At 39.1% G+C, this 72,089-nt stretch overlaps 1 protein-coding gene across 2 annotated transcripts; it reads right to left on the reverse strand.

Moving 5' to 3' along the window:
- Positions 1 to 1,262: 1,262 nt before the first annotated feature.
- Positions 1,263 to 43,696, reverse strand: LOC101737982 (O-acyltransferase like protein). Of its 2 annotated transcripts, none has more exons than XM_062676819.1 (13): positions 43,630 to 43,696; positions 30,648 to 30,796; positions 29,487 to 29,657; positions 27,423 to 27,579; positions 25,732 to 25,834; positions 24,434 to 24,521; positions 15,386 to 15,552; positions 14,657 to 14,842; positions 8,972 to 9,151; positions 6,338 to 6,488; positions 5,762 to 5,942; positions 4,055 to 4,197; positions 1,263 to 2,540 (listed from the first exon to the last, which is right to left on the reverse strand). In XM_062676819.1, the coding sequence occupies exons 2-13, from the start codon at positions 30,765 to 30,767 to the stop codon at positions 2,337 to 2,339; spliced, it is 1,851 nt and encodes a 616-aa protein (XP_062532803.1). In that variant the 5' UTR covers positions 30,768 to 30,796; positions 43,630 to 43,696; the 3' UTR covers positions 1,263 to 2,336. The 2 variants fall into 2 exon arrangements, with proteins under 2 accessions (XP_062532803.1, XP_004923472.3); XM_004923415.4 differs by lacking the exon at positions 43,630 to 43,696 and adding an exon at positions 38,846 to 38,991.
- Between the last annotated feature and the right edge of the window lie 28,393 nt (positions 43,697 to 72,089).

Raw genomic sequence — 72,089 nt, forward strand, 5'->3', positions numbered from 1 at the left:
ATTGCCCGCATGCTAGAGGACGAGAGTTCGTGGGGGGCCATGGCCAGATTTTGCGACCTGGTCATGGCGTTCCGCGAGGCTGAGGAGCGCGAAAGGGAGTGGAATCCCTCTTCGGCTCCTCAGCGAAGAAGGCGGGGTGGGCGACGCGGGCACGATGCTCCCGTTAATCTCCCGTAGGGACTGTTGGGTACTGGGTGCGGGGGCGCCCGGTGCTCTGCTGTCGGTTCCGTGATGAGGCGGCGCAAGGTGGCTCCTATGCGCCACTCACGGTGTCTCCTGAGACGACGTCCTGCGGGATCTTCCCGGGGATTGGATCCCATCCTATTGTCAGGATGGGTACCGGCGACGGCGAGCCTGCGGCGCGCATTGTGCGGTACCGTAGGTTTCGTGGAGTCGGAGTGGTGGAGCTCGATGGGGTTTAGTCGGTAGTCGGTTTTGCGGGGCGGGTCCTGCGTGGTAGACGCCGCGCAGCGCCTCGCGCGCCTTTCTCAAGGCGTAGTCTCCCGGTAGGAATTGGAAGAAGAGGAGGACTTTGGTCTTCCTCTTCTCCCTCTTCTTCTCTGGAGGCGCCGGAGTCCGACATAACCCGGTCTATTACCCCTCTCGACCGGGTATCCGTAAATGGATTCCCCAGCGTTAAAAAAAAAAAAAAAAAAAAAAAAAAAAGGGCTTGTGTTAACAAATCCTCCGTGGGCTCACCTAACCGTCTGGGCATAGCTGAAGTAGCACCTTAAGTCTTAGGCGAATAGGTAGGGGAAAAAAATTGACGAAAAATTATGAAATACAAAGAAAGCGAAAGTTTTTTCGATTCTATTCTAGTCTGACTCTTCTTGCAACTGATGTTTGAGTTTATTTTAACTTTCAATATGTCAAATGACATCTCAATATATATACTTAATAGTTTTTTAGGACCACTTGTGAATCGGCACGGGTAAGTACCACCGCCCTGCCTATTTCTGCCGTGAAGCAGTAATGCGTTTCGGTTTGAAGGGTGGGGCAGCCGTTATAGCTATACTTGGGACTTTAGAACTTATATCTCAAGGTGAGTGGCGCATTTACGTTGTAGATGTCTATGGGCTCCAGTAACCACTTAACACCAGGTGGGCTGTGAGCTCGTCCACCCATCTAAGCAATAAAAAATAAAAAATAAAAATTATCTTTACAATGAACATTATAAATTCGTATTTCGAAAAATGCCTATGGAACACGACAAGCCATCATGACAAAATGTGTAAAATTAAAATTAAAAAGAAAACGAAAAATTCCAGATTTTTTTTTATTTAATTACACATTTACAATTACAAATGTACTTTGTATAAAAACTATAGTACTATACATATTCGCACATTTAAAAACTAGTAAAAATGTTAATGTTAAGGGTGATTTTTTTTAAAATAAATTTACAAAGTTTTTTTATTTATAAATTTCCTATCCTATTTTTACAGAGATGGCCAATTATAATTTAATTGTTTTATATCTAATCAATTCTTATACGTATACATTACAAGCGCTAAATCGAAAAAACACATAGTAACATGTAAGTAATAAGGAAGGAAAAAATGTTAAACTGAAGTAAGATAATAGACCTCTTTATTTAGTTTCAAGAAAACCAGCCTATTAAAAAAGATACAAACTTAATCTAATTAAAGCAATTTTATAGTCATTAGTTCGAATGAATTAAAATTACGTTATATAGAGACTTCGATAGAGTTTTTTGAAAATATCGAAAGCTATTACGGGATATTAAGGTAATGCTTGAACTTTTTTTTTTTTATTGCCTAGATGGGTGGACGAGCTCACAGCCCACCTGGTGTTAAGTGGTTACTGGAGCCCATAGACATCTACAATGTAAATACGCCACCCACCTTGAGATATAAGTTCTAAGGTCTCAGTATAGTTACAACGGCTGCCCCGCCCTTCAAACCGAAACTCATTACTGCTTCACGGCAGAAATAGGCGGTACCTACCCGTGCGCACTCACAAGAGGTCCTACCACCAGTAAAATTTTATAAAAATAAAATTTCGAATTATTATGTTTCATTTACTACACTTGTGCACTTTAATAGCTGCTATTATCAAGGCTTTAAGCCTGAAGGAGCACTAAATTAACAAAGTAGAATAAATCCAACTAGTTGACATTAACTGTTTGCTGCCAAATTCTAAGTGATAGCTCAGTACCAAGAGATAAAAAAAAACACTAAAATTACCGAACAGGTACACCTTATATCATGAACTAAGGGAATGAAATAACGAATTACTGAGTGGCGATATTCAAATTTGTCACAGATGAAGATGAAGACACGGTTGAATCGATTGGAAAATTGGAAGTTCCACCTTCATATATGCGTAGAAACTGTAGATACGGAGACATTAGATATTCCAGGCTTCACTTGGTTAGCATTGAGGTCTTCTTTTTGCTGTATCCGTCTTTTTGGGCCCAGAAGGAGCTTCTGAAGTTGGCAGGCGGGTGCTTCAACGAATAAGTACAGTGGCAGAGCGAATAAATACGTGGTGCTTACGATTCCGGCGTAAAGCATAATCTGAAAAATAAATTTATTGACCCTTAAAGTACTCTGTATATTCGTTGGATATACATTCTATTATACCATATGGTTAAGGTTTTATAATATTTAACCGGCTCAAAGGTTTCGCTACCAGACCATTGCCAGTGCCATTTAATCTGAAAGGAAATTATTTTATTCTCATTCGAAAATAAAAATTATTGTTTCTCTGAATTTATCGACTATGACAAGTTAAATACCAGGATGTTTCCATTCAGGTATTTCGTTGGGTTTACGTGAACTCTCTGGACACAACGAAAACTGCTTTTGGAGCTTAATCTCGCGTATATGTACTATAAAAAGTAGATGTAACTAGCATAATGTTCAAATACTTCAACTATCTGTATTACCACGAAAACTATACAATATCCGAAAAGGCGTAAAAAATAATAGTAATCAATAATAACGAGGTTTAACTTTAAGCGTAATCTTGTTTCCATTGAAGCTTTTAGGGTTTTCATTTATTTATTTTTTATTGCTTAGATGGGTGGGTGGACGACCTCACAGCCCACCTGGTGTTAAGTGGTTACTGGAGCCCATAGACATCTACAACGTAAATGCGCCACCCACCTTGAGATATAAGTTCTAAGGTCTCAGTATAGTTACAACGGCTGCCCCACCCTTCAAAACGAAACGCATTACTGATTCACGGTAGAAACAAGTAGGGCGGTGGTACCTACCCGTGCGGACTCACAAGAGGTCCTACCACCAGGTTTAAGCATGTTTAAAATCTTTCCGAATTTGAATACGAATATTGATTATTAGTTTATCAGTTAATGAAGATAAGGCACATAGTATTACTATATATCACGCGAGTTCGACGACCCGTTCCCAAAATAAAAACAAAACTGAACAAGAAAATTCGTATTATTCAAATGAGATGCCTTTTTGTTCTTTCTTTGGAGTTTAGGATTCTCCAGTGGATTTTCGTCTTCAAATTCCAATGATAAGTCCAGTGGAAATTTTTAGATTATCACCATTACAAATATTATTTTCAAATAGCACTTACTTACAGCTTACTTACTAGAGGAAGAGGTAGACCTAAGAAAAAAATGGATGGATTGTGTGAACGACGATATGTGTAAGAGGGGAGTGAGCGAAGAAATGGTATATGATAGAAGAGTATGGAAGGAGAAAACATGTTGCGCCGAGCCCAGGTGACTGAGGAAGGGCAGGAGAACGCTGATGACTCTTTGTGTTGTATCGAGCGATGCAACTATGTCAGTATTCGAATCCCGCAGGTTGATAGGAATAGTTCACAAATGTCTTTCACAGTGGAAGAAGAAGGGAGGCGATAGAGGAAGAGAACGATTACGAGAGATATACGTTGTTGCAATACGTCGACAAATATATATTATATATGGTACCAACATTACTATTTAGTTAACTGAAAATAGTTAAAGTAACTATTTTAAGTTCAATGCATGTAAGCAATTGTTTAAGACGGTATTCAAGGGAATTCATGACGATTGTCGACCAATGTATTTACTTACAGCTGTGTAATCAGTAGCATAGAAAGACCGTCTCATCTGACCACCGTAGGTCCTCAAAATCGTGGCGTGAAGCAACATGGCGCAGTAAGACATCCTTCCCAAGGGTTGCAAGGGACCCCACTCTACCGCGCTTACGTAAATCTCTGAAAATTATAATTTATGAACGTTTGTACATAGACGTGTATACAGCGCGTCAATAGACAGTTCACTGAGCTTCAATTTTTTTAAATTTAAAATTTAAATAGTTTTTTACTGGTGGTAGGACCTCTTGTGAGTCCGCACGGGTAGGTACCACCACCCTGCCTATTTTTGTCGTGAAGCTGTAATGCGTTTCCTTAGAACTTATATCTCAAGGTGGGTGGCGCATTTACATTGTGGATGTCTATCGGCTCCACCAGGTATGGGCTAACACCAGGTGGGCTGTGAGCTCGTCGAGCCACAAAACCAAAAAAAAAACCGCGATAGACGACAACTTAATCCAAATACGTATCTGTCTTTTTAGTGATATCGGTTTTGATTAATTGACATCGTAACACTGTAAAATACAATTTAGAGTTCGCTTCTGAAGGTGGCTGGAGTTAGTCATGATCAGATGTCTATGTACCTTACCTTACTTTAATACCAGATGGAGTGTGAGCCCGTTTACCCGTATATAAAAAAAAAGCGAAGGCATATATTTGGCAACGCTCTCCGCGTTCCAGCCGGTTTGGTGCGTCAAATTCTTCTTGCCCTTATCCCACATTATGAGGGGTCGGCAAAGCATCTGATCATGCTGCATAGGAATATGGCATGAGTTTTACGACCGACCGCTTATCTGAAGTCAACCCTTCTTGGAGATCGCATGGGACCATTATTGTGGTAGCCATAAGAGGTCCCATAGTCGTCTTTTAGGACACCGGCGCAAGATATGGGTAGGTTCATTCCTAAGCCGGGAGCAGCTTCGTGCGTCAATGAATTGTAAATTAAACTAAATTACACAAAATTAGCATTAGCATTTTGGAGATTACCAACTGCCTGTCGTGGTTTTTGGGAACGCTTCTAATGCATCCCATATATAGGGAGCAATTAAGCAGATAGGTCGCATTTTTCACGTGAGAATCATTAGCCAAGACCATAAAAATGGTGCAAAATGCAGACCGATCAAAACCAAATTACGTTCGTCACACTTGCAATTTCTTAATTTGACCAAAAATGTTAAGAATTAATGTTTTTTTTTTGTTTATTGCCCTTGTAGGCAGACGAGCATCCGGTCCACCTGATGTTGAGTGGTTACCGTCGCCCATGGGCTTCAGCAATGCCAGGGGCAGAGCCAAGCCGCTGCCTACCGCTTTTTACTCTCCACAATCTCTTTTAAAGAAGGACATGTCATAGCACTCAGGAAACACCGTGGAAGGGAGCTCATTCCATAGCCGGATGGTACGTGGCAAAAAAGACCTCTGGAAACGCACTGTCGATGAACGCAGCGGTTCCAGATTATATGGATGAACTCTGCTCCGATGGCGGGAGGTGCGATGATAAAAAGGAGATGAGGGGATCATCTCAAACAATTCCTCAGAGCACTCCCCATGGAACATACGGTACAAAATACAGAGGTTCTAAACGATCCGATATGTTATAAGTAAGTCTTCTTCTACAAGTAGAGGATACAATAATCCATAGTCAAAATAAATATAATTAATAATGAACGTAAAAAATGGTAATACTCACTATTACATCTGAAGAAGTATCCAATAAAGAAGACACACATGGCCAAAGCGAAAAAGTTCTGATTGAGAGCGTTGAAGATCGCTGATTCAAAGACCGAAGCTTCGCGGTGGTGTAGATCCCAGCCCATTAGGACAGTACCTAGAGCTATTGGTACTGAAGCTATGAAGAGAAGTCTCATTAGCTGGAAGAAGACCAGATTTGGTTATATCTAGAAATTTAAAATTGGTAAGTGATTTAGTGATTACATAATTGATCATATTGCTAATAGGTGCCACAACTTATATGAGTCAGAGCTAGTAGCTAGTGACTGTGAAGCTTTAACATTATTTATTTTAAATAAACAATTCAAAGCTCATATCTTTTTTTTACTTTTTTTTTATTGCAAAGGTGAGTGGACGAGCTCACAGGCCACCTGGTGTTAAGTGGTTACTGGAGCCCAGAGACATCTACAACGTAAGTGCCGCCACCCACCTTGAGATATAAGTTCTAAGATCTCAAGTATGGTTACATAAAATATTTGTGTTGTGTTGCATGTTTTTTGTTAGATTTTTAACAGAATGCCTATGATAAACTTACAAAAGAGTTGCCCAAATCCCAATTTTGGTTCTGGGCTTTTCTATAGAAATAAGCGGTGAGAACTCCTAAATGGTAACCGGCCCAATTTCCTTGCGCTGACACGTAGGCGTGATAGAATGTGTCATTGTAACCGAATATGTCTCTTATGGATCTGAAAATAGGTTATTTATTGCACTGATATTTAGTTCGATCAAAACTTTTCTTACGTAACCATTTAATAAGAGTTAGATGTACCGAAACACTTAATTCTGGAAACTAAAGATAAATTTAATGCGATTTTCGAGAAAGTGATTCAGTTTGTCGATAAGGACTGCGTTTAGGTCACAATAGTATACAAATGGCGAAAATTAACAATAAATTACATAATTCTTCTCAGTCGTATGCACTCTTGGCAGAGTGGTCGTGGTCATCACTTTGGGTGGTGGTCAGCTTCACCAGAAATTACATAATACCTATATAAAGTGGATGTGTCTATGTTCTCTATAGACTCATGAACAGATATACCGAATTCGATGAAATTTTCAGGAAACTCTAGTTCAATCTAGTGACTGCTCCTCTGAAGTTTGCCACCAATCGGTTCAAAGTCAAGTCAAATATCGGCTCGCAAATCGGGTCGCGTTTGACTAGTATACAATTGTTGTAGTAAATGAGTATTGTACAAGTACAATTTATTCAATGTACAATCCAAGGCATCTTCACGTTTCATATACAAGAGTAAAAATAGGTCATTAAAAACAACAGACGACAACAACAACAAAAACTGATTTTTATGGTATTTCGTTGACTATCTAAAATTATTGCCTGGCAGTCATAAAACTGTGGGTATTCAAATATTTGCCAACTAACTAACTAGATTCAGGAATAAAATAATACACTGAGAGCTCCTTATTTGCGCTTCTTTTATTCGCGTTTTCACTATTCATGAATTAAATTCTTCGATTTCTTTATTGGCGTATCTAAGCGGTACATCGGTACATACACACTGATATAAAAGATTCCAATATGTAGGTATCCAACCGAATATCCTTTGTAAGCGCGACTTCAAATAGACTAGTTAAAAAGTAAAATAGCCCTTATGTTTTATAATGTTTTATTTTATTTATATCAAAATACAGTTTAGCTTAGTTGCTCTTATGAAGAGAAACAACATTTAAAGCTATTGCTTCACCACTATTATTATATCTTTTTATATTTTAATATTGCAAAAATGCTTTTTATACGTCTAATGTTCTTTTTAATGTTTCTTATGTTTCAATATTCGAAATTCTATTTATGTCATCTTACAACGATGTCTAAAGTATGTTTTTATTTTGTCACTTAGGGGCGTATCGCCTATAATCCCATATATTATTATGTAAATCACCATTCCATATTCACCGTTTCTGTATTCGTGGCATATTTACGGAACATATATCCCGCGAATAAGAGCGTACTGTAAATTTTTTTTTAACTTTCAACTTCTTCACTTAATACTTTTTGATTTTATTTTGGTGTTCTTTTGTTACTCTTTACGTATTATTAGTTAGATTGCCTATTGTTTGAGTGGCAATTTTCAAGCATCTCAATATTATGTAATTTGAACAAAAGGTTCTACTGTAAATTCGCTTAACAAAACCTACGCATTTATAACGAATACGTAAATGACTGCTTTGTTTGTCTGACAACCGATCGAAGCGTATTAATTGTTTCCCAAGAAATACAAATTCGGCTATTTTACATTTGAGGAGCATTCAGCCGTTGAATAAAGAGATCGCACGGAATCCTTTCTTGGAAATTTCCATTCCACTGCTATTTAAGGTTCGTCGATTGGATACATTGGTTATTATGTACGCGCAAAAGCATGTCGAACAAAAGGCAGTGGCTCTGGCAGTGAATTATTTGAAGAGCATTGTTGCAGAAAGAGAAACGCCGCTGACTCCGGACTCACTTGGCGTGATTGCTAATTAAGAGGATTAGTGTGAGGACAAAGGCCAATTAGGAAACATGTTTATTTTCTATAAAATGTTCTTTAATGTTCGCTTTAGTCCATGATACATTGTCGTTATTTTCTGACGTCCAAAGTGATGCATACGCTTTTTAATGAAGAAAGTAAATATTAGAAAATTTGATCAATTGAAGGCCGCTGGTGGCGATTGTATGTTGGACCAACATACTGGTCTTATTGGGCTAATAGGCTCACCAATAAGATTTGCGGTCTATCTGGTGTTATGTGGTTGCCATAGTTAGGTACTGCCGCCTTACCTATTGCTGCTACTTATAGATGCGTTCTAGTTTGAGGTCAAGGCAACCGTTGTACAATTGTGATTTAGACCTTATGCTCTATCGGTATTGCAGTATTTATTCATGCGATATCTATTGGCTCCGGTAACAATTCAACTTGCAATAGACAGTGAGATTCTCGTTGTTATAGTTGATATAATCCTCCTCCTCCTCGCGTCGTTTTCCTCATTACTAAGGGTTGTGAATCCCCCGCTGCATCAGTTTCTCTCGTACGATTTCCCTCCATCTGCTGCGATCCTTAGCTTCATGGAAGGCATTGTGGAAGTTGATGTTCAGAGAAGATCGTATAGACGAAGTTGACATAATATACATGTAGAATTGGAATTTTGTGAATAATTTACAGCATATACTCACTCTGGAAAAATGCTGACTCTGATGGGGAGGAGTTTCATGAAATAGCTCTGGAGAAACGGTATAAGAAGACTAATAGCCATGACCACAGACAGAACTGGCACACCGCTTCTTGGCCAACGCCAAATGACCAGCATTATTACCAATGTCATCAAGAATAATTGTGTATCGGTTCCTAAGTACCTGCAAATATAATTTTTTGATTATGTTCAATTAGACTTTGCTATGAATACAGGTAAAATATAATTTTATTAAAATGGAAATATTGACAATTCACAAAGAGATGTGCAATAGGAGTATGTAATAATATTGAGGGTGCTTTTTTTTTTACATGAAGTTTTCACTTTATAACACTTATTTGATAAATCGCGCGCTGGATGGCATAGAGGTGGAACCGGACATGGGCACATATACATATGTATGGGAGTAGTCAGCAGTGATCACGATGAAGCGATTTTTATGAGGCATTGCCCTATCGAAGTAGGAAATCTGTCGTGAAAATTTTATCTATATATTAATACGTGAAGCAAAAACTTTGTACCCCTTTTTACGAAAATTGCGCGGACGGAGGAGTATGAAATTTCCAACACTTCTAGAGAATATAGCGAAGGAATGCAGAATGCTAATTATTTTTTAAAGTATGAATTAATAATACATTAAATCAATAAAAAAAAATATGACACGCACTACCATGTATTTGACACATACACAAATGTGTACTTTAAGTTTATTGTCAAAGTGTTGTTGCTCTGTTAGTCTGTGGTCAAATTGACAGTAGGATAATATTGTTTATTTATCTCTAGTATGTAAGTATAAATGTTTAGGTTTGGCTATTTACAAATTTCATTAAAATAAAATATTATTGACACAGTTGCATTGCTTGAAACAGCTACACAGCGAATCTCATCTTTAGACTGTGTTGACCTCAAAAGACATCAGATTAAAGACAAAGTTGGGAAATTATTCCATTAAGAAAACTTAAAACAACACCTTATTATCTGACACAAAGGACAGTTTATAGCAATTGGAGACGCGTGAAAAATTACGCATTTACGCAAACATTGAAAGCGTATTGCATGTAATTGCATACACGGATGTACTTATGTACAATCATGCGTGGATTTACATGGTAGCGATTTGTTTTGATCTCGGTTTAAAAAGTCGTTAGTAACTGTTTTCCTTATAACGTGTTTAAGAAGTGATTTCTGGATATTACGCAGAGAAACCACCTGAGTCTGTTAGGACGACGCGATCCTTCGCGTGCGGGCCCTCTCGGAGGAAGCTGTCTCCAGGGGTAGGGTGGCTTTGGCGGTGTCGCTCGATATCGCCAATGCGTTTAACACCCTGCCCTGGTCCGTGATAGGGGGGACGTGGAACGACATAGAGTGCCCCCTACCTTCGCCGGCTGGTGGGTTCCTACTTAGAGGACAGATCGGTCACGTGTACCGGACACGGTGGGATCCTGCACCGGTTCCCGGTCGTGCGCGGTGTTCCACAGGGGTCGGTGCTCGGCCCCCTTTTGTGGAATATCGGGTATGACTGGGTGCTGAGAGGTGCCCTCCTCCCGGGCCTGAGCGTAATCTGTTACGCGGACGACACGTTGGTCGTGGCCCGGGGGGGAGTTTTGCTGAGTCTGCCCGTCTTGCTACGGCTGGGGTGGCGCATGTCGTCGGCAAAATTAGGAGATTGGGCCTCGACGTGGCGCTCAGTAAATCCGAGGCCATGTGGTTCCACAGGCCCCGGAGAGTGCCACCTGTCGATGCCCATATCGTGGTTGGAGGCGTCCGTATTGGGGTCGGGGTGCAGTTGAAGTACCTCGGCCTCATTCTGGACAGTCGTTGGACCTTCCGTGCTCACTTTCAGAACCTGGTCCCTCGTTTGTTGGGGGTGGCCGGCGCGTTAAGCCGGCTTCTGCCCAACGTCGGGGGCCTGACCGGGTGACGCGCCGTCTCTATACGGGGGTGGTGCGATCAATGGGCCTATACGGGGCGACCGTGTGGGGCCAGTCCCTGGCCGTGGGGGTGGCGAAGCTGCTGCAACGGCCGCAACGCACCATCGCGGTCAGGGTCATCCGTGGTTATCGCACCATCTCCTTTGAGGCGGCGTGTGTACTGGCTGGGACGCCGCCATGGGTTCTGGAAGCGGAGGCACTCGCCGCTGACTATAAGTGGCGGGCTGACCTTCGTGCCCGGGGCGTGGTGCGTCCCAGCCCCAGTGTGGTCAGAGCGCGGAGGGCTCAATCTCGGCGGTCCGTGCTGGAGTCATGGTCCAGACGGCTGGCTGATCCTTCGCCCGGTCCTTGTGGATTGGGTGAATCGTGACAGAGGACGCCTCACTTTCCGGCTCACGCCTCACTTTCCGGCTCACGCAGGTGCTCATTGGGCATGGTTGTTTCGGTGAGTTCCTGCACCGGATTACAGCCGAGCCGACGGCAGAGTGCCACCATTGTGGTTGCGACTTGGACACGGCAGAGCATACGCTCGTCGCCTGCCAGGCATGGGAGGGGTGGCGCCGTGTCCTCGTCGCAAAAATAGGAACCGACTTGTCGTTGCCGAGTGTTGTGGCATCGATGCTCGGCGACGACGAGTCGTGGAAGGTGATGCTCGACTTCTGCGAGTGCACCATCTCGCAGAAGAAGGCGGCGGGGCGCGTGAGAGACGCACAATCCCGCCGCCGTCGAGCGGGGGCCAGGGAGGCGGATCTCGCCCAAGCCCTGGCCCTCTAAAAGTGCTTCGGGTCCCCCTCACATGTCGGTCTGGGGACCGGCGAGGGGGGCCTAAGAAGACGACGTGCAAGCTGCTCTGCACGCGTTTTACGTAAGAGCATCCGGGTGATGGAAGGCCGGCTATCCTCGACCCACGCTGGTTCTGGCCCAGCGGGGTATTCCGTAGGGTAACCCACTCTAACCAGCGCCATCTAGGCGGGCTTCGGACAGTCTGCCGACCGAGAGGGCTGGTGGTCGTGGCGCCGACGACCGCTAGTCCGGCGTCCCGAGGGGGAGGGTGATGGGAGAGATGTGCTCCGCACTAAACGCTTCACTTTCCCCCCTTTGCCTTGTCATGAGTTCTGTCTCATGCGAGGTTTGGACGTTGGTTGTTGAGCGACAGGAGGTTTTAGTCAGTTCGACTCTGACATACCCCGCCCAGTATCCCCAGAAAAGGCCGGAAGTCCGGCGATTTCCTCCTGACAAAAAAAAAAAGAGTCTGTTAGGACGTTTGCGATTTGCCTAATAAAAATATATATATTTCTTGAGACATACCAAATCAAAGCTAAATTTTGTTAAAAAATACGGCTAATTACCAAACTACTGATTGTGTTCATTCTTCTTTTATCCTATTGAAACTAGTCCGGATATTTTAGACTATTAGAACGAAGTTATAAAATTATTGTAATGTCATAAGTTGATTGATGCACGTATAAGTTCAAGTTAATCAGAAGGGTCTTGAAATCAATGATAATAACATTCAAATTTTCCATTACACTTCGAGAAATAAATACCAAGAGAACTATAAAGCGTGCTAATAAAAAAATACAAAAACTGCCTTATTAAAGCCAAGCATGAAAATACTTGGGCTATAAACAAAGATCACGAAACTTTGCGAAATACACAACGAAAATGGTGACGATAATCTTTACCGGTAAATAAACCTTGAGTTGACTGGAAACAGGTACATTTAGCGTTGCGAAATAATACAGCCGATGTTAATCCGCAGAGACAGACTCTTAAAATCATTGTTTTGTTTAAATTCTACGGCGGCAAAGAAGATAGGGGATTTTTTTATTTTCTATTGCTTTGATGGGTAGACGAGCTCACAGCCCACCTGGTGTTAAGTGGTTACTGACGCCCATAGACATCCACAGCGTAAATGCGCCACCCACCTTGAGATATAAGTACTAAGGTCTCAGTATAGTTACGACGGCTGCCCCACCCTTCAAACCGAAACGCATTACTGCTTCACGGCAGAAATAGGCAGGGTGGTGGTACCTATCCGTGCGGACTCACAAGAGGTCCTACCACCAGTAAAAAGTGGATTTTCTAGTGTTTTAGTTTTTTATATACCATAAGGCCTAAGTTAGGAAGGGAATAAAAAAAACAGATGAGGAGACAATGAGCAAATTTTATGGCGTTTTTCAGTAGATGAATATCTGGGACACAATTATGATTAGATCACGAGGATTCTGCGACCGAAAGTTCAATGGTAACTCTGCCAAATTTATAGGTTTTCGTACAAATTTTATTTCAGTTTTATTAACTGTACTAACAAAAAATATATAAAATTCAGGCCAAACGTTATCCTGCGCAATAATCTCGTTACATCCGAATAGGCTTTTTGTTCCTAGATAATAATATCGTAATCTAATGACCTCGGGCCGAATTTCTTTGGGATTTCGTTATCAGGGCCGGTCTGAAGTCTGTTTTCTATCGGATTCATTGCTTGACCTGTTCAAGTGACCTTCGCAGAACTTGGCCACCACGCAACCACGCCAAATATTGACTTTTCCCGCTGACTATTTGTATGTGGACGCGAAACGGATTAGTGCGTCTTGAATAATCGCTGCGTCAATGTTTGCTGTGTTATATTTATTTAGATGTTATCAGTTGCGCTCATAGAATAATAATATTACGCGGAGCTGATGGATTCGTAAACTTCTCAAAATAGATTGACAAAAATTTAAGTATACTTATTCATGAGAGGTGTTTAATATAACATCCTCTCGCAGGTCTGCTGGAAGAGATTTCTTAAAGAAATAAGCAGTGCCTTTGTACATAATTTTCCTATTACTCTGTACTATGTCTTCTTTTTTGTGTGTACATAAATAAATAAATAATTAATGCTATACAAACTATAGATGAGACATGAGAAAAAATGATTATGGAAATTTCTTTTTTGGAATTCGATTACATATTTAGAATGTTAACGTTTTTAACACCCTTTTAGTAGCTCGGTATGTATCTATGTAACGGAATCTGCGAACGTGAATTTCACTCAGCTTAAAGCGTCAAATTGGATTTCAATTACGCACACTTATCAAGGACTGATTGAATGAAATTATCCGATTATCCTTATCAAGATCTTCAGGATTAACATCAATTAAAGAATGGTAGTGTTTTGTGCATACACTAAAGTATGTACGCGCCTGATGCCTCCCTTAGATTTGATAGCTGCTTTGTAGACTCCTCCGAAATTGAACCCTAATTCTACGCTAAAACCCGGTTAGTCACAGAACCCATAATCGGATAGAAAAACTTGATTGCTCAATGCCAAAAGGGGAGTCTCGTGTATTCGTGATGCATTAGATAAAATGGTTGGATTATACAATAAGTCAAACTACGACCTAATAACCTGTGTTCATATAATAAAATGATGTATGCCATTTTTTTTAAATCATATTGCCTTCTTTATCAGGGACTAAAATAGCAAAATATAATTAATGTTTTAGTAAAACTAAAAAACACGCTTTTGTGGCTAGCTAAACTAAAAAGTGGAAAATAAGATATCTATTAGTTCAAAACCAACATAGAGTGATTAAGAAAAAAAAACATTTTAAGGATAAAAGAAAAACGTGAGTTGGTTTTTCTAAGATATTTCACAATGACTTTATATTGACCAATATTTGTCAATAAAAACATACAATAATTGACATCTCGCAACTCACGCATTTTTTAATTGTGTTTAATGCACTTACCAAGCTTGTGGTAGACATAAATGTTCAAAAGGGAACAGATTGGGCATCAGGATCACTAATTGCCACCAGTTTTTCCTGCACAAGTCTCTTTCTCTCTTCACCACGGCGTCCCACATAGGTCCTGAGCCCATATGTGGTACCCAAGTCATCGCAAGGCCCATCACGACTAAAACTGCTGGAATGAGTCTGAAAAAAAATATCACATAAGCCTTCTTATAATTTAAGCAATAGAAAGAATAAGTCTTGGTAATTCTATGGTATTCTTTTGGGGCGATATTAATAAACGTTTACAATTTTTGCACAGTTGGACCCTATTGTACCTAAAATGTTTTTATCATATTTTATTATTATTTAGATGGGTGGACGAGCTCACAACCTACCTGGTCTGGTTACTGGAGCCCATAGGCATCTACAACGTAAATGCGTCAGCCAGCTTGAGATATAAGTTCTAAGGTTTCAGTATAGTTACAATGGCTGCCCCGCCCTTCAAACCGAAACGCATTACTGCTTCACCGCAGAAATTGGCAGGGTTGTGGTACCTACCCGTGTGGACTCACTAGAGGTCCTACCACCAGTAAAAATTCTAATACGCCACTGTAAGGTTTATTTCACATCTAAAAATTCTTTTTTGAGAAATTATATTGGAAAAGTATGAAATTCCAAGACATTGTTATACTAAAGGCAAATTATTTAATGGTTGATTTAAATGATTGATATTTTTTGCATTACCTAAACCACCGGTTAATGAGAGCCATAGGAACGGTTTTAAGGGTGAACCGGTGGGTTTCAGCATACTCCAGCATCTTGTATGCCATCAAAAAGCCTCCCATTACGAAGAATATTTGAACGATGACCCGGGCGTTGAACAGCAGCGACTTGAAGAAGTCGTCGTATGACTGTGGAATAAAGAGACGTTTAATATTTTTGCTTTTACTAGTAACCTCGAAGAACATCAGTCCTACAACAGCTTAAAATGGAGAACCCTCAACGCCTGTCTACCACCTGTCTGCAACGCGTAATGCGCTACTTTGGCCACGTTGCCCGCAGAGGTGTAGATGACTTGGAACGTCTGATGGTCACTGGAAAAGTAGAAGGAAAACGTCCTAGAGGTCGGAGCCCCAAACGTTGGTCCGATCAGATCTCCGAGCAAACCCGCGGATTACTTAGCGCTGCACTACACCAGGCAATTGACCGGAGCCGATCGAGGCTGGTGGCCAACAAGCTGACACGGAGTCACGATCCTCAGTAATGAGGGAGCGATGGAGAAGAAGAAGAAGAAGTAGTCTCCCAGGGGCTATCCTATCTTCACCGTACGTATAGGCGAACTCACGGGGCTGAACCTGGCGAGCTTGCTAACACTACCCCTTCCAAGAGCAGTGCTTCGCTGAATCTACTTTGATAACGTTCAACGAATGTTCCTTCTAAATCCGAACATTAAACCTTTACTCGCGAGTTGGCTCGCGTTAATGCAAAACAAAAATCTGTCTCTCGGGACCAATACTTCTTATCACAATGCTATTTGTTTTTCCTCTTCTGTACCTATGATAACAGGTAAGTAAAATTTCATAGTCATCGATTGAATGGTTAGTGCGCGGAAGCGTGACAAACACACTCACTTTCGCATTTAGGTACACTATAGGTCCCGCAGTAGTCGAAATTCGACTATAATTAATTGGAATTGTAAGTTTGTACACTATTATGATTGTATTTTAAACTTCTATAATCACAAATTTCGCCAAGACTATACTATAAAAAATATTAACAAAGACAAACCATATTCTATTCTCAATTTGACAACAGACGTCAAGAACAAAAGTTTGACAGTAAATAGTATGCATGCGTGTGTGCGTCAAATACACGGTATGTAGTGTGTGTAATGTTTTCTTTATTGATTTAATGTATCTTTTATGCATTATTTAAAAAAATATTAGCATTGTGCACTTCTTCTCTATATTCTCTATAAGTGTGGAAAATTTCATACTCATCCGTCCGCGCAATTTTCGTTAAAAGGGATACAAAGTTTTTGCTTCACGTATTAATATATAGATATCGTCTTCTTAGTAAATTATAGTAAGTACGTATTAGTTAGTGTCAAGCGGTGTATCTACTACCGACGAATATTCCAGAAAACTAACACGAGAATTTTATGAAAAAACAATCATTTTGAATGTTAATTTAATTTAGGTAAACAGCCACTAATTAAGTTCTATTTGGATCTGTGTTATGGGTAATACAGATACAACACAATCTTAAACAAATTTAAACTCCAAATACTGAATATCTTATACAAATATCATGATTACAAACCGGAATCAAACCCACTGTACAGTAGTCAGCGCTACTGACGACTTGACCGACGAAGCGCTTTTATGAATAATAACGTAATTAAAACGCTACAATTAGATACTTTGATCGTCCATTGAATTAATTGATATCCATTTGAGAAATTCATTAAATAAATCACAATAAAACGGCGGGTAATATCAGCGTAATCACTCAGGTGATGCAAATCATATGTATTATTATTTTAGTGTTGTTTGTCGTTACTACACTACCCGACACTACAACACGACACCTTAACTATATTTTTTTGATAGGTCATTGGCTTTTTGACGTACTTCAAAAAAAAAACCAGGACATTTTCCATTTCACAGTATTTTTTATTTGTATTACTTCAATCTTTTTCTTAGGAGAGCCGATTTTGATTATTTTATTTGAAAACTAGTGCTTTTCATGTGGTTTCTTTTATATATTATCAAAATCTGACCAGCAGTTTATTTAGTTATCCTTAATAATACGTATTTAATTTACTTCGATTACATTGACGATATTCTTATTTCATTTTCTTGTAATGTTTTCTTTTTCGTTATAATGTTAAAATAAAATTAAATATTAAAATTCAAAATTTGATGAACGGTTAAATTTGGAGTATATATACACAAGAAATATGCAGTCTTTTTTTTATTGCTTAGATGGGTGGACGAGCTCACAGCCCACATGGTGTTAGATGGTTACTGGAGCCCATAGACATCCACAACGTTAATGCGCCACCCACCTTGAGATATAAGTTCTAAGGTCTCAAGTATAGTTACAACGGATGCCCCACCCTTCAAACCGAAACGCATTACTGCTTCACGGCAGTCTACACGCAATAGAGTTAGAATTCTTATAAAAGCCGTGTAAATTTGTAGAGCAAATGTACAAGCTAGACCTTACAACTGTTACTGATCTACTATAAAAGCACATTTTGCTCCAAAAAATCAAAACTAACAGTCAACTGTTATTTCACGATCAACGAATCCTTAACTTGAAGTATTAAAGATGTAAGTATATTGGTATATTCATCTATATCAATCATATATCAATATATTATCAATCATAGTATGTTACAGACATAATCTTCTTTCACATAAGTTTCTTTAATTGTTAATAATAATAATATGTAGTACACCGCAACATACCTGTTGTATCTTTATCTTTTCCAGAATTTTTGTAAATTAAGCGGTTGTCTGGAAGAGATCGCTTTTAACGATAAGATTGCCTATTGTACAAATATATCTGCTTGTTGACTGTTTTTTAATGTTAATTGTGTTTTGGTGTGCAATAAAGTATATTCTAAGATCTATAAACTTTTGAATTATCACTACATAGTATAAAACAAAGTCACTTTCTCGGTCCCTATATCCCTATGTATGCTTAAATCTTTAAAACTACGCAACGGATTTTGATGCGGTTTTTTTTTAATTTGAAGGTTTATATGTATAATAACATCCATTAAATAGTGGAGAAATCAATAATAAATCACAGTTTCCTAGGCGAAGCAAGCAAGAGCAAGAGCAAGAGGTCCTACTGGTGCTAAAACCTCTTGTGAGTCCGCACGGGAAGGTACCACCACCCCGCCTATTTCCGCCGTGAAGCAGTAATGCGTTTCGGTTCGAAGGATGGGGCAGCCGTTGTAACTATACTGAGACCTTATAATTTATATCTCAAAGTGAGTGGCGCATTTACGTTGTAGATGTCTATGGGCTCCAGTAACCACTTAACACCAGGTGGGCTGTGAGCTCGTCCACCATACTAAGCAATAAAAAAAAAAAAAAAAATTGTTGCTACGTTGAAAAATCAGTTTGTGAGTAATTTCTTAATTGGGCCATTGTCGTTGTCCTCGGCGCATCGTTGCGTACGTATTTTCTTGTGTAATTTCAAACGATGGAAATTGCGGTTTCAATTCGTTATAAGAACAAAAAATATACTAGAAAACTATGTGGTAAAAAATATTTAGTCGGATCGCCTTGACCTATTTCGTGGTGAAGATATTCGTTATCTTAATGAACTAAAAATGTTTCTTGACTTTAAATATTCCTCTCTTCTCAAATTATTAGGAGATAATGTAATATAACAGTAATAAATGTATTTATTATTATAATAATATAGCATTATACGAACAATACAACCCCAGTAGTGTTAGTGCGGCTTGTGAGTCCGCACGGGTAGGTACCACCACACGTCTATTTCTGCCGTAAAGCTGTAAAGAGTTCCTATTTGTTTGGCGGGGCAGCAGTTTTTCTGTTAAAACTGATATTTACGTTAAATCAATCTAAATAAAATATACTAACTTTTGCCCGCGACTTCGTCCGCGTGGAATAGTTCACAAATAATGATTTGTTTTAGAACAAATTTAGTTAGCATAAAAAACGTTATTGTGAGCGAACCTCAACATATAGACATATGCTATCGCGGGCTTGTTTATAGATCTTTTATAGGGAAACAATTCCCTTATACATAACTTTAGCGAAACTTTAACTATTTTCGCAGCGCACGCAGTGGAAGCTCTCCAAAGGGAAAATAACCCGATTTTGAAACATTCTTTATTGGTGCTACGCTTGCATTATTCTTCGCGTGATGTTATATAGCCTGTAGCCTTTCTCGAGAAATGGTCTATCTAACACTGACATAATTTTCTGATTATATCTAACACTGACATAAAATCAGACCACTAGTTCCTGAAATTAACGCGTTCAAACAAACAAACTCTTCAGCTTTATAGTATTAAGTATAGATGTTGCATCTGGACACGACGAACGAAGCGAAATCGCGCCATCTAGTGGATGCGAGCCGCAACTACTTGTCAAACATCGCTTCAGGTGTGCTTAGACAGAGTCGAGGTCTCATCGCTCGGATTGAATAAAAGCACATTCGTTGCCTGACTTACAAAGCGTGAAGACTTCTCAGAACTGTCATTGTTCCGTGCTGCGTATTCTTTTTGCGCGATTACCCACCATACGCCCATAATGACAAGAAATTATGAAGATATCGGCACAATCTTGCGACATACATTTTTTACTGGTGGTAGGAACTCTTGTGAGTCCGCACGGGTAGGTACCACCGCCCCGCCTATTTCTGCCGTGAAGCAGTAATGCGTTTCGGTTCGAAGGGTGGGGCAGCCGTTGTAACTATACTGAGACCTTAGAACTTATATCTCAAGGTGGGTGGCGCATTTACGTTGTAGATGTCTATGGGCTCCAGTAACCACTTAACACCAGGTGGGCTGTGAGTTCGTCCACCCATCTAAGCAATAAAAAAAACATAAATATATTATATACGAGCCCCTTAATTAATTTCTCGCTTTCGACATTGCCTCATTAATGACTTACTTATGGGCTGTATACGATATATAATTATACGGAGATGTCGGTCAATCAACAAGGTATAAGTGAATTTGTTGGGCCACTAAACTATCCGAGTTGGTAAGATATATATTATAATTGATACAGAAAAAAATGATTTTAGCGAAGCCTTGCTGAAGTTTTCTTAACAGGTTAAGGACCGGGATTTTTTTGGCTATTATTGCCAAAATTAATTAAACGCATATGGATAAAGAATTACTCCAATAAGCTATTCCTAGTTTTAGTTTTTTGATTATGTAATTATATCGTCGAATATTTCCCCTTCAATATGCTATAGCTACCAGCCTAGATGAGCCATGGCGGTCCGCGTTTCTTACATATTCAATTGAAAACTTGCGGTCAGGGGTATTCTGGGTAGGTGAGTTGCAGCAGTCCCAAGGGACCGCTAATTTTGTTTTGGCAAAGTAATAGTATCCACCCACAGTGACCGCTCCGGTCCTTAAATTGTTTTTTGTTTTTTTTTTTTTTTCCACTGGAGAAAATCGCTGGTTTCCCACCCGCATGTGGGTATGTGGGAGTCGAACCTCACTAAAAACTCTTGCCGCTCACAGCCAGCGCCCTAAGCATATCTTGCGTATCTCTCCATATCAAATTCAAATTCTTTATAAGTTCGTATCCCGAGTCTAGCAAAGCAATAATTGTCAATTTACTTAATAATATCGTTAGAGTTAATATTGTATTGCGTCTTTATCTTAAAGTACGTATCAAAATATTCTACACGAATCATCATCATAATCGGTTGCTCTTGGCTGAGCTTCTTGCTCATTAAAGCCTTAACAGATGTTTTCCACAGTTTGCGAACCGAGGCCCGGCGCACACACTCGTTAAGTGGGGTTTCAGTAAGGTCTTTCACCTGATCAGTCCAACGCATGGGGATTCGTCCACGAAATCTCTTACCATTGACCCTACCCTGAACAACAAGTTTCCCGATAGACTCTGCTGGCCGTGTTTTATTATAACGAATACCGTTAGAATAAAACAGCTTACGTGTTAACGTGACATAGATTTTTCATAAAAAAATTGAAATCGCTGTTTTTGTGACCCCTTCCACTCCTGTGTCAACATGCGAAGAGATTGTTTGCAGGAAAGTAATTACCTAAAGGTAATGTGGTTAGGGTGACACTACATAACGACCTCATTGTATAGGAATATAAATTTACATCATACATAAGCACGTACAGTTTATTTAACCTACATTCACGAGGATAAGACGATGTATATTTTTTAAGCACCTAAAATTTACGAGGCTCTTGTTCGTGAACTATCTTATACCTTTAATCGAACAATTCTTGTGTTTATATAATCTGAATCTCGGAAACGGCTCCAGCGATTTTCATAAAATACAGGGGATTTCGGGGGCTATAAATCGATCATCATTATCCTGCCCTTCTCCCAGTCACCTGGGGTCGGTGCAACATGTTTTGTCCTTCCATACTCTTCTATCATATACCATTTCTTCGCTCACTCCCCTCCTACCCATATCGTCTTTCACACAATCCATCCATTTCTTCTTAGGTCTACCTCTTCCTCTAAATCCTTCCACATTCATAGTTAACACTCTATATCGATCTAGCTACGATTTATTTTCAGAAAATGTTGTTTTATTCGTGTTTTCAATAATTAACTTTATGACTCTTCCCGACATCTATTGGCGATTAATAATAGTATTTTTCTAAATTTGAGGGCAACTAACCGCTTTAAAGACACGACAAGATGGCGTTATCAAAAAAAAACATCGTCTCGGTCATCGTCTAGTTTAAATTAAATGGACGATAATTTTGTAGCGATGAACTCTCTGGGGCGGGTCTTCGAATAGGGTTAGCTTAATTTAGCTGAATTCAATCTTTTAAAGACACAGGTTTACGCGTATACTTCTAAGAAGGGTCCCTTTGTCATGACCCCGAAATTCCGAGAAGTATGCCCGCAACCTTCCGAAATTATTGGACTTGGGGTTGATATTTGGAACGATTTTGCAGAATCGAAGTCATTTGAAAGGCAAAATCAAGTTAGTCCTCCTTTGAGACATCAACAAAGCGAAGCGATACTTCAGGGCTGGGTCAAAACTTGTACATCATAGCTTTATGTTGCACAAGTTTTGGCCCAGCTTGGCCCAGCAACCTGTGCTTACAAGTTTGGTTTCGCATGAAGACTGCTCTCATCTCTGGGCCAGGGCTCCCAAATACCAGCTAATTCTATTTGAGGCCATATAGAAGAGGACCACACCGATTATCAATTTACAGCTTAGAAGGATGGACAAACTCACGGCCTACCTATTAAGTGACCACCGGAGCCCTTAGCCCATAGGGAAGTCGTCGTGGCCATGGAAAGTCGTCGTGGCCTAAAGGATAAGACGTCCGGTGCATTCGTATATAGCGATGCACCGGTGTTCGAATCCCGCAGGTGGGTACCAATTTTCCTAATGAAATACGTACTCAACGGATGTTCACGATTGACTTCCACGGTGAAGGAATAACATCGTGTAATAAAAACCAAACCCGCAAAATTATAATTTGCGTAATCACTGGTGGTAGGACCTCTTGGGAGTCCGCACGGGTAGGTACCACCACCCCGCCTATTTCCGCCGTGAAGCAGTAATGCGTTTCGGTTCGAAGGGTGGGGTAGCCGTTGTAACTATACTGAGGCCGTAGAACTTATATCTCGAGGTGGGTGGCGCATTTACGTTGTAGATGTCTATGGGCTCCAGTAACCACTTAGCACCAGGTGGGCTGTGAGATCGTCCATCTTCTAGCAATAAAAAAAAAAAAATAGACATTAACGACGTTAATGCCGCCGCCCACCTTCAGGTCCGATTGCTAAGTCACCGTTTTTACAGTACAATGGCTGCGCCACTCTCCACACCGAAACGTATTATTGCTTAACGCCAGAAGTAGGCAAGATGATTGTACTTAAACTAGGAGGTCACAAGAAGTTCTACCACCAGTTAAAAATGAATCTCTAACCACTAATCTCATCCAAATAAACCAGTAATCCCATTCCTACGGGTCACTTGGTCCCATTCTTACGGTCGTTAGTCATTCTTGGTCTGCGAAGGGACTTCGGTTTGCCCGTTGCCTTTTTACCAACGCACTGCCCACCACCAAAATTGACATAAATCGGCGTGGTGTGGCGCAGCGAGTCTGGTATTGACCGCGGAAAACTCCCTACTCTGACCAGATTCTGACCCCAGATGGAGATCGGATGTCGGATGAAAGAGTGCAGGGGAGTCGCTTAGTGGGTAGGGTCTTAAATTCTATCTCCTGGGCCATTTGCGGACCGTCCAGTCCCAAATACCCCGCGTGGCCCCAAGGCGCAGGGACCTCGTAGGAGAATCAGATGCTGGTACAAAAAAAGGCCACCTAGTACCAAAAGAAAAACTACCCTCTTTCTAATTCTTTCTTGGATGTCAACAATGGAACTCGATAGCCCGCTCCGGCAATGTACACTTAAATATGAAAATCTTTAATTAAATGTCATAACTGAATTTTCCAAAATAACTTTTTGGTAAATTAGTTTTTGGACAACTTTTATTTTATTTTGTATACTACCATCGCATAGATATTTATAGGTAACTAGCTGACCCGGCAGACTTCGTAGTGCCTCAATCGATACATAAAAGACAAAAGGACTCTGTCCGACGGGAGACACATCAAAGGAAAAGCAAAATTGTTATTTTTATTTAATTCCGAGAATTTTCATATTTATTTACCTCTTAACTTTCCCTGGACTTCCACAAATTATTCAAGGCCAAAATTAGCCAAATCGGTCCAGCCGTTTTCGAGTTTTAGCGAGACTAACGAACAGCAATTCATTTTTATAACAGATATAGATTTCACTACAATTTTAATTCAGGTTGAATTTCTGTGAAATATATATATGAAATATAAAATAAATATTTAAACAATAATAACATTTATTTAATTCACAAAAGGCGCAATGGTTAACATAATGCCTAAGACATTCTCCACCAGGTGCAATAAATGTACCACAGGGTAAAAAAATTCATAGGTGTATGGCTTTAATTTAAATAATTAGATATTGTATGTGTACACAAAATACACGTACTTATTATATATAAATTATAAAAAAAACTTACCTTTTCTATAAATTCAGGATTTGCCGTATAACCGTAGCCAATGAATATCATTGAATGAAGACCAAGGATCATGACCATCGTGTAGAATCTAGGAAATAATAATACATGATTTTAATAATTTGCTATAGGGACGCTAAGATAATCGATTATTTGAACTGATATTTCCAGATGAGTGCCGACATTTACGTGCCTAATATTTACGGGCTTCGGAAACCATCAGATTACTACTGGTGGTAGGACCTCTTGCGAGTTCGCGCGGGTAGGTACCACCACCCTGCCTATTTCTGCCGTGAAGCAGTAATGCGTTTCGGTTCGAAGGGTGCGGCAGCCGTTGTAACTATACTTGAGGCCTTAGAACTTATATCTCAAGGTGGGTGGCGCATTTACGTCGTAGATGTCTATAGGCTCCAGTATCCACTTAACACCGGGTGGGCTGTGAGCTCGTCCACCCATCTAAGCAATAAAAAAAAAGATGGATGTAATATAAGCTGAACGGTTACGCATTAGTTATAGTAACAAAAAAAATCATATGCGATTCGTAATATTTGTTAATAGAATCTAATCAATATATCATAGCAACTATGAAAATAATAAAGAATTCCCAGAATAACAGTATTATACTTATGAAATTGAAAAAGTTGTCAAAAAACACGACGAATCAAATGTTTTCCTTTTCAATTACGGTCTCTAGAGATATTACGATAAGCAGTAGCTACCTTTGACTACGATTTATCTACTCGAGTTTTGAATTCAAACATTCGACTTTGCAGATTCATAAAATCGTACAAACGATATATTTTTAAGATGCACACGTCCCGATTTATCGTTGCAGTGCGATCGTTACGATATCTCGTAGCGTTTGCTATCGTATTGTACACAAAGTAGAAAACTTCGTGGATATCAACATTTCACCTTAAAACCCAATACTGGTAAGTTTATTACTGTTTTATTTATACTGTTACTATAGTAATAAGCGCAGCTTCCTGGTAGACGGAGGGACCTTGATCTGACCTGTCTATTGTGTATCTCATATAGTGGTCTGACAATGAGGGAGATTTCACTTTTAACATTGCGCCATCATTTCAAGGTCATCATTAGGGCTCTGAAATCACAAGTCTTGTCTACGGTTTTTTCGATGAAGTTTGGAAATAGGCTAAAGGATGGGCAGTGGTTCAGCTGTGCTCATTGCTTTGCTGATCTCTCGAGTGCCAATGGCTATTCAACATCAAATAGTTATTTACTTTTCTGCCTTCAGAGGCGATAATATATAAAAAATAAAAAAATAATGAAGTTCTGACCTTAACGCTTGAAAGCATTTGAAGATTCCACCGTCGGCACTACCGCCATATTTGAGGGCCTTCCAATTCCTTTGCACGCAAAACGCCATCAAGTATCTGTTGCCTAAATGAAACAGAGTATTGAAGCTGTCAGTGGACATTGAATCTCATAGACATTAGAGAGTTAACTCGACTGAGGCACAAGGTCCCAAGGTGAGGCAAGCTCCCAATATTGTTATATAATGGCTCTCACCCTTCAAACTATAAAGTATTGCTTTGTAGCGGACATAACTAGGACTGTGGTATTTACCCGTGCAGCCTCATTATCAGCTCTGCTAGCAGTTAAAAAAATACAATATTGTGATCACAATCTCCAAAGAAATATCCACTGCTGGATTATCCCATCCCAAGAAGGCTATCGGTCCAGCTCTGCCCACTGAGCTTCTCGCCGTATCTTCTCAGTGGGTCACGATTCTGATCCGGTGGTAGATTCAGCGAAGTATTGCTAGAGCTAGTGTTAGCAAATTCTCTCAGGTTGAACCCGTGAGCTCACCTACAGGTTCACGCGAAGTTGGAATAGCCCCCTTAGGCTAACAGAGAATAGGTAGGGGAAAAAAGGTTTACCTCGTCAAAGTCTTCGTTGACATGATAGTAATACTTTCTATTCGTTTTTTTTTTCTACATAAGCCTATGGTCTACACAAACCATATCAGCGTAAGTGTAACCTGAACTATTGGTGAGCTCACGGGGTCAAACCTGACGATGTTGCTAACACGAACCCTAGCAAGAGCCGTGCTTCGCAGAATCTACCACCGGATCGGAAACGCGACCCACTGAGAAGATCCGGCGAGAAACTCAGTGGGCTGTGTCTGTGGGTTAATTTACTCGCCGAGTCCTTCGTCGCAAGCGATGGGCTCGACGAGAACGGTGACCGGTGCTTGTACCTAAAAGCACTGTTAGTGGATCGGGAGTATCCGAAATGACGTGTTTTGGGCGATATCAACTGATTACTATTTGATCCGCAAGATCGGCTATGTACTTTCCGGCGGCCACGATGAGAGGATTCTCATGTCGTGCCGCTTTATCGAAGTGGGTATTCGTGACAAATGTACTTCACTATTATCTCCTTAGATGATGTTGTATAAATAAAATCTTAAGTTTCCGCTTTTTAGGTTTGTCTCACTAAGAATGAATCTCAGCTAATTAATATTAATTTTGATCAATGACCTGAACATTTTGTAAATGGAATAGTTTAATAATTTTGTGGATGTTTGTAATTATTTTACGCAAAAACTACTAAACGATTTTTTTGTGAAAATTCGCAATTGAGTAGGTACTTTTTAATTGAAATTTGTGAATAAATGAGAATAACACATAGCACAGTATGTTCAATGTACGACATGAAGCGCGCGAGTAGTTTATAATAATTTTTGTTATTGACACTATTGATATAAACAACGCGATAACTACAGCGGGACGTGACCGAAATTCACTAGTCAATTACAAAGAACCTGTAGGTTTGACGACAAAAGGAAAGATCTGCACCGAGCTGGTTAAATTATTACTCGGTAGACCGACGGTCCGAATGTTATTGTTCGGAACTTGTATATACAAGCTTATCTAGAAAATGTCATAAGCGAGATTCAGGCTTCTGTCAAATATTTTTTCTGTTCTGTGATGGCTACGGCCACAAATCTATTAGGGTTACTCACATTTTTCCTTCTCATCGGGAAACAGGTATACGTATGCGGAGCAACCAAAGTTGACCAAGAGAACAGCTAGCAATAAAACACCAACAATATAGTCCAGAAGATCGGGTGGAACATAATCGTTTTGAGTCTTGCAGTAGCGCACTGAGAGCGACTCAACCTTGAAAGAAGCAAACAGTTAAATGGGCGAACAACATTCAGCACAAACAGCAAGCTATTCTAGATATAACGCTGCACTAAAGCTTAATATTATTGTATTTATGACGAATTGAAGTGGTGGCCCAAAGGATAAGACGGCCGATGTATTCGTATCGAGCGATGCGAATGTACTGGTGTTCGAATCCCGCACACAGGTCAAATTTTTATTTTTTCTGCCAGCAATACGTTTTTTATGTCTATGGCCCCCTAATACCAGATGGGTCATGCCATCGTCTACCCATTTTAGCCTTAAAAAAGGAATATTATAAAGAACAAGATTAGCAGCGCGATCTCGTGAAACTATTATCTCCATCATCATCGTCAAAATATGATATAAGAATGATATACTAAAGATGATAATAGAACGAAAGAAAATTATTAAAAAATAAAAATTTGGAAACAACACGAATCACAGACACAACCAGGGAAAATACGAAAATTTTTATTGACGATTACATTAATTAGAAATTGTGATAGCACCGTCTAAAATCAAACAGAATACCTAGCAAAGCCTTATAAGCAATCTACAGTATGATCTAAAATTAATAATTAATTATTATTTTATTATTAATTAATTAATTCATTATAATTAATTATTATTATTAACATAATATTAAAATTAATTTTTACTGATGGTAGAACCTCTTGTGAGTTCGCGTGGGTAGGTACCACCAGCCCTTTTTTTTTTTTTTTTTTTTAACGCTGAGGAATCCATTTACGGATACCCGGTCCGGGGGAGGTACCACCACCCTGCCTATTTCTGCCGTAAAGCAGTAATGCGTTTCGGTTTGAAGGGTAGGGCAGCCGTTGTAACTATACTTGAGACCTTAGAACTTATATCCCAAATTGTGATAGCACCGTCTAAAATCAAAGAAAACGCCTAGCAAAGCCTCATAAGCAATCTACAGTAAATGATCTAAAATTAATAATTTTCATCTGAAACCTTCAGAATGTTTCCTCATAACACGCCTTTGAAGAAGTTTTATGAGATCGGAAACTCTTGAGCCTAGTTTATTTTATCTTTGCTTAGATCGATTTCAATCTGGTTATGAAGGCGATACAGATTAAAGCAAAAGGTTAGCTCTTGTTCTAGTGTTTGAGGCTTTGAAGTAGTTTTTTTTTTATTCTTAGTTCTTATTCGTGGTTCTTCAACCTGGATTCTGCTGACCATTTTCAGACACGTGGAGTCTCTACATATTAACAAGTTTGCCTTACATATTTGACACCGCATAGGCATTGGGATCATCGAAAATTTTCCAATTTTTTATCTCAACGTTAGGTTCGGTAACTTTTTAATTCCTCGTATATATTTGGGAACGTATCGATGTATGCCTCAAAATTCTGTTATTCTATTATACTAAAGTGAAGGTGGAAATATTAACTGGCAAATAGTTGCTATTGAAATGGAGTTATTGTGACTTCAATTTGTTAACCGACTATTTTCCTTCTTTTTTTTATTGCTTAGATGGGTGAACGAGCTCACAGTCCACCTGGTGTTGAGTGGTTACTGGAGCATAGACATCTACAACGTAAATGCGCCACCCACCTTGAGATATAAGTTCTAAGGTCTCAGTATAGTTACAACGGCTACCCCACCCCACGCATTACTGCTTCATGGCAGAAATAGCCTTGGACTAATATCCTTGGACTCACATTCTCGACTTACTCGAGGCTGATAACGTATTCTTCGTGGAGTTAGCATTTTGGTACCTACTCATAAGGTGCATTTAGGTACTCACCAGATGCATCCTTTCTTTCATCTCTAAATGCCTGCGAGCTGGGTCAGTTACAAGTCCTACCTTGTACTTTTATCTTCGTAACACGAAGATTTCATATCAGAATTACTCACACAACTATAAATAAGCTTACTTGAAGTCCGTATCCTTCGTGTATGCTGGAATTGAAGCACCTCTTCAATTCATTTTCGGTGGTGTCGGTTTGATTGGCGTACGTTGTGTTAAGTCCACAGTTTTGCGACGCGCAGACTCCTCGGTGGAGCTTAGAGTGCATGTAGTTTTTGTACGATAACGAAGAGAAGTTCTGGATGAAGAAGAATCGTGAGTTAAGACTTTTTTTTTTTCTTTTTTTTTTTTTTTTTATTGCCTTCGTAGGCAGACGAGCATACGGCCCACCTGATGGTGAGTGGTTACAGTCGCCCATGGACTTCAGCAATGCCAAGGGCAGAGCCAAGCCGCTGCCTACCGCAGCAACCTACCTTTAGGAAACTAGACACTTAGGCACTAGTAAGCATGTTACGTCTGACTTGACATCTAAAAATAAATAATAGTTTAACAAAGATAACAAAAAACTCTTTTATAGAAAATTCAACTAAAAAATAGAAAATAAATTTTAATGAATTTGAATTAAAAATAGTGTAAGAAAAAAAATTATAAATATTGTAAAAAAAGCGTGTTTTTGCTATTATTTATTTTTCATTTCTTAGTTGAATTTCAATTTTTTCAATTTTTTTTTAATATTTAATTGTCATCGGTCCTTAATAAGTATACCAAATTTCGAGTTAATCTGATCAGAATCATGTTCAAAGATTCCGTTACATACTAACATACATACGTCTGAAGCTAATAAAAGCGTATTAATAAACACATATCTAAGGGGTACTTAAGATCGACTTCCACTTTGTGAGAATAATGTAGTTTTATAAAATCAGATCCACAAACATAGGTGCTATAATCTTGTCGCGATTTGCTTGCATTCCAAACTTAAAAGGGGATATAGCTGCACTGTAATAGAGGTTAGACTTTGATCCCGTCTTAAAGTAGTATTAACGTCGTCATATCTATACGGTCTGAGCTATGACCAGTTACAATTTTATCTAACAGTGAAGATGATATAGGTGTTATAGATAAAGTTACTGTCAGAGCTTTTGATGCAAACATTTTTTCACGTTGAAATGAAGCTTACAGAACAGGAACTAATAATATCTTCTATGATAATGGAAAACACTTTTCCATTGTACCGTTATGTATGAGCCATGTAAAATAAAAGAAATTTTCTTATAACTTTACTTACCTTAATAAATTGATACAATGGCGTGTCATCTTCCATTAGCACCATATCCACAATGCAATACAATGCTTCAGGATTCTTCAGGCATAGATCGAAGTCGTCCAGCTCAGACAGAGCCGGCATTGAGTGGTAATCAAGTATCGACTCTGCATCTGTTAACAAACAGTACATTTCTTTATGACCTTATTTCCGACGTCTTAAAAACATATTGGCTATTTAATGTAACTAATGATTCCAAAAATCTATCTAATAGTCTTCAATTTACGACTTCCCAAGGATTGGAAAGAGGGAAAATGTCCAGTCTAGAATCGCTAGATTCCAAAAGAGAATCTATCTGTAGTTTGGTACAGAAAATAAACTATTATCAACTAAAATTTAAATAGCACTTTGTCAATATTTGCATTTCCGGAACGACTAGGAGAATCAAGCAACGTTATGCAGGTATGAACCAAGCAAGGTTTTGTTTAAATCGAGAATATGATTTAAAATAAATAATAGTTTAAAAATACTAAAAAAATACGCTTTTATAGAAAATCCAACTAAAAAATAGAAAATAAATTTTAGTAAATTTTAATTAAATATAGTGCAAGAAAAAATGATTTTATTGTAAAAAAAAAGCGTGGGGTGCATGGTATCAGTAGTTAGAAATATTTTATGAACAGATAATATGAGTAGAAGGGTTATTTTGTTAATATCCTGAAAATCGTTTTTTCTTACACTATTTTAATTCAAATTTATTAAAATTTATTTTCTATTTTTTAGTTGGATTTTCTATAAAAGCGTTTTTTTTTTGTTTTTTTTTTAACTATTACTTATTTTTCATTTTTTAGTTGAATGTCAATTTTTTCAATTTTTTTTAAAATTTTAAATTTACATCGGTCCTTAATAAGTATACCAAAGTTCGAGTTAATCCGACGCTTTGAAGGGGGTCAAAATCATGTTCAAAGGTTCCGTTACATACTAACATACACACGTCTGAAGCCAATAAAAGCGTTTAATATCTAAAGCAATATGGTCGAACGCAGTTGTTCTAGGTAATGAATATGGATTTTGCAGCGAAAATGGGTGACGTTTTGCGTAAAAAACAGCATTCCCCAAAGAATACACGATTACAAAGAGAACTAAAGTATATAGAATTCAAACGGTCGTTAAAATTCCTCACTGTTTTATTGTAATCATTTTGCATGCCACTTAAATAATTTCCTAACGCTTCTAGTCGATCGATAGTTAAGTCAATGTATTTGTTAATGCTCGTCATTCATGCGTGTATAAAATCAAATGAAATTTAATCTACATTGTTATTTAGTGAATGAAAATAAATGGTTACTTACTGCATATCATTAACGAATTATGGAATCGAAAATTATAACGAAATCAAAACGTCGTCTGTCGAAATCGTGGAAAATAAATTAGCGTCTCATTTAGGCGCAATAAGGTCTAGTTTCGCTTTTCTGGAAATCATTTTAAACAACATTACGAAATTGACTTCGATGGTTGCAAATTTAATACTTCAATGTACACTTAGCGTCGCGCCGTCCATTATGCTTATTTAAACATTAATAATTAGTTTTCCGCAGATGCTGTTTTCATCCAGAGCTGTATAATAAATATATTAAGCTATCGCATAGCTTTTACCGCGGGCTTTGAGCGCGGCGACCGAATCAAGAAATACCGTAACGAAAATAAAACCTAACACCCCCCACTCCGTCTACCGTGTAGCTCGCGTTCAACACGTTCACACGTTGCGCTTGTGTAGTGTTTGTGTCTAAGCGCGCGGCGTGACGTCGCACCACATGCGCATCAAAGTCTGCCCATCTCTCTCTCGCGCTGTCTAGCTTATGATTGTGAAAGGGACAGCTAATGTTTTACTTTTGTTAATGTTTATAAGTATAGCCTGGTCTTATTTTATTACTGTTTCAATATTAAATTATTATTGCCTAATTATAATTAGTTGATAAAAAATGCTATGTAATAGCTTTACCGCGGCAGTCCCCGAGTGCCACACGTATTTTTTTATTGTCTTTGTAGGTAGATAAATATGAAAATGCTCGGAATGAAATAAAAATAACAATTTTGTTTCCCTTTGATGATGATTCCCCGTCTGATGGATTCCTTTTGTTTGTTTTAAGTTTATTTTAAAAACTTAGGTCTTTTAGTTATCGATTGAGGCACTACGAAGTCTGCCGAGTTAGCTAGTATCATATATTATATTAGACTAGTGTTCCCGCAGTGGTCGACTATAATTATTAATTGAAATTATAAGTTTGAACATTATTATGATTCTATTGTCAAAGACTATTTATTATGCTTCTATAATCAGATATTTTGCCAAGACTACAATATAGACAAATCATATTGAAGATAAACAATATTAATTAACCTATTCTCAATTTTACCACAGACTAACTACAATAACAAAAGTTTGACAGTAAATAAAGAGTATATGTGTGTGTGTGTGTGTGTGTGTCAAATACATGGTAGTGTGTGTAATGCTTTTTTTATTGATTTAATGTATTATTAATGCACAATTTAAAAACAAAAAATAGCATTCTGTACTCTTTCTCTATATTGTTTATAAGTGTGGGAAATTTCATACTCCTCCGTCCGCGCAGTTTTCGTAAAAAGGGGTACAAAGTTTTTGCTTCACGTATTATAATTTTTGATAAAAATATTGGTTCATTGGCCCTGTCAAGTACGTGACCTTGAAGGATAGAACGAAAATATAAGTCGTCGTGGTCTAAAATATAAGATACCTGGAGTATTCCTATCGAGCGATGCAACTATGCCAGTGTTCGAATCCCGCATGAAGGTACCAATTTTTGTAATGAATTCGTATTTGACACATGTTCACGAATGACCATCACGATAAAGGAATAGCATTGTGTAATAAAAAAAACGGCGCACGTGCAACTTGGTGCACGCGAATGAAGTGATTTTCTTTATTTTTCATCCTTAAATCGGATTGCTCTTGTAATTTGCTAATTTGCTAATTAATTCCTATCATTACTATCATATTGAGATGTAGACATCAATTGAGGCCGTCAGCGCAAAAGTGGCCTAAGCTTACCATATTTAGCATGGAGGCAAATAGGTTTAAATTTTCATGAATTTGAATTTGAGTAGGAAAAAAAAACAATACGCGCAAAAATAATGTTTACAAAGCTATCTGTTATCTATCAGTGAAACTATGGATAGGCCGGTTTTGCATCAAAATTTATTATATTTTAAATAAATTCCAATATACGTCATAATATAAGCTTGAATTTAAATAATTGTGGGTTATGCCACTTTTGCGCTGATGGCCTCAATTATCGAGTTGGTTAGTTGCATTCACTTCCCGATGTCTCCATAGTCCATGCTCCGGTAACTGCATAACACCAGTTAGCTCATCAACTCGTCCATCTGTTATTCAAAAAAAAAGTACTACCATCCTGCCCGTTTCTGTCGTGAAGCAGTAATGAATTCTGATTTATGGTAGGCAGCGGCTTGGCTCTGCCCCTGGCATTGCTGACGTCCATGAGCGACGGTGACCACTTACCATCAGATGGGCCGTATGCTCGTCTGCCGACAAAGGCAATGGAAAAAAAAACATTTGAAGTGAGAAAGCCCTTGTCCAAAGCGCACCAAACTTCTTCATACGAACTCTTTTCGCAACCTTCATACCAATACCGCGAACCCAAAAACCCTTCTAGAAACATCGATATTTATTGCTTACTCGTTGAATATTAATCAGAAAGTAATCGTTCGAAGTCCATACGACGCGCGAATACACAGGACTTAGCAATATCCTGCTTGTTCGTGATGAAGTAACTAAGCGTTTCCTATCGCGGTGTGCATTTGAGTGAAATATATGATTTATTATTCATCATTCTTGTTATTGCCAAACGTTTAATCAATAATGAATTTTTTTTTTTTTATTATTACTGAAGGATTACTGGTGGCCCGGAGGCCTTTCCAGTTTCACCAGGACAGGTGGGCGAGCAAAGGCTCAGCCAGGAGGGGTGGGATTTGATAACAGGTACCCGAGCGCCTCCGAAGGAGACCTAACAGCTCAAGAGCAGCTGCTTCGCGAATGAATCTACTACCGGATCGGAATCGCGACCCGCTGAGAAGATCCGGCGAGAAACTCAGCGAGCTGATTCATGGGTTAAGTTGCACGGCGAACTCTTTGTCGAGTTCGACGAGTACGGTTACCGAGAAAATTAAATGTTTATTATCCAATTCTATGTCAAAGATGATACGGTTACCCAGAAATTAGGATGGTGTTGGATTAATTTGGATGGCTGTTTGGATGGATAGATGCGGACTCACAATACTCCATCATCCATTTCTACCGCGAAGTAGTCATGCATTTTGGTCTTAAACGTGAGACAATTGTTACAATAATATAACACTTCGACTTCATATCTCAAATTTGGAAGCTTCATACTCATCGATGCTTTATCTTTATATATCTATAGCAGCCCGCTCCGGTTCTGCTCAGGTCTTTAACAAAAATTTCAACGATATTTGACGTTGTTTTATTTTTTTAAATAAAAGAACACTCATTGCGGCATATCTATAATAGTTAGACATATGCTGTCGCGACACTTTTTGTAAATAATAATTTGTTCTACAAAGTCGTAGTACATTATTTTATTCTATCATCAATAGTTTTAGCAGGGCACGCGATGTAAAGAATATTTTAGGTATTTTTTTACACCTTAGGTAACATTATTGGAGTTTTAGTAAGGATTCCTAATTTTTTTTTCAAAAAAGATTATAGCCTATGTCACTGGAGAATAACGTAGCTTCCAAACAGTGACAGAATTTTTCAAATCGGTTCAGTAGTTTCGGAGCCTATTCAATACAAACAAACAAATCTTTCCTCTTTATAATATTAGTTTAGATTTTTTCTGTGCGTGTGTTTGTCACTGAACTCCTAAATGGCTGGACCGATTTGAATGATTTTTTTTTATGCGTTTGGGTGGCACCCTGGGTGGCTTAGATTCACAAACCAGCCCGGCAGAGGGCGCTGTAGTCGTTATCTAGCCTATTTATCTTTCCTAGAAATATTTTATATGGCAAAACAACGTTTGCCGGGCCAGGTAGTTTATTTATATATTTACTTCAAAGTAATGGAGCTGTGTGGGTATAATGCTCTTTCCTTAATCAAACCTCCCAAATATACTACGATAGGTTAAGGAGAAAGTATTCTATTAAAATTAAGACCAATATATTCTGAATTCCCAAATAAATGGAAGGATGCAAATATTTTTCGTATGACTTCTGATTGTATGTTTTCAATATATGCATTTTTTCTAAATATTCGTATTGTTCGTAATAATAATATTTATAAAAAAGAATATGAGCATGAATGGAGTGTTAGAAATCAAATTGTATAAAAACATTTGCTAAGTTATCTTGGCTTTCTTACCGCACAACATCGAGTTGGCTGTGAGCTTGTATATCATAAAATATATAAAACTCACCAACATTATCTTAAATAAGTCATCATAAATTCCACTATACTGTTTGTTCCAGTTTAAATTTTCCTCAGATGTATCTAAACTGGCCCGTGTTTGCGAAATGCGTTGCATCAGTCCAAGCAATGTGGTCTTAACTCTAAGACTAGACTACTGATTTAGATAATATGTATAATTTTAGAATATCTGTTTTATCTATATATTAATACGTGAAGCAAAAACTTTGTATCCCTTTTTACGAAAATTGCGCGGACGGAGGAGTATGAAATTTTCCACACTTATAGAGAATATAGAGAAGAAGTGCACAATGCTAATATTTTTTTAAAATAATGCACAAAAGATACATTAAATCAATAAAGAAAACATTACACACACTACGTATCATGTATTTGAGGCACACATGCATGCATACTATTTATTCTTGACGTCTGTGGTCAAATTGAGAATAGATTAAATATTGTTTGTCTTTATTAATTTTTTTTTTTATAGAGTAGCCTTGGCGAAATTTGTGATTATAGAAGTATAAAATACAATCATAATAGTGTACAAACTTACAATTCCAATTAATTATAGTCGAATTTCGACTACTACGGGACCTCTAGTATTATAGAGATATAATATATTAAGTTAAAATTTATTAAAGACGAGAATTGCTCGTTTAAAGCTATAAGATTTTAGGTAATTTTTTTACACTTTGGGTTACATTATTAGAGTTTTAGTAAGGATCCCTAATTTTTTTCAAAAAAGGTTATAGCCTATGTCACTCGGGAATAGTGTAGCTTCCAAACAGTGAAAGAATTTTTCAAATCTGCTCAGTAGTTTTGGAGCCTATTAAATACAAACAAACAAACAAATCGTTCCTCTTTATAATATTAGTATGGATGACTTAACTACACCCATGTAAATTAATTGGGAAATCGTATGTATTAAATAATAATTTAAGGAAATAAAAAATATATTATGTACTACTACATAAAACAAATATTTGTAGATTCGTATTAAAAACAAAAACTATTTACTATCCCAATATCACCATTAAAATTCATTTTACGGTTTAATCGCGTTTTTTTTCCAAATTATAATTTTCTTGTTTTGTGATGTTTCGAATACTTCAGGGCTTTCGCCGTCCGTGACCATAGAAATGAGAATATTTTTTTATTACTACCTAAGCTGATGCTCTAGAGGGACCATATCAGCGTAACCTTAACTAGTAGGTGAGCTCACGGGGCTCAAACCTGACGATGTTGCTAACACGAACCCTAGCAAGAGCCGTGCTTCGCAGAATCTACCACCGGATCGGAAACGCGACCCACTGAGAAGATCCGGCGAGAAACTCAGTGGGCTGTGTCTGTGGGTTAATTTACTCGCCGAGCCCTTCGTTGCCAGCGACGGGTTCGACGAGAACGATGACCGGGATGGGAATCAAAGCGTATTATTTAGACAAGCGTCTAATTAGATATGTGTAAAACTCAACAAAAACGGAAGAATGTAGCATTATCATTGCACATTTCGGAAGTTACTGCTAAACTTTTGTTGATTTAAAAATCAAATTCTATTTCAAGCCCTGTTCTTATGTAATTATAAGATATAAGATTTTTTTTTGTTTTTATCAGAGTGTTTTTTATGAAGGAATGGTTACTGGTGGCTCGGAGGCCTTTCCAGTTTCACCGGATCAGGAGGCCTTTGCAGTTTCACTAGCATTTTGGGTCACTTTAGGTGTGTTAAATCTAAATATTTATATAATACGTCTATCCGTGTGCATGTTAGTAAGCTCTCCTCCTAAACGGCTGGGCCGAGTTTGATGAATTTTTTTATGTGTGTGTTCATGTGAATCCGAGAAAGGTTTATAAGTACAATTCGATCCATTACAAACAGTAATTTTTATGATAATTTTTTTGTGATAAAAGTATGAAACTTTTGGATTTTAAGACGCGTGTACAGGATAACGTTTGTCGGGTTCGCTAGTAATTATATAAAATGATTATTTGAAACCAACCACAATGGTGACACTCATCAATTAATCGTTAATAATAAGCAATTCACAATTTTGTTTACAAAATAACATTATGATTTTCAAACCGAATTACTGAGCCAATTCAGATGAAATTTCTATGAGATTCACAGTAGGCACAGTCGCTCATGGACATCAGCAACGTCAGAGACACAGCCGAGTAATAAAAACTACGTTAAGTACTAGACATCTTCGACTTACTAGTTCTATTGCGGCTCTAACAAATATATCTAAAAAAATTAATGAAAGTTTAAAAAACTAAGAAAAGACGCTTTTATAGAAAATCCAACTAAAACAGAAACTAAATTTGTGATTTTCAGGATATTATCAAAATAACCCTTCGACTCATATCTGTTCATAAAATATTTATAACTACTGATACCATGCACCCCACGCTTTTTTTTTACAATAAAATCATTTTTTCTTACACTATTTTTAATTCAAATTTATTAAAAAATATTTTCAATTTTTTAGTTGAATTTTCTATAAAATCGTATTTTGTTCGTTTTTTTTAAGCTATTATTTATTTTTCATTTTTAAGTTGAATTTTAATTTTTTCAATTTTTTATTTTTCAATATTTTTTTTTAAATATTGAATTGTCATCGGTCCTTATTCAGTATACCAAATTTCAAGCTAATCCGATGTTTTGAAGGGGGTCAAAATCATGTTCAAAGATACAAACATACATACGTCTGAAGCTAATAAAAGCGTATTAATAACTCACTCTGTTTATTTTTTATTTCACTAACGTTACCAGAATGCACTGAATGTAATATTTGAATGAACACCACTAAGAACCAATGTAGAGTCATTTTCTGTGTGTGAATTGCGCTCGACTGACTAGCGCCCGGCTTACTTCAGAGTACCTGAATTTTCGCAATCACATTACGGCACATTATTTGGAATTTACTTGCAGTTCGTACTTGATTCTTATTTTTTTTAATGCAAACTGTAGTGACAGCAAAACAGTTTTTGTTTCTTGGTCGCGTCCTACAAGATGAAGCCTTGGACGAAATGGAAAGTTGAATAATTTTAATACTGTTGTGGACAGTACTGTTTTATCGTCATCGCGGCCTAACGGATAAGACGTCCGGTGCATTCGTGTTGAGCGATGCACCGATGTTCGAATCCCAGACGGGTACCAATTTTTATAATGAAATACGTACTCGACAAATGTTCACGATTGATTTCCACGGCGAAGGAATAGCATTGTGTAATAAAAATCAAATCCGCAAAATGATAATTTGCGTAATTACTGCTGGTAGGACCTCTTGCGAGTCGCGCGTGTAGGTACCACCACCCTGCCTATTTCTGCCGTGAAGCAGGAATGTGTTTCGGTTTGAAGGGTGGGGCAGCCGCTGTAACTATACTTGAGACCTCAGAGCCTATGTCCCAAGGTGGGTGGCGCATTTACATCGTAGATGTTTATGGGCTCCAGTAACCACTAAACACCAGGTGGGTTACACCTCAACACCACCACCACCACTTCGTACGTACGTACGTACTTAATTCATTCTGAATAAGTCTATGTAATATATACGAATAAAGTAAAATGGTTTTTTTTTATTGCTTAGATGGGTGGACGAGCTCACAGCCCACCTGGTGTTAAGTGGTTACTGGAGCCCATAGACATCCACAACGTAAATGCGCCACCCACCTTGAGATACAAGTTCTAAGGTCTCAAGTATAGTTACAACGGCTGTCCCACCCTTCAAACCGAAACGCATTACTGTTTCACGTCAGAAATAGGCAGGTTATCAAACTTTGTATCACTATGATCATTACAAAAACCTACAATTGTCCTCTTCCCGAAATTTTACATTCGTCTCATTATCTTTAAGCCAAAATGTTTGAAGGTTTCACTTTTACCGCGTGTGAATTGCACACATATTTTTTTAATTATAAACGGACTTAATTGTCGTTTTTACATGAGATCCAGCGCTTAAAAATTATATCGCGTATTGAAATAAACCCGTAATAATTATAATTTGCGTAATTACTATACTTATATAATAACAGCCGCGTTTTTGTAGTGCATCCACAATGTTTGCGAAATCTCACACCGATGACTTCTTTGCAATAATGCGGAAGAGAAGTGCATCGTTATTGCGTCGAGTCCGTGACAGTGGCAACAGTCTTTTGAGAATCATATCGAGCAAGATCGAGAGACTGCTGATCAGTAGCCTTTGCAGTACGCACTTGGAAGGAGAAAAAAAAAATGTAATGGTATAAAATGTATATAATGATAGTTATGTGTTAGATTTTTTAAGTTACTAACATATATAATAAGTAATTATTACTAACAATATGTTACGGTTTAAAAAAAAAAAAAACAGAAAACTGAAATAAAGTATTAATAATAATAATTACTATACGATTTACGTATAAACCTGAATTCTCAAATTCGGTGGCGGCATTCACGTTGTTAAGTCTACAAACTTCGGTAACCACTTAATATCAGGTGTAACGGGTGCTTGTTGACCAATCTACGCAATAATACGCCCAAAGCGAATGCCGGACTTCATTGAAACATGAGTTTGAAGTTTTTCTTGCATTACCTTTCACACTTGAAGACATAACTACTGTAATTATTTTTTTTTATTGCTTTGATGTGTGGACGGGCTCACAGCCCACTATAGTTCTAAAGACTCAGTATAGTCACAACGGCTGTCCCACCCTTCAAACCGAAACGCATTACTGCTTCACGGCAGAAACAGGAGGAGCGGTGGTACCTACCCGTGCGGACTCACAAGAGGTCCTACCACCAGTAATTCAGAATTAATAAGAGTAGTGGTGAGTTCAAACTCTGCAGGCTCACTAGGAGGCCTCTGGTAGCGTTATTACCTAAAAAACAGCATACAAACAAACAAAAACACACACTTCATGTATATAAAAATCTTTTATTCAAAACCTCACAGTATAACGAGATCAGTAGTGCAACAATAACAACAACAAAAAAAATCAGCAACATCTCGCGAATTTCTGCTAAAAATTATTTATGTAAGTTTCATATTTTTTTTACGCGGTTACGCAACATTTGACGCTTGAACAACGTTCACACAACGTTTCTCGTTCAGGGTTTTTTTCTCGCCGCAAATATTTACAGAGCGCTTGCGTCAAAATGCAAAGGAGCTCATAGGTTCGTTCCTGAAGTGGTCACGTCAAACGTCCGGTTCTTGTAAAGCCGAATTTACATTACGAAATTAGTGGCGTGAAATTAATTTCGTGACATTAGTTTTACCAACAGTTTCACGTGTAATTTAATACTTTCGTAATGCATGCATTAATTTCATGCATACAAATTAGTTTCGTGTCCTGGGCGATTTTTTGGTGAAATTAGTGTCATGCAACTAATTTCATAGTGTAGACGCGACGTGAAACTAATGTCGCGAAAGGGCCTGCGCTGTGCGGACGTGTGTATTGTTAGTTCGGACGCGCTTCAAGCGTTGAAAATGGCAAACCAACGATGGAGTACAGAAAAAAATATAGATCTTATTAATGAATATCAATGACAAGGGTCCCAAAACACCTACAGTAAAAAATCAAAATTATCTTCACTCATTCGAAAATAGTTTTTATAACTCTCAGGATCTTCATCTGCTAATTCAGAGACTAACTTGATTGCACCTAAATGCCTTCTTGTTGACCATCCTCGAATCTACCAACTTTTTTTTTCTTGATAGTCTTTTTTTAAGTTTATAGGTATATAAGCATTTCTTTAGCTACATTGAATATAGCAAATTATAGCTTAGATGCTGAAGGCGCCATGGTTACTGCGATACTGTGGATTTCGCGACACTAATTTTTTAACGAAATTACTTTCGCATATATCGAAACGACTTTCGTGAAACTGAGCTCAACATGCATGACACTAATTTCGTAATTTAAACTCCGCATAAGGTAGAGATTTCATTTAATTCGATGATCCTCTACTCTTTATATTAAGACTAGCGGCCCGCTCCGGCTCCGTTCGGGTCTTTAACAAAATTTTCAACGACGTTGTTTTATTTCTTTAAATAAAAGAACACTTATTGCGTCATAACTATAATAGTTAGACATATGCTGTTACAATTTTTTTTGTAAATAATAATGTGTTCTACAAAGTCGTAGTACATTATTTTATTCTATCATCAATAGTTTTCGCAGGGCACGCGATGTAAAGAATATTTAGGTAATTTTTTACACCTTGGCTTACATTATTGGAGTCTTAGTAAGGATCCCTATTTTTTTTTCAAAAAAGATTATAGCCTATTTCACTGGGTAATGGTGTTGCTTCCAAACATTGAAAGAATTTTTCAAATTGGTTCCGTAGTTTCGGAGCCTATTCAATGCAAACAAACAAACAAATCTTTCCTCTTTATAATATTATAGTATAGATGCCCCCATAACATCTGTTCAAGTCAGCTAATACGCACTACAAGCAGCTCATAGAAATCAGGTATTTCGATAAGGGGACTTTCATTTGGAATCCCACAAATGAAACCGTCCCAGAAACAATTGATTGAACAATTCATCAGATGGACGAGCTCACGGCCCACCTGATTTTAAGTGGTTACCGGAGCCCATAGATATCTACAACGAAAAAACTGCCACTCAACTTGAGACATGAGTTGTAAGGTCTCACTTTCAATAGTACAACGGCTGCCCCACTCTTCAAACCGAAACGCATTACTGCTCCACGGCAGAAGTAGGCAGGGTGGTGGTACATACGCGTGCGGACTCACAAGAGGTCCTACTACCAGTAATTACGCAAATTATAATTTTGCGGGCTTGATTTTTACTACATCAAGTTATTCCTTCCCCGTGGAAGTAAATTGTGAACATTTGTTAAGAACGTATTTAATTAGGAAAATTGGTACTTGCCAGCGGGATTCGAATATTAATATTGGATACAAATGCACCGGACGTCTTATCCTTTAGGCCACGACGACTTCTGATATCTAGTACAGCCACCGATTGAATTTGTTGTAAAAGCATTTATAATGAACTAGAGGTCGCGCAGTAGTCGAAATTCGACTATAATTAATTGGAATTGTAAGTTTGTACACTATTATGATTGTATTTTATACTTCTATAATCACAAATTTCGCCAAGACTACAGTATAAAAAATATTAACAAAGACAAACAATATTTAATCTATTCTCAATTTGACAACAGACGTCAAGAACAAAAGTTTGATAATAAATAGTATGCATGCGTGTGTGCGTCAAATACATGGTATGTAGTGTGTGTAATGTTTTCTTTATTGATTTAATGTATCTTTTATGCATTATTTTAAAAAAATATTAGCATTGTGCACTTCTTCTCTATATTCTCTATAAGTGTGGAAAATTTCATACTCCTCCGTCCGCGCAATTTTTGTAAAAAGGGATACTAAGTTTTTGCTTCACGTATTAATTATATAAATTCTTTAATCTTTGTTTTTTTTATTCAATAGAGAACCCCAAAAATATGTCAAACGAAATTCTCGAGTGCACGCTCGTAATTCCATTTACAAGTTTCCTTACCTTGACCACAAAAAGTGAAGTCAAAGTTAATGGCACACTGTACAATAAAACAAATATAAATGACTGAAAATCCAATATTGCAAGACTAGCGGTACAAGTGGACGTGATGTGTTGAAGCGGTGTTTCGTTTCGGTGCAATCGATGAGTGGAAGCGAGCGTGATTTAATTTGAATTCAAAATTGCGTAAGATAAAAATATTTTATTGTAAATAAGCGTGGGGTATTTTTTCAGGTTATTATCAAAACAACCTTCCCTTCCCAACACACGAGGACACGGCGCCACCCCTCCCATGCGGGGCAGTCGACGAGCGTATGCTCTGCCATGTCCAAGTCGCAACCACAATGGTGGCACTCTGCCGTCGGCTCGGCTGTGATCCGGTGCAGGAACTCATCGAAACAACCATGCTCAGTGAGCACCTGCGTGAGCCGGAAAGTGAGGCGTCCTCTGTCACGATTCACCCAATCCACAAGGACCGGGCGAATCGCCTCGACGGTCCTACGACCAGCCGAATGATCAGCCAGCCGTCTGGACCATGACTCCAGCACGGACCGCCGAGATTGGGCCCACCGCGCTCTGACCACACTGGGGCTGGGACGCCCCGGGCACGAAGGTCAGCCCGCCACTGATAGTCAGCGGCGAGCGCCTCCACTTCCAGAACCCAAGGCGGCGTCCCAGCCAGTATACACGCCGCCTTAAAGGAGATGGTGCGATAACCACGAATGACCCTGACCGCGATGGTGCGTTGCGGCCGTGGCAGCAGCTTCGCCACCCCCACGGCCAGCGACTGGGCCCACACAGGCGCCCCGTATAGAGACGGCGCGTCACCTGGTCAGGACCCCCGACGTTGGGCAGAAACCGGCTAAACGCGCCGGCCGCCCCCAACAAACGAGGGGCCAAGTTCTGAAAATGAGCACAGAAGGTCTAACAACTGTCCAGAATGAGGCCGAGGTACTTTAACTGCACCCCGACCCCGACCTCCAACCACGATATGGGCTAGGACAGGTGGCACTCTCCGGGGCCTGTGGAACCACATGGCCTCTGATTTACTGAGCGCCACGTCGAGATCCAATCTCCTGATTTTGTCGACTACACGCGCCACTCCAGCGGTAGCAAGATGGGCAGATTCAGCAAAACTCCCCCCCCCCCCCGGGCCACGACCAACGTGTCGTCTGTGTAACAGATTACGCTCAGAACCGGGAGGAGGTTACCTACCCCTGTGGAACACCGCGCACGACCGAGAACCAGTGTAGGATCCCACCGTGTCCAGTACGCGTGACCGATCTGTCCTCCAAGTAGGAAACCACCAGCCGGTGAAGGTAGGTGTTAAACGCATTGGCGATATCGAGCGACACCGCCAAAGCCACCCCACCCCTGGAGACGGCCTCCTCCGAGAGAGCCCGCACGCGAAAGATCGCGTCTACCGTTGAGCGGCCCTCTCGGAAGCCATACTGCTCCGCCGACAGATCGGGTCCCAACCTGAACAGATGCTGGATGATGCGGGTCGCCAGAATGTGTTCCAGCAGCTTGCCCACCTCATCCGGTAACACGATGGGACGGTACCCAGCGGCAGTGTCCGCCGGGCGCCCCTCCTTTCTCAACGTATCGATAACATAGGTGAATATTTTCAATCATAGAAAATAAAAGTTTGACGGCGTTAACGATATTTCTGTTATATAGCACGTGCAATAGGAGTGACTCACACAAGCCAGGTGCGCCGGCCGTGTCGTTCAACTCGTAAACAACAGGTGCAACAGAAGTGACTCATAAATAAGCCAGCTGCGCCGGCCAGTATAAAAAGGCGGTAGGTGTCTCGCAATGGACATTCGTTCGACTGCGTTTGCCTGGTGCACTTACTATATCCTTGTTACGTTGCGTGATTCAGTGACTGTTGTACGTACTGGTTAAAGTTGGACAAGTGTTAAAGTGAATTGTTAAGATAACATATTGTTGATTAAATCAGGAATCAAAAAGTGACTTCGTTTTACTTAGTGTTCAGCAAGATAATATCTAGCACCGAGCTTATAAGTTTTTTAACTATAGGTTATAAAAACCAATATACACACTATATTATGTTTTGTGTGTTGTTGTCGGTGTCCACGAGTGAAGGTAGTAAGTTATTCACAATCAGGTGAGAAAATGAAAGTTCGATTTTAGAGGAATTAATTATTTTTTTATTACTAAATTTTGTTATTATTTCACTCGCGTTAAATTTGTAATTCAGAAAGCATTAACCAGTTTGTGTTTTCTAGGATAAAGAATGGCTTATGTCACTCTTTGGTCTATACGTGAAATAATGAACCAGTGATAATGCGTGTCGCATGTACTAGAGCGAACATACCTGACAAAGCGCGGTTCTTATTTATTATAGTACAAGTGTATTATAAGCTAAATTTTATACAGATCTATTCCGCCATCCAGCTGAGCGTGATTGAATAACGAACATACAAAATTTTCAAATTTATAATATTAGTTAAACATGAATAACCAGAAATATCTTTTCATAATTATTGTGACTAAATAGGTATCGCTTGACTCCTTACAATGTGCCTGCTTGGGCTTATTCCGTGTGTCCAGTACACACGGAATCATTCGTTAGCTCACCTACTTCGATCAGCAACACAAAACGCTTTGCAGCTTCTGACTTGTACCACACGACAACCGGTACAGTTCCAAGGTTGCGCGTGAAAGAGACGGCGAATTAGAAAGTGTTAGCCGAGTAAGATAGCACGATTAAAGTTATAAAGCAAAACAAATTATTCACTTTTCGAACGTAATGTTTGAAACTCATTAATTTCTCCTAAAAAATCAGGTAAAATTAGGGTTTGGAGGAAATGTTTATAAATTTCTCATTATTATTTTTCTGAATATAAATGGATGATATTGTTACGCGCTGGGGTTCGGTATAAATAAATGTTCCACCAAAGTACAACTAAAAACTGTATTTTCGATTACTAACTGACTGTGTGCCATCCCTGCAACGCTTTTATAGCGGATACATCCCTAGAATTATCGAGAATATTCCACACAATCCGAGTATTGTGTTTCCGCTATCTGAAAATAGATGGCGCTGTACTTCTCGAGCGTTCTAGATGCTACTAGATCCTTCGATATTCGTTCGACTATTCGGCGATAGATGGCGTTACTCTCATCGGCGTAATATGTTAAGCTATTCATTGGAGTCAACAGACATGAAAACGTAAATTTTACCGCCATGGTGGAAATCTCATTTATACATACATAGGTTAGCTCACCCATACCCATCAAGCACCACATACCTCGCATGCTCCTTAGGCGCGGACATGCCGTATGAGGTTTGACCCCTCTATCCGAAAAAAGATACCATAAACATTGGAATAGGCAAGATCAGAATACCCCGGTCATCGTTCTTGTCGAACCCATTGCTTGCGACAAAGGGCCTAATGAGTTTCTCGCCAGATCTTGTCAGTGGGTCGCATTTTCGATCCGGTGGTAGATTCTGCGAAGCACGGCTCTTGCTAGGGTTCGTGTTAGTAACGTCGTCAGGTTTGAGCCCCAAGAGCTCACCTACTAGTTAAAGTTACGCTGAAATAGCCTTTCAAGATTATCAGCTTAGGTAGGAAAAAAAAGGAATACCATTCATGCACACTCAATACCACCAGATCAATGAATAAATATTTGTTCCATTGGGATTATTTTTGCAATTGCTAAGATGTGTGAACAATCGGCCTGCCTAGATTAAGTGGTTACCGCAGCAAACACTATATGCTGTCACCCGCCTTGTTACATGAGTTCCAGGTCGTAGTTTTACTGTACACCTGCTGCCTCACCCTCCAAACTGCCCTTGAACTGTTAGGTATCCTTCGGGCGCGCTAAGGCATCTGTTAACAAATCCCACTCCAGCTGGTGATACTGGAAAGGATTCCAGACTACCAGTTATGTATCCTTCCAAAGAAACACACTACTGCTTCAAGGCAGAAGTGGGTTGGGTGGTGGTACCTGCCCGTGCGGACCCACAAGACGCCCTACCATCAGTGAAGCTTATCCCTTTATTAAAGGTGCTTCAGAATTTCACTTTAGCCGAGCTTAAGTAGATAAAATACTTTATCCCTTGTCTAATTTGCATTAAGTTATAATATCCTCTGCGAGTTAGATAGCTAAAGATTTAAGAGGCTTAAGTCCGACTCCGACCAAACTTAGCGGTCACATGATAAGCGCGCCCGGAAGAAGGGGAATTAAAACTTTTGTAAGATCAGTACCGGGATCTTTGCTTTTACTGTGTGTAGTTGTAAAGATTGGGACACATCAAGTACTGTTTAATAGATTTTAAATTGGCTTTGCAGACAAACTATCGCAAGACAACTAGTTGGTAAGTGGTAACCGATGCTCATGGACATCAGCAAGCGATACGAATAATAAATTGTTATAAAACAAAGGTTATCTATCTAATATATAAAATTCTCGTGTCACAGTTTTCGTTGCCATACTCCTCCGAAACGGCTTGACCGATTTTGATGAAATTTTTTGTGCTTATCCGGTATCTATGAGAATCGGCCAACATCTATTTTTCATCCCCCTAAATGTTAGGGGTAGTCCACCCCTAAATTTTTATTTTTTTATTTTTAGACAATATCTTTAATTACTATTTTTTTATGATACAACATACAAAAATACATACAATCCTGAATTTTCACCCTTCTACGATCAACCCTTATTTTTTAATAGCCATTTTAGTAATTTAATCATTTTTCCTCTCCGGTCGAAAACTGATCAATCGTCATTTAATTAGTTATCCCCGCCAGATGTCTACAGGTGTCACTTCTCACCCTGTAAACAGCACGGAGTAGGGATGTTACCTCTACAGTTTTCGGCTATTATTAGTGTTTATGCTTCAAGCGTAGTAGTTAAACATTTTTAGTTCATCGCCTTGCATGTCAGATGGAAAATCTACAAAAAAAGTCCCTAAAGATTTCACTAACGATACAATCACAAATGTCGACGGATATCCAATATATCGTCGAAGGAATACAGATAATGGCGGACAATCATTTATTAAAAACATCAGCAACACAGACATTGATATTGACAATCGTTGGGTCGTGCCATATTCGCCCCTGCTGAGCAAAACATACAATGTTCATATTAATGTTGAGTTCTGCAGTTCTGTGAAGAGCATCAAATACATTTGCAAGTATGTCCATAAAGGCAGTGACATGGCGGTATTTAGAGTGGAAAATATGAATGTACCATGGCACACAAACATTCGCTTGAGGCCTTGAACAGGACATTGAAAGATATTAAAAACAACGACAAACTATTTGGTGGCACTCTGTTAGTCCTTTCAGGTGACTTCAGACAAACACTTCCCGTCATTCCACGTTCAACATACGCTGATGAAATCAACGCCTGCTTAAAATCATCTACATTGTGGCGTAATGTTGAAATAGTACAGCTGAAAGTAAATATGCGCGTTCAAATGCTTCAAGATCCATCCGCTGAAACATTCTCAAAACAACTCTTAGATATCGGCGATGGAAAAGTCACTATAGCTGAAACTGGATACATAAAATTAGCGAATGATTTCTGCACTATCATTGATTCGCAAAATGCTCTCATTGAACAAATATTTCCCGATGTACACACGAATTATATAAATCTCGAGTGGTTTGCAGAAAGAGCAATGTTAGCTGCAAAAGATGTGGATGTTGACATTTTAAATCTGAAGATACAACAGTTATTGCCAGGGGACTTGGTATCATATAAATCTATTGATACAGTTTGCGATGACACTGAAGCTGTAAATTTTCCAACAGAGTTTTTGAACTCACTGGATTTTCCAGGCATGCCACCACATAACTTACAATTGAAGGTTGGATCTCCAATTATTTTGCTTCGTAATTTGAACCCGCCACGGCTATGCAACGGTACGCGATTAGTTATTAAAAATTAATGAAAAAAGTTATCGAAGGCACCATTTTAAATGGCAAGTTTCGAGGTGAAAATATATTGATAGCACGAATACCTATTATACCCACAGATGTGTCAATTCAATTTAAGCGTATTCAATTTCCGATTAGATTGCCATTTGCAATGACTATTAATAAATCCCAAGGCCAAACAATGTCTGTTTGTGGCTTAGATTTGAGCACACCATGTTTTTCACACGGACAATTATACGTTGTATGCTCTCGAGTGGGTAAACCATCAAGTTTGTTTGTATTAGCTAAAGACGGGCTAACAAAAAATATTGTTCACGCTGCAGCATTAAGAGATTAATATTATGTAATGAATTAATTATATATATATAATTATTACTTTTAATAAATTAAAACAATTAATGTTCGGTGTTTTGTTATTTTTAAACAACATTCCCTCATCGTTCACAGCGCTCCAGGCCTTTTTCACTCATATTCCACATCCTTATACACTTCCAATAAGTTAGTAATTTTTTTTCTACACTAGAAATTCTCTAGAAATTTTATATATGGCAAGACAACGTTTGCCGGGTCAGCTAGTACTAATATATTTTACAGTGGTTTTACGGATGTTCCGTAATAACTACTGAACCGTGCATACGATTGACTTGAAACTTGGTATCCATATAGAAAATACATGTAGTTAATGGATAGGCTAATATTTATAGGAGTGTTGGACTCCCCACACCAGTTGCGGGGCGCTAATGATGAGAATCTTTGTGGGGGTGAGAAATAATAATGTTAATTTTAAATGCCCAGCGAAGCGGACGGGTACAGCTAATTAGTGTATAAAATTAATCGGTTTACATCGGAAACATTATTCGTATTGTTATAGTTTCTCAGCGCGTAAGGCCCAAATCATAGACATGACAATGTGAAAGCGACCTTGGGAGGATTAGATTTTAAAGTTTCTATTACAATAAAACTGCCGTTCAGACTCGTACCATTCTTCAATGTCAGTACAATTTATTTTCATATTGTAGCTACAAAACCGAAAAGGGATTGGTTTTTTTATTATTATTTCAAATATAAAACCCAAAAATGACAAATATAAAAATTAATTTCTTCATGACAGATCTTGAGTAGCCAATGAAGATATAATATTTTATAATCTGATTTAAACGTTACTTCCAGAGGCCCATCGAATGATGAAAAGTTTTTTAACCGATATTCCCGTAATTTGTGTATTCCTGTAATTGCTTATTTTTATTATTGCTTACATTAACTTCTTTACTACGACGCACTGTACCACTGACCAACATAACAACCAACACATGGCTACAAATCACAGAGAAAACTCACAGGCGGGGGCATCACAATGCTCAGCAATGAGCAATCGATTGAAGTAGGAGAAGGAGGGTGGACGTGCTCACTGACCACCTGATATTAACAAATGGTTAAGCCCGTGGACAGCAACAACGTAATAGTCGCCATCCACCTCGAGACATGAGTTCTAAGGTCTCAGTATAATATAGTTACAACGGCTGCCCACCCTTCAAACCGAAACGCATTACTGCTTCACAGCAAAAATAGGCTTAATCATGATACCACCTCGGACTAACAAGACACCCCACCACTATTCAGAAATATGCTCTCAGTATATCTCAAACTTAAATACAAGCTTAAAACTTTTGCTTCCCAACCGGCTGTAATTACAGGTTCTTTTACAAGAGCAGATAATGTGAATACTTTAAGTCTCCCGGATCGGGAAGACATTATTATGTACATTCACACACACACACAAACAGAGGGGCATGTAGTCATATTTTTTTTAATGCTTAGTTGCGTGGACGAGCTCACAGCCCACCTGATGTTAAGTGGTTACTGAAGCCCATAGACATCTACAACGTAAATGCGCCACCCACCTTGAGATATAAGTTCTAAGGTCTCAGTATAGTTACAAAGGTTGCCCCACCCTTCAAACCGAAACGCATTACTGCTTCACGGCAGAAGTAGGCGGGGCGGTGGTACCTACCCGTCCGGACTCACAAGAGGTCCTACCACCAGTGAAATATGATATCATATGATCTCTGGAAACACATCGAATGATGAAAGGCTATTTAGTTTAAGCGACTTTTCGATTAATAAGCGACATTTATCTTTGTAATTAATGGTGCGTTTTATTTGGTATTACCATCAGCAGTTCGATGCTTTGGTATTGGTATTTCAATGTGTTTGGCCTTATTTAAGTTTTTTTTTCCAACCTATGCTGATAGCCTTGAGAGGCTATTTCAGTTTCACCCTAACGTACTTCACGTAACGAGTAGATGAGCTCACGGGGCTCAAACCGGAGTGTTGCTAACACTGACCCTAGCAAGAGGCGTGCTTCGCAGAATCTACCACCGGATCGGAAACGCGACCCACTGAGAAGATCCGGCGAGAAACTCAGTGGGCTGTGTCTATGGGTTAATTCGCTCGTCGAGCCCTTCGTCGCAAGCGACGGGTTCGACGAGGACGGTGAACGGAATATTTAAATAATGGTGTTTGTGAATTCCGGTAACCACTTTACCTTGTATGGGCCGGAATCTCATTCAACCAATTAAATAGAACTAGAGGTCCCGCAGTAGTCGAAATTCGACTATAATTAATTGGAATTGTAAGTTTGTACACTATTATGATTGTATTTTATTCTTCTATAATCACAAATTTCGCCAAGACTACACTATAAAAAATATTAACAAAAACAAACAATATTTAATTCTCAATTTGACAACAGACGCCAAGAACAAAAGTTTGATAATAAATAGTATGCATGCGTGTGTGAGTCAAATACATGGTATGTAGTGTGTGTAATGTTTTCTTTATTGATTTTATGTATCTTTTATGCATTATTTAAAAAAAATATTAGCATTGTGCACTCCTCCTCTATATTCTCTATAAGTGTGGGAAATTTGATACTCCTCCGTCCGCGCAATTTTCGTAAAAAGGGATACAAAGTTTTTGCTTCGTGTATTAATATATAGATTCAAAACGTCTGATATAAATGATCAGCTACTAAAGGATAACTTTAAGACCTATTATTTGGAGACAAATTGATAGTTAGGTTGACAAAACAATAAACTCATCCGTTTTAAGAGAATAAGGGTCCAATTAGGAATCCTTGGTAAATCGTTCTCGTGGGTCGTCCCGGGTGTCTATGTCCCGGCATGTCACGCTTAATTGCCGTCCGGGGAAATTCGCTGGATTTTATTCGGATCAGCCTTAATTCGCATTTTAATACCCAGCGGAAACGGAAACGGTGTCTCGGAATTATTTTATGTTGTCTCTTTCTAATTGCGGTCTGCTTGGTAAATCAATGAACTTTAGTGTTCGTCGATCGATCGAAATTCGACCATAATCACGGATACCACAAGGCTTAGATTCAATTTCCTCTTATGTTTTGTTAATTGGGATTAAAAAAAAAAAAGCTACTGACCAAACCATTTTTATTGATATCTAAGCTCGTCAGTAGACACTAAACAGAAAACAAGAAAGTCCAATCAAACGAGAAAATGGTTTTTTACGGGTGGTAGGTAATGTAAGTCCGCACGGGTAGATACCAGCCCCCTGCCTACCTGTCGTAAAGCAGTAATGCGTTTCGGTTTGAAGGGTAGGGCAGCCGTTGTACTATACTTGAGACTTTAGAACTTATATCTCAAAATGGTTAGCGCATTTATGTTGTAGATGTCTATGGGCTTCAGTAACCACTTAACACCAGGTGGACTGTGAGCTTGTCCACCAATCTAAGCAATAAAAAATATGAAAATTACGAAGAAGAAGACATACAATATAAGAAGGTATTAAAAAAATAACGAAAACTCTTATGTTGTCTCAAGTATCCGATTACTGATTTTATGGGTGTTACAGAGGCTCTCGTGGTGGTGGTGGTGCGTTGACCTCCGAACGCTGGCCGGCAAGAAGTGGATGAGGAGAGCCGTAGACCGGGCTCAGTGGTGTGGATTGGGAGAGGCCTATGTCCAGCAGTGGACGGCTGTGGGCTGTTGATGATGATGATGACAGAGGCTCTCATAAGAATTTACTGTCAAAATTAACTTCACTTAAAACTCTGCTACTGAAAGTCGGCCCGAAAACCTCCTATAACATTTGAAACACCCCAGGACTGGATTTGCATATAAATTGTCTCTCTTGTATAGAAAGTTGTATTAGAAATAAAATAAAATAAAAAAAACTCTCCTCCCACATCAATCGGAGTGGGAAGGCTGAAAATGTTTCGTTCCACGAAAATGGTTAGTCTAAGTCTTTGAACGTATGATTTTAAACATTTTCCAAATAAACATGAGTTAATTTACATTTTCTGCGTGTAATACATTTTACTTTTTACTGGTGGTAGGACCTCTTGTGCGTCCGCGCGGGTAGGTACCACCGCCCTGCCTATTTCTGCCGTGAAGCAGTGATGCGTTTCGGTTCGAAGGGTGGGGCAGCCGCTGTAACTATCCTGAGACCTTAGAACTTATATCTCAAGGTGGGTGGCGCATTTACGTTGTAGATGTCCATGGGCTGCAGTAACCACTTAACATCAGGTGGGCCGTGAGCTCGTCCATCTATCTAAGTAAAAAAAAATAACGCCAACCCTGACAAGAGGCAGTGCTTCTCAGAATTAACTTCTATCTATCGAGTCGTCTGACGGGGAGTTGTTAATGTCAGTCATGGATGTTAGCAATGCTAAGTGCATAGTGAAGTCGCAGTCAGCTATTACTTTAACGTCGTAACGTGCTATAGTGATATTAGGAAGGCACTGGAAAGGCGAAGCTGGGTGTTAATTATTATTATTATTATTAATTCTTTATTTCAGTTTTGTTTTTTAAAACCATAACATTTTGTTAGTAGTAATTACTTATATCTATGTTAGTGACTTAAAAAATCTAACACATAACTCTCATTATATATATACATTTTAAACCATTACATTTTTTATTTTATTTTTTTTCTCCTTCCAAGTGCCTACTGCAAAGGCTATTGATCAGCAGTCCCTCGATCTTGCTCGATATGATTCTCAAAAGACTGTTGCCACTGTCACGAACTCGACGCAATAACGATGCACTTCTCTTCCGCATTATTGCAAAGAAGTCATCGGTGTGAGATGTCGCAAACATTGTGGATGCACTACAAAAGCGCGGCAGTGACAACATCATCCTAAACGCATTATTATATTGAACGCGTAGGGCATTGTAAGCTCTCCGCGTGTATGTGGTCCACAGACTACTGGCTTAAATTAATTTAAATTAAATTAAATTAAATTAATTTAGTTAATGTAATATCTAATCTTTTTTTTGGCCATTTTTTTTAGAAATATTTTGTAGGCATACATTTGTACCGGCTTGTGGTACATAAGGGAGTTTCTTGGGGTAATAAAACTCCAGCACTTGATATTATTATTCTGATATATTTTAATGGAGATGTACAGCGTGCTTGAAGAGCGGGTAGTGAATGATGGTGAAATACATTAACTTATTAAGCTGTGATACTTAGCGCCTTAGAAGGCTAGCATCTTTGGTATTGCTCTAAAATAATTGAAGGCACTGGCCTGAACACATTTATACATATTAATTTATAATGTTATTTGAAGATTTATGTCAATTTTAATACGCTTTTATTAGCTTCAGACGTATGAATGTGTGTAACGGAATCTTTGAACATGATTTTGACCCCCTTCAAAACGTCGGATTAACTTGAAATTTGGTATACTTATTTAGGACCGATGACAATACAATATTAAAAAAAATTGTAAAAAAATAATTGAAAAATTTAACTTCAAGTAAAAAATGAAAAATAAATAATAGTTTAAAACAAACTAACAAAATACGCTTTTATAGAAAATCCAACTAAAAAATTGAAAATAAATTTCAATAAATTTTGATTATTGATAGTGTAAGGAAAATTTTTTTTAATGTAAAAAACCCTGGGGTGCACGGTATCAGTAGTTATAAATATTTTATGAACAGATATGAGTAGAAGGGTTATTTTGATAATATCCTGAAAAGCACCCCTCGCTTTTTTTTACAATAAAATCATTTATTCTTACACTACTTTTAATTCAAATTTATTAAAATTTATTTTCTATTCTTTAGTTGGATTTTCTTGATAGATCACTCTGAATGATATCAATAACAGTATATTGGAACGTATTTGCTGATTCTTAGTGTCTGGCAGAGACCGCTTTTAATGATCAAACCAATTTTAGCAATTGTACAAATATATTTGCCTCTTGACTGTTTACCAGTCTTAATTTTATTTTGATATTTAAGGTAATTTGGCAGTAAAGTACTATCTTTATCTCTTCATGTCTATAAAATTTCAAATTGACTGTAACGCAAAAGGTAAAACCAATCCTAATATTTATTTTTCGCTTTTTTGGCTTTTGTATCTTCTTTGAAGCACGACTAAGGTAATTAGATGAAGTGGATGCAAAAGTGGATGAAAGCAATAACAAGGTAATAAATTAAGATAAATTTGTACGCATTAATATTTTATATCATATGCTACTGGAAAATATTAGAAGGAAGTGTATAATTTAATTTATTAGGGAAACAAGTGTTGAAATATACAAAGCTAATCCAAATGAATATGCAAATCTGTTGTCGTTTGAACATATTAAGACTTGAATATACGTTGAAATAAACTTTTATACAAACATATTGTTTCAGTTTTGCGTCGTATGCTTCATGGGATTTGCTTGAACTAGTGGAAATTATTCCCTTATCTCCATTATACGATCGTACCTAAGGCGACTTGGAGCCACACTTAACAGGATTTTCAAAGCATTGGGTCGTAACGTTATTCATAAAATGCCTCAAAAGAGTCTTCAGCAAGTGACTTATTGCTATCCCTATTATGGTAGACCGTTCAAAGCCAAATTGCCCAAACTTTTTCGAAGGCTACAGATTTTAAAACGGTAACCAGCTTTTGGGGCGGTCTGATTAGAAAAAAATTGTGTCCCAAACAAAATTTACTGGTGGTAGGACTTCTTGTGAGTCCGCGCGGGTGGGTACCACCGCCCTGCCTATTTCTGCCGTGAAGCAGTAATGCGTTTCGGTTTGAAGGGTGGGACAGCCGTTGTAACTATACTGAGACCTTAGAACTTATATCTCAAGGTGGGTGGCGCATTTACGTTGTGGGTGTCTATGAGCTCCAGTAACCACTTAACACCAGGTGGGCTGTGAGCTCGTCCACTCACCTAAGAAATAAAAAATAAAATAAAAAATAAAACGCCGACTCGTAATTATTGTTAAAGCGAAATGCATCCACGCAAAACGTTATCAGAATAAACTCGATGGGAATACAACATCAAAGGAATGTCGTTCGTGTGTTTTACGAATTACATTATTTACAGCACACGATCCTTGGAGAGGCGAATGGTTAATGTACCTTGAATTTCGACAACTTAAATGTCAAATGTGCTCGCTTTTCTGAAATAAACCAATGCAATCAACGGCCGTCTGGTGTAGTGGTAAGTGACATGGTCACTACACAAGGGGGTCGCGGGTTCGAATCCCGCCAAGGGAAGGTATTTGTATGATAAATATAAATGTCTTTTTTTTTTTTTTTATAACAACTAAGAGGCAAACGAGCAAGACGGGTCACCTGATGGTAAGTGATTCACCGCCGCCCACGGTCACCAGCGTTTACGCCAGTGCGTTGCCTACCCTTCAGATAAGAATATGCTCTTTTCTTGAATAACCCAATGTCTTTTCCAGGGTTATGGACGTGTCTTAAAAAAAAAAAAAATGGAGATTTAGTCGTAGTGGATCTTAAAGTACATAGTGTCAACGGATGGTTAGTCTGTTATCCTTAAACGCAAATAATAATAAACATGTTAATAAACCTAATATTTGTTCGTCGGGAGTCTGGGTTGTTGGATATGATTGTTGATTCTTGACTTATATCTCATGTTGGGTGGCGCATTTACGTTGTAGATGTGTATGGGCTCCAGGCGCTTAACACTAGGTGGGGTGTGAGCTCGACCACCCATCTAAGCAATAAAAAAAAAGAATACGCCTGAGGTATGAGAAGTGAGCGTGTCATATCGTACGGGTGGATGACTGCAGCAAGATGGTGTTTACAGTAAAAGTAGGAAGATTTTTTTATTGCTCTCGAAGGCAAATGAGCACACGGCCCACTTGATGGTGAGTGGTTCCCACTGAGTTTCTCGCCGGATCTTCTCAGTGGGTCGCGATTCCGATCCGGTATAGATTCGGCGAAGGACTGCTCTTGCTAAGTACTAGTGTTAGCAATTCTCTCAGGTTGAGCCCGTGAGCTCACTTACCGGTTCGCGCGAGTTTGGAATAGCCCCCTAGGCTACCAACGATTAGTTAGGGAAAAAATAAACGGTTAGTGGTTACCGTCGCTCGTGAACGTCAGTAACGCCAGGGGCAGACCCAAGCCCTCTCTACCGTTAAGTACTCTCCACAAGCCTCGTTTGAAGAAGGATATGTCATAGCGCTCGAGAAACACCGTGGAGCTAATTCCAAAGCCGGATGGTACGTGGCAAAAAATATCTCTGGAAACGCACCGTAGATGGACTCAACTCTGGTGGCGGGCGGTGCGATGGTAAGATTCATAAGAATGGTAAGATTGTTTTTATCTTGACGAAACTATAATTAACAGCTCAGGAGAATAATAATAAAATTAATAATTACGTAGTAAAGTCTCTTTAGAACCTCATCTGGACTACATGATCATATTAAGGGCTTGGTCTAAGTCATAATATTTATAAGGTATTCAATTTTTGCTTACAATAAAATAACAAATAACACAAAACTAATATGAATTTACGGAGAAATTCGGTAAAAACCTTTTTTTTATATTAGGAATCATGAATAACTAATGTAATTGGCTCGGTTTTTTTTATATGTTTTTTTATTTTTTATATTTCAATTGCATTAATTGTGTAACATTTCAATTAAAAAAATTCAATTACTTTAATTATGTAAAAATAATTATTTTGAAAACAGAGCCAGCGGATTTTGACGTTTCTCTAATATTCGATTTTTAGATTACATTATTTCATCCAGATTTTATTTATTGCATAGAACGAACTCATAAAACTCCTGGTGATGAGTGCTCACGGAGCTCATAGACATGAGTCCTAAGTTTCACTTTTAGAGAACGACGGCTGGTCCACCCTTCAAACCGAAACGCATTACTGTTTCTCAACAGAGAAATTCAGGATGGTCGTACTTACCTACGTGAACTCACAAAGACGCTCTACCACCAGTATATAGACGTTAAGTGCTTACCACAAGGCATTGTGGTCCAAACATGCCGCCATCCACTTTGAGGTATGAGGTCGAAACGTGAGTTGCACTTTCTAAAGGCTATTCCAAACTTGAAGCCGAAACATAATATCTTCGCAGAAATAGCCGGATTGTGTACCGTGCTGGCTCAATACGCCCTAAAGCCAGTAAATAGCAATCGATGAATAAGTCTGGATGATATTCACGATAGGCAACTAATCAATCTTATCATGGCACCGCCCGCCACTGGAGTAGGGTTCATCCACAGTGCGTTTCCAGAGATCCTTTTTGCCACATACCATCCGGCTTTGGAATGAGCTTTTCTTTACAGTGTTTCCCGAGCGCTATGACATTCCTTTTTCCAACGAGGCTTGTGCAGAGTATTTAAGGGTAGGCAGCGGCTTAGTCCTATCCCTGGCAATGCTGACGTTCATAAGCAACGGAAAACAGTCACCATCCAGTGAGCCGTATGCTCGTCTGCCTACAAAGGCAATAAAAACCAACATTCAGAAACAGAATATGTGTTTTAAACGCCTCGAAATCTCAAGCAAATACGATAATTAAATCAAAATACGATTACCGTTTTGTTTTACTTAAAACCCAACGTTCTAGGCCCGAAATTGTGTACTTAAAGCAAATTTTATCATCAACACCACTTTTAATGTCTAATTATCTCGCTCCCGCTCGTGATTTGGCCATTAGCTAGAGCGAGACGCGAGAGATAAGCCGGCTTCCTTTTCCTGTTCCGTGAAGCCTTCACGCGTTGATATGTTGAGTGTAATATGATTTAGAGAAATCATGCTCAGCTTGAAATGTGCGTGTAGGTTTGTCTTCACCACGCAGAGGTCGTACGGTAAGGGGGCGACCATAATACTTATACCATTAACTTAACGGTGGCCTTTAACCATGAAATTTACTTATATGTTAATAGCTACGTGAAGTAAAAACTTGGTATCTCTTTTTACGAAAATTGCGCGGACGGAGGAGTATAAAATTTTCTACACTTATAGAGAATATAAAGAAGAAGTGCACAATGCTAATATTTTTTTAAAATAGGTAATGCATAAAAGATACATTAAATCAATAAAGAAAACATTACACACACTACCATGTATTTGACACACACACGCATGCATACTATTTACTTATTGCCAACTTTTGTTCTTGACGTCTGTGCTTAAATTTAGATTAAATTAAATATTGTTTGTCTTTATTAATATTTTTCTATAATGTAGTCTTGGCGTTGAAAATACAATCATAATAGTGTACAAACTTACAATTCCAATTAATTATAGTTCACTCTAAGCTAAGACTCATTCATTCTCTTCTAACAATTTAATTTTATTGTTTCACATGGAATTGGCGCTACAGCTGTCCTCTATTTCGAATCTAATTGCGTTGTTGAATTATGAGGAGGGTAGGATATGCTATATTGTACAACAAAAAAAAAAAACGACATAAAATTGAATAGAAAAGTACAATGATCAGATTTATCGCTTAAAGCGATTTCTTCCAAACAACTATCAAGTAAAAAGGAATCGATTAACGATAAAAAATAACCGCGTTGTACTTATCGATTGAAGAAATTATATATTTAAATAATAATATCAATGATAATAATATAATAATAGCATTGCTACTTTTTCCATAAAAAATATTTACACAGAAATATTACATTTTAAATAAAATACATAAAAGCATAAATTATCACAATTTAACAGAAGGAAACTTACTTACTCTTTTTTTTATTGCTTAGATATGCATACTCCATTGGCTCAAAGATACAAATTCTATCTTGACCTTTCATGCCAGAATTCGTTACTAATCAAGGGTTCGTACATACTATCGCGTCAGTGGGATGCTCTGTTTTCAATATTCTAACTCAGCTAAAGTAACTGTCATCTATTTTATAGGTACCTCCTCTATTAGGTCAAACAATAAATTAATACAAAACCATTAAAATTAGACATGCTACATTCTGGAAATCGAAAACAGATCTCGATTAGTGAGGGCCACGTAGAACTAGACCCTCCTTTTTTTGTTTCCTTCCAGAGAATCTCGTATGACATTGAGTGGGCGTATGACTTATATACAACTGATCTTCACCGTAGCGAGGGACACCAAAGAAGTAAGATGCTAGATGAACTACACGATAAACTAGAACAAGTTTGATTCACCAGTCACAAGGGCTATACATTAATCTTCCTTGGGAGCTAATACTTTACTGGGGGCTAAAGATCTTTCCAGCTTCACCAAAGCAAGTTAAAGAGGTAGCCGAGATAAAGGTAGGAGGGTTTGCTAAAAGCCCCCCGAGCACTTGCGAAGATCAGCTTAAAGGCAGATGATGTGCGAGTGAATCCAGCACCGGATCAGGTTTACGACCAACTAAAAATATGTGACTAGAAACTCAGCGCTATGCTATAGAGTAAGCATCAAATGCTTTGGCTACTGCTATTGTTACAACAAATGCGAGTTACAATAAGTGTGAGTGCACAAGAAGGGCCGCGGTACGTAAGGAATGGCGACGTCTGGTGAAGCGCACCACCAACCGAAGTGATGACCACGACCACTCTGCCAAGAGTGCATGCGACTGAGAAGAAGAATTGTTACAACTCCATCGTAGCATCCCTCAGCATTAACAGTGAATCAAGGACCCATCGGGGTAACACAGCAAGCCTCTAAATGCCAGCTGAATCACTTTTGCACTTTCCAATACCTGATTATTTTACGTAGACTATGAACGAACCCCATCCCGTTATTACCTTGAAGGAATTTGCAAAATTGGTTGGATCAAGTTTTCTCGTGTTGTAAATCGAGTTTGTCTGATGTGTTAAAAGACTCATGACTGTAATTTCGTTTCCTTTTGGGACATTGCGTAATAAATTCAACGATTGCTTCTTTTATTAGATTCGGCGGACTATTTTCGTCCCTTTTTATTTATCGATTGGTAATTGGAGTTTGAGTGGAGGTAGCGTGGAAAAAAAATTGATTTAATAAATGCTCAAGTGACCTATGATCTGATACAATGGATTTAAACTGGTAAACTGAAATCTATAGACATCGTAATACTGGGCAATCTACATCAGCCGGCTACCTACGCTTTAGGTTACTGATCCACAAAGCTTGGATCAGCAATGTACTGAATTTTCATCTGTATCCTTATAGGTAAGGTAAGGTAATGTGAAGCTCAATGATCTCATTGACACTTGGCGCGTCAAACTCAATTGTTCTATCTATTTTGGTTTGGATAGATCTCTCTGAATATTATTGAGAATATTGCAATTGCATCGCACGTATCTTCATCAGAATTTCTCAAGCTGAAAACGAAGACCGACTATTTAGCAAATTATACTTACCTTTTTATCAATCACATACTTATCAGTGACTTATATTCAATCTCAATTATATTTCACTCTTTTTCTATCTCTCTCTTTCTCTCTCTAATATAATAAATAAGCTATACCTTTATAATAATATTAATAAAATTAAACAACCATGGAATAAATTAAAATCCTCAATTTCTTCCTATGATGTTGTATGTAATTACCTCATTGTTTATAATTCATTAATATCAAAGGAGGGTGTTAATTGCATTATAATGCGGAGCCTCCCGTGTAATTTAGTCTTGTTTGCCGCGTGAATTGAAAACAAGCATTGAAAAGGTTCTGTTTGGGTATGGCCTTCGCAGATAAAAAAAAGAAGGGTTTTTGGGAATATCCATTAATAACCAACCGATTTCGTGATAGTAGGTAGGTTATGAACATATATTAATAATTCACGTTAATGGCATCTAGAAAGCTGTTGTGTGTGTGTGTGTTTTTTATGGCTTAGATGAGTGGACGAGTTCATAGCCCACCCGGTGTTAAGTGGTTACTGGAGCCCATAGACATCTACAACGTAAATGCGCCACCCACCTTGAGATATAAGTTCTAAGGTCTCAGTATAGTTACAACGGCTGTCCCACCCTTCAAACCGAAACGCATTACTATTACAAGGCAAAAATAGGCAAGGTGGTGGTAACTACCCCTGTGGACTCACAAGAGGTCCTACCACCAGTATAATTGCTTAAATAGGTTTCTATTTAAAGAATGGGCAGTCATTGTAATTATACTGAGACCTTAGAACTCATATCTTAAAGTAGTTGGTGACATTTACGATGTAGATGTCCATGGACTCCAGTAACCACTTAACACAACCACATAAAACCACACTTACCCATGACCCCTTCGTAGTATTTGAAGCGGAAACTAAAATTTTAATGCCAGCAAACGATTTGTTCCAATAATTCACACCGATATTTCAAAAAAACGTTTAAGAAATAAGAACAAATAGTAAAGCAACAATTCTTGGCTCCCGTCCGTCCTCACATCTGATCCGACACAACCAACGCCCACGGAACGTAACAAAAAGATTTACGAACAATAAAACATTGAGATAAACCTTTTTACAGTTTCGTGGAGCAATGAGGGCACTGTGCGCTCTCGTATAAGACGTCAGCTAAACAGGGGTGTTTCCTGTCTGTCTTTATGTTCATTCTTTTATACGCATTCTTTTTGGAACCTTTGGGTCTGCGGAGGGACTTCGGTTCCCTCTGTATTTTGTACCGAATGTTCCATGGGGAGTGCTCTGAGGAATTGTTCGAGATGATACCGGCATCTCGTTTTTACCATCGCACCGCCCGCCACCGGAGTAGAGTTCATCCATACTACCTGGAGCCACTGCGGTCATCGACAGTGCGTTTCCAGAGGTCTTTTTTGCCACGTACCATCCGGCTATGGAATTCCCCTCCACGGTGTTTCCCGAGCGCTATGACATGACCTTCTTTAAAATAGGCTTGTAGAGAGTATTAAGCGGTAGGCAGCGGCTTGGCTCTGCCCCTGGCATTGCTGAAGTCCATGGGCGACGGTAACCACTCACCATCAGGTGGGCCGTATGCTCTTCTGCCTACAAGGGCAATAAAAAAAAAACGCGAAAGAAAATACATTGTTGGATATCATATTGTTATGTGCGGGTAAGACGCTGCTGCCTATATAAAGCATGCGGATATGGTTCGTGGCGTCATTACATTTGTAACGCGCTCAGGTACGGAAGCTGTGTTTGAATCTGTGTGATTGGTAATGCCCTTCTATTCTGTTCGATTAGTACCTTGAGTTTAGTTAAAGAATAAATAAATCTCATTGTGGTCAGTTGTTTACCTATGACCTTCCTTTCTCTGGCTGGGGGCCGGTTTTATACAGGAGAAAATCACGAGATCCCCACGTGGTAGTTGAAGTATGTGGAAATTGAACCTTACCACCGGTCGGACCGGTGGCCGCCGGCGACACGACTACCAGCTCTCTCGGTCGACGGAGCGGGAGCCCGCCTTGATGGCGCCGCGCTTCACCTTCCCCAGGAACACTTGCGGGAACGCGGCCTACCACCACCGGCCGAGTGCCCTACTAGATTCCCACACCCAGAAGGGGGGCGCGCTCCCCAGCTCCTCTAGCGGACTGCAGGCTCAAGGTATAGAATTTAAGGCCCTACCCACTAAACGACTCCTCTGCACTCTCACAGTGTCCGATCACCCGAGGCTAGAACCCGGGTGGGTAAAGGTTACCACGGTCAACACTTCAACCAGATATTGCATCTCACCCTAAAGACGCCCGCCGACGGAGCCTTCGCGACGAAGAACGAAGCATCTCACACATTAGTCGTCTCGATACGAAAGCCTCCTAGTCCTGGTAGGATCTCTTGTAAGTTCGCACGAGTAGGTACTACCACCCTGCCTATTTCTGCCGTGAAGCAATAATGCGTTTCGGTTTGAAGGGTGGCGCAGCTGTTGTGCCACTGAGACATTAGAACTCATATCTCAAGGTGGGATGCGGCATTTACGTTGTAGATATCTATGGGCTCCTGTAAAACAATAGGGTTGTGAAAAAATGTGTTCTCGTCCAAGATCCCTCAGTGCCGGAAGACAAAGGTATACAACCAATGTGTGCTACCGGTGATAACTTACGGTTCCTAGATGTGGTGCTTCACAAGGGATCTTTTTAGGAAGCCCAGTGTCACCAGCGAGCTATGGAGAGGGCTATGCTTGGTATTTCTCTACGAGAATGAATCAGAAATGAGGAGATCCGTAGAAGAACAAAAGTTGACAACAAAAAACGGCCAATGGGGCATAAGGATCTTCGAGTGGAGATCACGTACTGGCAAGCGCAGTGTGGGACGGCCACCTACGAGATTGACGGACGACCTGGTAAGAATCGCTGGGTCACGTTGGATGCAGGTGGCAACGGACCGGCCGCACTGGAGATCACTTGGAGAGGCCTATGTTCAGCAGTGGACAGTCGACAGGCTTAGATGGTGTGAACTCGTCTTCCTATCTAGAAAGAAAAAAATATCAAAGATTCAGTGAGAGATATTCGTAAAAAAATACAAGAGTTAACATCCCTATTCGGTATCCAGCTTTGTGCAAATAAGTGTGTGGGTGTGTGTTTTGCGATGCGATAATGTGGAAACTTGCATTGTAACGTTAACTAAACTCATAGTTTATTGGTTAACTTAGGTCGTATTTAGATATATTTTGGCTTTTTTTTTGGTTGCTTAAGTGATGAAAAAGTCTGCAGGGATATCCCTGATACCTATATCCTGCACTAACAATCTGGTTAGGGCCAAAGGTGAAATATTTTCAGCTTCAAGGAATACATTTATAATATACTAGATAAGTGATGTGATTGGTTGCTGGAGCTGTGGACATTACAAGGTTAATATCGCCAATAATTGGGACGACGAGGTCCAAGTCTCGGTTGTATTGTATAACGATTATCTCATCCTTAAGATCGGTGTGATTATGGGAGAAATAGGCAAGATGGTGGTATCTACAAGTTCGATCTTATAATCCTCAAATATGTATATAAACTTCAAACATTGTATCAGATAAAGTCCGCTCGATAAATAACGATACATTGGATGCAGACTGACTCGGCGGTGTAGTTGTTAGCGCCTCTGACTGTTGCGCCTAGGGTCGTAGGTTCGATTCCAACATCATTCGTGTGATGAACAGATTTGTTTGCTCTTTGACTGGGTCTTTATTATCTATATAATATGCATATATTTAAACATATGACGGCGTTAACGATATTTATGTTATATAGCACGTGCAATAGGAGTGACTCACACAAACCAGGAGCGCCGGCCGTGTCGTTCCACTCGTAAACAACAGCTGCAACAGAGGTGACTCATAAGCCAGCTGCGCCGGCTAGTATAAAAAGGCGGAACGTGCCTTGAAATGAACATTCGTTGGACTGCGCTTGCCTGGTGCACTTACTATATCCTTGTTACGTTGTGTGATTCAGTGACTGTTGTACGTACTGGTTAAAGTTGGACAAGTGTTAAAGTGAATTGTTAAGATAACATATTGTTGATTAAATCAGGAATCAAAAAGTGACATCGTTTTACTTGGTGTTCAACAAGATAATATCTACCCTCAAGCTTACATCAGAAGTGAGATCAGGACTCTACTCTCACTGGCGTGACGTGTTTGAACATGTTCGAAGTACAGCAAAAAAAACATGATGCAGATCAGAATACTAGTAGTGGTACGCCACAAGAGCGTGAATGCAGCATACGTAAGTCGTGTAATAACGTCTCTGTTACCTCGATGGAAGATCTGAGCCACGAAGAAATCGTCACATCTTACGTTCTGGCTCATGTTGCCCAGTTTGACTGTCGACTTCATCACATGGCATTTACTAACGGAAATACAACACGTAACAAGCTATTGTAAGAGATTAAGGCAAGTGCAAATCTCAAGTGAAACTTCGATCGCAATAATGGATCTGTCATGACAAGTGGGTAGTTCCGACACGAATCGTTTTTAAGCCAATGACTACTGTTAGAGTTACATGGCACTAGTACAGTAAACCAGGACATGAGACTGTGAATTGTCGCTGAAATTTTAGAATCTACTCGATTCAATACCAATAACACTACACGTTCGATGACTTCGGGCTCCAGCAAGCAAGCAAACAAGAAAGCAAGCAAGTTTCCGTGGGGAAGAAAAATTGACACATCTGAAGTCGTCGTGACCTGTAAGATAAGACGTCCGGTGCGTTCGTGTCTGGCGATGCGGCGGTGTTCGGGTTCCGCTGGCGGATGCAGGTTTTTCCGGTGAAGTGCGTGCTTGTGCGTGCTTGACAAGTGTTCGCGGTTGGCTTCCTCAGTGTGGGAGTAACATCGTGTAAGAGAGGTGGAACCCGTAAAATTATAGTTTGCGTGGTGGCTGGTAAGATTTGTTGCGGTAAGAAGTTTGCATGGTGGTAAAATGTCTTGTGAGTCTGCACAGGTAGCCGGAGGTGAGACTTCCGCGGTCGCGGCCCACCCAGTCCGCGAGAACCGGGCAGATCGCCTCGACGGTACGGAGGCCGGCTGACGGGTCCGCCAAACGACGAGACCACGCCTCCAGCACGGACTGCCGATATTGGAGCCCCCGCGCTCCGGCTGCACTTGCGCTAGGGCGCGCCGCCTCTTAGGAGACTGTGAGGTATCATTGAATAACTCTGACTGCGATCGCGCGCTGCCGGCGTCGCAGCGCGGCGACGTTCTCGTGGGTAAGGACGTGGCACCAGACGGGTGCTCCGTATAGTGCCATCGACCGCACGGGTACCATCACCCTGCCTATTTCTGCCGTGAAGCAGTGGTGTATTTCGGTTTGAAGGGTGGGACAGCGGTTGTAACTATACTGAGACCTTAGAACTTCTATCTCAAGGTGTGTGGTGCGTTTACGCTGTGGATGTCTATGGGTTCCAGTAACCACTTAACACAAGGTGGGCTGTGAGCTCGTCCACACATTAATACGAAGAGCATAATCAAACGAAATTAGATACGAAGTTTAAAGGGCCGTTTGAAGTAGTTGAAGTATTGGATGGTGTCGATTTAATTTTGACTCTCACACATTCGCTTAAGGCTCGAGCTGCTACTTGCCTCACAAAAATACAGCCTGCAAAACCTGAACAACCTCCTCATCCGTGGGCGCCCGGCTCTCGCCTGCAAGTCGGCTGTTACGTGTGCGGTGATGCGAGCCATGTAGCTTCTGGGTGTTCCATGCGCTACAAGAAGAAAAACGACACTGCTCCAGGTGCTGTGGCAGGTTCAACCAGAGACGTCAACGTGTGTTCCAGAGCTTCAGTGTGTTACAGATAAGTGGTTTTGGCTTCCCCTTTATGTTCCATTCAGGGTCAGAATGTAGTCTTATAAAACAAAGTCATAGTAATTTATTCAATGGTAAGCGGTTTCATGAACAAGTCACTCTTTGATCTGAAAGTAACTTAGTCCAATCATGATGGCAAGAGCACTTAGGGGATATTCAACTCGCCCTTAATAGTGCACGTTGTCTAGTAACAGGGTTTACTCCAATAGAATAGATGTTTGCCGTTCAGGGTAGTTCACTTGAAATATCTTAAAGTTTCAACAGAGTGATAATCCCTCTAGATTAGATCTTGATTTAGCACGGTCGAAGACCGGCGAAAACATAAAAAAAAGGGCACAAACAGAAGCTTGGTTTAGTCGAGGCAAAGCTAAAGTCAAACTCTTTTCCGCTGGGGATTTTGTTTTCGTAAGTTGACCGAAAATGTAAAGGTCCCTTCAACATTACTGCAGTTTTGGAAAACGATAGGTATAAATTGAGACATGTAAATAGTTCTAATAGATGTACAAATTTCCCCATGAAAACTTACGTGAAATACCTCGAGGCCCATCAGGCCTACTAGAAATTTCTGAAAATTATAGTGACGATGACGTGACGGCGTACACAGATGGGTTAATTAATCTTGTTCATGAAACTGATCTTAATGATGACGACTCTATCACTGACAATAGAAGCGACATTTTTGTCCGCAAATAGCGATACAGCAAACATAGTCTGTGGGTAGTGATACAATGTCTGTAAGCTCAGGCACCTCAGTTGCAGGTGTAGGTAATGTAGAAAACGATGGTCGGTCTCGCACTATTTCTGAAGAAATTCCGTATAAATGTTCTGGTTTAAGAAATGTTTTAACAAACGCTACCGTACACGCAGATTAGAATTGTATGTGGCTAGAGAGATGTTAATCCGGACTAGCAAAAAAAAAAAAAAGAGAAAAAAAAAAAAAAAAGAAAGTGTGAAGTCATTGAACGGTCTGTCCGGTCCAATGGCTTGGCTATAGGGATTTTCATCCAGATTAGCCACAACAATTAGCTACAGGGATTGCGATTCGGTCTAGCATTATCCGGTCCAGTTCGAAAAAAGTTAAAAGGGACATACTTACATACCTGAAGAGTTTCAAATGAACTGGCCCAGGTATGTAAGCAGTCTGAAGGTTATTTATAGCCAGTATAGGATTTTCTGAAGAATTATGCGAACCGAACCGTACTAGATTGTTAATATCATAGACCACGTTTTATGTTGTATCCGTTAATGTCAGGATGAACGAACACGTTTGTTGTTCACAGACATACCATAAGAATGCGCGCACGAGGACGAGCGCACGTCAGTATGGCCGTGACGGCGTTAACGATATTTATGTTATATAGCACGTGCAATAGGAGTGACTCACGCAAACCAGGTGCGCCGGCCGTGTCGTTCCACTCGTAAACAACAGCTGCAACAGAGGTGACTCATAAGCCAGCTGCGCCGGCTAGTATAAAAAGGCGGAACGTGCCTTGAAATGAACATTCGTTGGACTGCGCTTGCCTGGTGCACTTACTATATCCTTGTTACGTTGTGTGATTCAGTGAATGTTGTACGTACTGGTTAAAGTTGGACAAGTGTTAAAGTGAATTGTTAAGATAACATATTGTTGATTAAATCAGGAATCAAAAAGTGACATCGTTTTACTTGGTGTTCAACAAGATAATATCTACCCTCAAGCTTACACATACATAAAATAATTATGTTTTTCATTCTCTGGTACCCATAACATAAGTTGGGGCCGGATGACCGTGCCTGATTTGTTCCCAGTTATAAAAAAAAACTTAATAACATTAATCTTATTTTATTTATTATAATATAATTATCAAGTAATGAGGTATACATTTTTTGGGTACTTTAATTTTAATTGTATGATATTATTTTATTACTTCCCGGAAGTCTTTTGTGAACACGTGTGTAGTAAGTTTTTGATTAGAAACCTTGGTTCATGCCGTAGGATTACAATCGACGGCATGGCACATCGCTTGACTCATGAACTCTCTTTAGGCCATGATGATTTAAATATAAACTTTGTATTATTTCAATTCTGCATGACCTTGGTTTTCAGTTGAAAGATTTTTTCTCCATATATTCGGATTTATCTCAGCTATACTTAAATTCTGTACTGGATTTAAGATTCATGCTGACTCAAGGTCAGGGCGACACTTAATTTCCTTGTGAAACCTCCCAGAAGACCGTAAAATTCTTTCGATTCTCAGCGAAGTTATCACGGAATTATTTCTAATAAAAGAATCTGTCTGGAACTCGTAAAATGATATTTCTTAGGCGAGAGTACGAGGCCCGTAGTCTCCGGAGGTATTGTGATCATTCAAACTTTGTCAATTTTCTCGGCTAGGAACAAAAAGGTCGAGTGTTGCCCTCCCTTTTGTTTTATCTAGCAATTGCTTTCGAGAAAAGGCCCATTTTTTGAGCGAAGTTATGTCTTACATTCGAAGGGTGAGGCGGCATTTTTAAACAGAAACTGCGGAATAATTATGGATTATTGTTTTTGATACGCTTTTATTAGCTTCAGACGTATGTATGTTAGTATGTAACGGAATCTTTGAACATGATTTTAACCCCCTTCAAAACGTCGGATTAACTCAAAATTTGGTATACTTATTAAGGACCGATGACAACTCAATATTAAAAAAAAAAATTGTAAAAAAAATAATCAAAAAATTGAAATTCAACTAAAAAATGAAAAATAAATAATAGTTTAAAAAAATCTGAGAAAATACGCTTTTATAGAAAATCCAACAAGAAGAATCCAACCAAAAAAAGCGTGGGGTGCATGGTATCAGTAGTTTTTTTATTTATTACAAAAGCGTATTTTGTTAGGTTTTTTTAAACTATTATTTATTTTTCCTTCAAATTGCTATTGTATTTTGTTAGAGAAATCAAATTTTGGCGTATCGAGACGGGAAGCATTCACGTCGTAATGTTTTTAGGCTTCGTTATACACAAAACGACGATTGGCTACGCCACTGGCATTATAAGAAGTTCGGTCTCGATGGGTTCATCTTATTCTTGCTTCTTAATCTTCTGTTATTGCTGCTAGATCGTGCTTTCGTAACACTGACCATTTGACGCGATCAGTCGCTTGATAATTTACACCGCTTACTTAGTTGGTGGGATATTTCATTCTTTCGTAGCTTTGGGTTTCGACCTTTTGGCCTTTTCCCTTGCGCTTTCTTCATCACCTACGGCCCTTCTGGCATTCTCATTCTTCTGGCAATGTGGCCAAGCTTATGAGCTCCTCAAATTCAGGGAGAGAAATTAATTGAGTTGGGGTTGGCAACAGTAATGGTTCGCATTGCTGTTCTCGTACCAAGCTTTTCTTTTATTGCCCTTGTAGGCAGACGAGCGATACGATCTTCTCTGAGCATCAATTTCCATAATGCCCTTCATGAAGCAAAGGATCGCGGCAGATGGAGGGAAGTCGTATGGGAGAAACTGATGCAGCGGGGGAGTCTCGACCCTCAGTAATGAGGAAAACGACGCGAGGAGGAGGCAGACGAGCATACGGCCCACCTGATGGTGAGTGGTTACCGTCGCCCATGGACATCAGTAATGCCAGGGGCAGAGCCAAGCCGCTGCCTACCGCTTAATACTCTCCACAAGCCTCTTTTGAAGAAGGACATGTCATAGCGCTCGGGAAACAACGTGGAGGGGAGCTCATTCCATAGCCGGATGGTACAACCTTACAAATAAATAGTCAATTGAGACTCTTTCCCGAAAACAAACTAAATATATCGTTTCAATTTTTAGACACGTGCGGCCCGACCTTTCCGCGCTGCAGGCAACGCGAGAATGATGACGAGTTTTATTAAGGGAAAAAAGGGCCAAAAAAATTATAGCAATTTTTAACTCCGAAACGGTCTCCGACGGAAGGCTGTTATGTTAGGGACCTTCAAACGTTAAAGGTGATTTTTACTTATTATAAATCTACTTTGTCCATTTTCATACATTTTATTTATAGGCGACTATTATCAATTTCGGGTCGTGATGTAGTCAAATATGATTTAACTAAGCGATATGTTGGGAATAGTAATTGATGAAGGTAATAGG

Source organism: Bombyx mori, chromosome 28 (genome assembly GCF_030269925.1).
Source record: "Bombyx mori chromosome 28, ASM3026992v2".
NCBI classification, from domain to species: domain Eukaryota; kingdom Metazoa; phylum Arthropoda; class Insecta; order Lepidoptera; family Bombycidae; genus Bombyx; species Bombyx mori.

Coding starts and splice junctions, on each gene's coding strand:
- LOC101737982 (XM_004923415.4), bottom strand. CDS start 38,933: ATGACTCTACATTGGTTCTTAGTGGTGTTCATTCAAATATTACATTCA. Junction 29,658..30,647: donor CATTGTATCAATTTATTAAG/GTAAGTAAAGTT, acceptor TTCTTCATCCAG/AACTTCTCTTCGTTATCGTA. Junction 2,541..4,054: donor ATGCTACTGATTACACAGCT/GTAAGTAAATAC, acceptor TTTATTTTTCAG/ATTATGCTTTACGCCGGAAT.